The 72,089-nt window shown below is 33.3% G+C and overlaps 4 protein-coding genes and 1 long non-coding RNA gene across 5 annotated transcripts; 2 read left to right on the top strand and 3 right to left on the bottom strand.

Moving 5' to 3' along the window:
- The first annotated feature begins 10,102 nt into the window (after positions 1 to 10,102).
- Positions 10,103 to 11,476, top strand: LOC108856959 (uncharacterized). Its single transcript, XR_001950270.2, has 2 exons — positions 10,103 to 10,748; positions 10,842 to 11,476. It is a non-coding gene; the product is annotated as an uncharacterized LOC108856959 (long non-coding RNA).
- A 12,270-nt stretch (positions 11,477 to 23,746) lies between these two features.
- LOC108857209 (uncharacterized) lies at positions 23,747 to 26,587 on the top strand. Its single transcript, XM_018631162.2, has 7 exons — positions 23,747 to 24,039; positions 24,132 to 24,249; positions 24,348 to 24,436; positions 24,511 to 24,557; positions 24,699 to 24,790; positions 25,536 to 25,669; positions 25,760 to 26,587. Exons 1-7 carry the CDS (start codon positions 23,965 to 23,967, stop codon positions 26,408 to 26,410), a joined length of 1,206 nt encoding a protein of 401 aa, XP_018486664.1. The 5' UTR covers positions 23,747 to 23,964; the 3' UTR covers positions 26,411 to 26,587.
- Positions 26,588 to 32,473: 5,886 nt separating this feature from the next.
- LOC108863125 (linoleate 9S-lipoxygenase 5) lies at positions 32,474 to 37,336 on the bottom strand. The gene is made up of 9 exons (XM_018637443.2): positions 36,955 to 37,336; positions 36,533 to 36,831; positions 35,570 to 35,813; positions 35,144 to 35,482; positions 34,970 to 35,055; positions 34,764 to 34,871; positions 34,360 to 34,664; positions 34,019 to 34,282; positions 32,474 to 33,406 (listed from the first exon to the last, which is right to left on the bottom strand). Exons 1-9 carry the CDS (start codon positions 37,202 to 37,204, stop codon positions 32,638 to 32,640), a joined length of 2,664 nt encoding a protein of 887 aa, XP_018492945.2. The 5' UTR covers positions 37,205 to 37,336; the 3' UTR covers positions 32,474 to 32,637.
- Positions 37,337 to 51,854: 14,518 nt separating this feature from the next.
- LOC130512780 (uncharacterized) lies at positions 51,855 to 56,234 on the bottom strand. Its single transcript, XM_057011094.1, has 4 exons — positions 53,482 to 56,234; positions 52,854 to 53,397; positions 52,678 to 52,777; positions 51,855 to 52,599 (listed from the first exon to the last, which is right to left on the bottom strand). The coding sequence occupies exons 1-4, from the start codon at positions 55,610 to 55,612 to the stop codon at positions 51,919 to 51,921; spliced, it is 3,456 nt and encodes a 1,151-aa protein (XP_056867074.1). The 5' UTR covers positions 55,613 to 56,234; the 3' UTR covers positions 51,855 to 51,918.
- Positions 56,235 to 62,654: 6,420 nt separating this feature from the next.
- On the bottom strand, positions 62,655 to 68,840 carry LOC108861490 (protein TIME FOR COFFEE). Its single transcript, XM_018635363.2, has 12 exons — positions 68,645 to 68,840; positions 68,045 to 68,569; positions 67,793 to 67,965; positions 67,412 to 67,718; positions 67,004 to 67,325; positions 66,866 to 66,908; positions 66,609 to 66,701; positions 66,225 to 66,456; positions 66,066 to 66,132; positions 65,919 to 65,985; positions 65,520 to 65,837; positions 62,655 to 65,421 (listed from the first exon to the last, which is right to left on the bottom strand). Exons 1-12 carry the CDS (start codon positions 68,805 to 68,807, stop codon positions 62,968 to 62,970), a joined length of 4,764 nt encoding a protein of 1,587 aa, XP_018490865.1. The 5' UTR covers positions 68,808 to 68,840; the 3' UTR covers positions 62,655 to 62,967.
- Positions 68,841 to 72,089: the final 3,249 nt, after the last annotated feature.

Below are 72,089 nucleotides of genomic sequence, written 5' to 3'. Positions count from 1 at the left end.
ATTACATACGTGTTCTTAATAAGTTCTCTAGGTAGAATAATGAAATTTAGTAACAGAAATAGTAATAAAGAGTAGGATAAGATTAGTTATAAAATAAATTTCTAAATCTATCTAAACTATTAAAAGGGAAGTACAAATTGTATTTACCCTTTAAAGTTGCACAAATATTACAAAAGAATGTCATTGGAGTTAAAATACTGTGTTTTGTATTTAAATTGAACCGACCACTCGATTAGTAAACCGTAGCTTTAATTGTAAACCATAAAATTGATGAAATAAATACTGAACCACTTGATGTCGTGTTGACTATGTTTTATACAATAAATAAAACCCAACATTTAGTCTAATTACTAAACCATTACTAAACCTGACAATTACAAACCATTAATAAAACCAAAACATTACAAAACCATCACAATATAATATCTGGTTTCGTAACATGATAGGTACTACATTCATCTACTCCACCTTGGCCATTCTGAATCCGTTGCGCATCTTCCTTCACGATGTACACACTTGGCTTTGGGTTAACATTGAATTAACACTCAGAAAACGAGGAAGAAGAAGAGCTACAGCTCATGTCATTGCCAAAACGAAGGCAAAATGATGTGAGCGATGTACGCAATCTCTTAATAAAAGATGAAGTTAACGGTATAACTTAATTTTATTGACGAGGAATTGACTCATTGTGTGAGTTTACTTTTTGTTTTTGTTTCTAGGTGAGTTACAGAGCTAACGAGATTACAACTGTTGTGAATGGTTCCATGCTTAAGACTCCTAAAGCTTCAAATCCCAAACTTCACTTAATAATTTAGGTGGAGAACTTTATTTTCTAATTTCTTTTTGTGTTTTGAATCTTCTGTTTAGAAAGGAAGTCAACGACGTCTTGCGCCAGAGCCTGTCTTCTCTTCCCAACGCCGGGTCTGAAGAAACTGTGGTGTGGAGATGGCAGAGGAAGCTAGCGGTAGTGGTGGAGGTGGAGCCAGACAAGAAGAAGAGAGGCGGAGAATTAGAGAAGACAGAGACGGCGTAGACTAGGTTTTTGTTTTATATTTAGTTTTTATTTATTTTTTCTTAAAAAATCGGTTTATTTTGGTTTACTTTTATGTACAGATCGTAAATTGGTAACCAATTTTGATATAAGTTTTTTTTTAATTTACTTTTTAATAAGGTAAATAGTAACAAACAAAAAAACTATTAAAAATATTTAATTGCATGTTAGAAAAGCAATAGTATATCGCAATATGCCATATTAAAATTTACGGTAAAATATCCGAAACAATATGGGCTTGACAGAAATTGTTGTTGTACTATAGACGATCCACTATATAATCGTAGAATATAATGCACCAAATTTTTAATGATAATATAATAGGTTATTATTAATAGCCCAGTTTAAGTTAGGCTTTCTAAATAAAAGTTTCAAAAAAAAATTGAATGTGATTTTGTAACTTTCTTTCATATTTTTTCAATTTCTGTCTAAATAATGTATCTGTTTAAAAAAATATTAATGTAAAATTTGAACTTAATATTCATTTTTAGATCCCAATATTTATAGTTTAATTTCACAAAACCTACAAGTATAATTAAAAATTTAATATTTTACATTTTAGTATTACTTTACCAAGTAAAATAAATAAAAACACAATAAAATAAAACTCAATCTCATAGCTTAAAAATAAACAAGATAAAATATGTCAAAACTCTAATAATTATGTTTATATAAATCATTTAAAGTTAAAAACATATAATTATGAAAAACAAACCCCGCGCGGGCGCGCGGATCAAAGGCTAGTTAATAGATTAAATATATACCACTAACAAAATTGTATATGAACTGTATTTTTAATATTTAGTCACAACATGTTCAATAGGTCTAAATCTTAAATATGCCTTGGTAATTTTAAAGAGGATTCTAAATTAATAGATTAGACTAGATTCTGATCCGCCCTTTAGAGGGCGGGTATATTTTTGTTTTTAATTTAACTTTTAGCAATTTAATTTTTATATTTGTAATCATATTTGTGTTTTTTGTAATCATATTTTTGTATACTATTTTTAAAAAATATTAGTAAGAAGTTTTGATAATTGTATTGAATTTGTGATGTTGCACAACTATACACTTATACCCAATTTTTGTTTAAATCGGATCCGGATCTGCAGTTAAACTGATAAACCCAACAATCCGGTTAGTAATTTGGTTGTGTTTTAAGAAAAAAAATATTATTTAATAATCCGGTATAACTCAAAACCGGTTAACAGTTGAACTACTGGTTGAACTAATACGTAATTTTTAATTATTAACGCATATGCTTTTTAGTTATATGATACACTAAAAATGAATCCTTGCTACTGCCAAGTTAACAGTTGCAATTGTAGTACTTGAGATTCAAATCCAGAGGACCAGTCTACACTCTAGTTCTATAAGTTTCAGAATCAAGCTAAGAAGAAGATATGATTTGGTTGAAATAGGCGATAGTAAACAAGCAAAATAAACACGAGATTGATTCAATTAAACAAGAGCTAGCCTAGGGTATTTCATTGGGTGTTGAATTGGAGCCAAACAATTATTCAAGCGCGATGAAGTGCTTTCTAGAACTCGGATCACTCAGCTGGAACACTCCACTGTCGTGGTAGTGATCGCTTTGCAGATCGATCTCACCACCTAACTGTCGTTGGGATGAGAATCGATTGCAAGCTTTAGAGAACAGGTCCGATCAGTTCACTTACCACCCTAATATCTACTTTCGCTGATTAGGGATACTAAGCTCATTCAATACATGTCAAGTTATCATCCTAAGCGGTTAACTAAGTGATGAACTAGTGATCTAACATCAAGTGATCAGTTTAATGAAAGCAGTAAGAACAGTATGAATGAAGAACAGTTATGGATCGCTTATCTATGTTTAGCTCATGTCTCAACACCCTAAAAACCCTAGGCGAGCAAGGTCACTACTCGATCATGATGCACATAAACAAAGACATAAATCCTGAATAAAATTGCATAAGAACATAGTATGAAACAATAGGGTTCAGATGATCTTCTCTATGAGAGGATGGATTCTTCTCCCTTACAAGTTGCAGATCGCAAAACTCAGTGTTCTCTCTTAAAAACTAGCGTAAGAAAATAGAAAATAGATAGGTGGCGTTTTATATGGAGGCGCCAATCAGAAGAAAAGAGATTAGGGCAACAAGGCTTTAATTCCTGAAATAGGAGTTTCCATATTCGTCTGGAACAATCTCCGGATCACTCCGTCTGCTTGTTCCGCTTGAGAGAGAACAGTCTCGGGACTGTTCTCTTGAGTGTTCTCCGCAGGAATGCTCCAAAAGGACTTCTTTTCATCAGGCACCTTCTCTTCTTTCTTCTGCTAACTCCAGACCTGTAAAAGGTCAAAAAGGTCAAAAAGGGACTAGACTGACACGAATTAGTGACTCGAAACAAATGAAAACATATATACAATGATGTGAAAAACACCATATATCATTGTATTATTAGAATATGTTTGTATTCTAATTAGGAAGTTGGACTTTTATTTTTTTATGAAATAAGAGTATACAATCTTGTGGATCATGAAACTATTAACAAAGTTAATTGTTGCGATTTGGCATTAGTTTATTTTGTTATCAATTATCTATTATAATATTTATGTTTTATATTTAGATTATTTTAGATTTAAAATTTAGTTTTCTTATTCACATTAGACATTAATAATACTTAAAGATTTTCAGTTTAGGATATAACTCGTAAACTGAAATTTTATACTGCTAGATTTTGATCCGCGCTTTCAAAGCGCATGATTATTTTCGAAACATTTCAAAATTTATTTGATATGAATATGTATTCCTATACATTTATATTTATAAATGGAACGTTATATTGAGTATTTTTAAAATCTGACCCGACCCGCAGTTAAATTGACAAATTGTGTGGTCTCGTATGTAGTTCGGTTTAGTTTAAAAAAATATTATTTAAAAATCCTATAAACCCGTAAAAACAACTAAAACCCGGGATCTGGCTACCGGTTGAACCGATAAATGATCCAATATAAAATTCGGTTTGACTTAAATTATTATAGTCAAATTAAATTTTCATTTGTTGTAAGGGTAATAGATCAATATTCAAGAGGATGCATACTAAAAATGAAATATATGTGAGCATCAATAATTTGTATATATTTTTATTATAATTTAATGATTTATGTTTGTAAATATAATTTTCATTTGTTTAATTAGTGTACTTTTATTATTCACATGTTATTAGATTTTTTTATGTTTTGTTTATGACTTATTTTAAATTTAAATTTAATTTCATTATTCGCATTAGAAATGTAAATATTTAGTAATTTTAATCTTTATATATATTTTGATTATATATATATATATATAATTATGTTTTACAACTAATTAAACCCTTGATCCACACTCTCTTGCATCAATTTATGTTAATGTAATGTTTTATGATATAATTGTGTTAATATATTTGTTGAATTAGTTAATATTTAATAAATATATTTTTTGTGTTTGAATAACCCGTAAAAATATATTCATAAAGATATCAAGTAACGTGTTTCATCTTGTTTTAAATATTAATAGTATCGAACTATTAATATTTTTATCATATATATATATATATATATATATATATGTATATGTATATCTAATTTAATAAGAGTTATATTTTTATGTATTTAGTGAGTGTTTTGAAGAAATTGTTTTTATGCATTTGGATTAATATATAGTTGTGTATATACGAATTAATAGACATATATAATTATTTATTACATTAATAAATAAAATATAATTTATTTTTATTGAAATTTCGTATTTATATTAAATTCATTAATTTAGAAAAATAATGGATTAGTTAGTTAGTTCCTTAATTTTAGGCATGATGTATATTTAATTTCAATTAAATTATATATATAAATATATGAAGAGAAATAATAGGACTAACCTAGACTTTTTTGATAGTCCAAAAAGTAGTCGATAAATATTGCTTCTGTTTTAATAGTATTGACTAGAGTTTGACCCGCCCTTTCAAAGGGCGGATAAGATTTTTTTTTGTCATCATCCTATGTATTGATCTTCTTCGTTTGTTAAATGTTTGAGATTGGTTTAGTCAACAAATTTATTAACCCGTCTTTTTATTTATCAATATGTTTAAATATAATGTTTGGTTTTGGTTTTAGGTTGTTTTTCTTTTTGGATTTTGGTTTCAGTTTGATTATAATTTTTTTCTTTTTTGGTTCAAGAGATATATAAACCGTTCAGTTATTTATGAAAATAACTTAATATAACTATACTTGTGTTTACCCGACCCGGATCTATGGGCTTAGTTTTTTCCAAAAATTTATTTACTGAAAATTAGAAATTTCATACATGTATTTTTATTAAAAATTGTTTTTATAGATACATAAATTAAAATTAATAAATATAATTTGTTTAAAATAAGATAATTCATTTATAAAATCCGTCATTATTAATTTTACTTAAATTTAAAACTGTAAATTATAGTAAAGAAATATTTTTAATTTTTATATTGGTCAAAAATTATTTTATTATTATATAAATAAAATATACTTCATTCAACCCGTATCATACTATATCGAATTATTTTTAATACTCAAATTCAAATATGTAACTATTTCTTATTTTATATATCTTACTTTAATATTTTATTTTAATACGTTGAAGTATGTGGTAAAATTCATGAATGTATGTTATTCTTTAATTTTATGATTTATATAATATTTAATAAATTAATTAAGTTACTTTATATTTATTAGTTGATGTATTAATTTAATTATGAATATAAACATTATGGGAATATAATTTTTTATTCTATAATGAAAGAATTAATATTTGTTAATAATTTATTTAATATTAATTACGAATTTTATTATTTAAAAAGAATTTATGTTTACTTCTTAAATAAAAAGACATTAAAACATATTTTTATAATAAAATCTTAGAAAATGATACTTGACAATATCTTTTTTGATATCTTATTTGAAAATATTATTAAGTTAGTTGTAAGAGAAAAAATAGGAAGTTAAATTAATTTTATTTTGCAAATCTTGTAATATTAATAGATATGTGTTAGATTAGAAAAATATTATTTTATCATAACTAATGAAATTATTTTAGTTAGACTGTTATGACCTTTTTGATAGTCCAAAACATAGTCGATAAAAAGTTCTCATGTTTTAATAGTATTGATATTTCCTTAACAATATAATGACTTGAGTGAATGAATCATTTTGAGTGGTTTCCTTCATGCGGTTTAAAAATGAATAATCATTCAGACTCATTCAATGAGTTTTAAACAGGCACTTTATTAAGATCCATTTACTAGATATAGTTTTATTTAAAATTAACGGGTCTTACTAACCCGTAAAACTTTATATATCTATTCAATTAAAAAATATATGACATATTGATAAATGTTATTTTTAATTATATACTAGATTTTGACCCGCCCTTGGAAAGGGTGGGTATATTTTTTGTTAGAAAATTATTTTATGTAATAAAAGTAATGATTTTTGATAAAGTACATATTTTAACTTTTTATGAAATTTATCTTAAACTTACTTATATGACTTATTTTTTTATTTTAAATATGACTAAATTTTAAAAGATTCAAAATAATTCTAATCCGTAATATGATTTTATTTATTTAAACTGAAGTTAAAATTATTTTACACTGATTTTTTTTAATTTAAATAAAATATGTTATATCTTCAACACTCTTGTATTGAAAAATTCATTTGTGCGCTTCAAAACATTTTCTATAATTTTATTAAATTTAGTTTATGTGACTTAGTTTTTATTTTAAATGAAACTATTTTTTAAAGAATTGAGATAATTCAGACCCATATTATGATTTTGTTAATTTAATCATTTGTTATTTCAACTTAATTTTATTTTGAGGTTTCATTTAATAAATACTTTCAAATAATTAATAATGTGAAATATTTTTTGGAAAGATATGGTGCAAACATTTAGGAAACAAAATTTTCAAAAAGGCTAAGAATTATTAAATACTATTTAATGTAATTGCAAAATAATGACTTTTGATTGGTTGCAAATAGTACTGTAAAAAATACAGGTAATTTTTGTGATTACTTAAAAAATTCAGGGGCAGATTCATAAACATGAATCTACTTTAATAGTATAGATTTAAGAAAACATTTTATTAAACTAAATTAATATTAAATATAAAATATGATTACAAAAAATTAAAATATAAGAATTGAAAAAAACAAAACAAAAAATATATCCATCAATTGAAGGACGGATCAGAATGTGAACCTAAATCTATATTCTTTTTAGATAGGGCGGGTTCATGGGAGAGGATCATTTAAAATATGTTTAGGAAGCCAAAACATATATAATAAAACTATGATTTAGATATGATGATTACAAAAAATATTTAAATATAAAACCCTTCAATTAGTACAAATTAATTTTAAATGGCACGTTCATTACATAAATATCATTTTCAATAAAAATATAACCGCCATTTTTAAAGCCGGATCAGAATCTAGTTACGTGTATTAATTTGTTACTTGATCAGCACATTTTTACAAAGCTAATAAAAAAATTAACTGACTTCTAATAAACCGATGGACCATTATTCTGATCCGTTCCAGTATAAAAATAGTTGAATAAGCAACTAAAATTGATTGGCCGACTGCAAATGTATTAGATTATAGATAAGCAAACTCATCTAAAGACGAAATACAATTACATAGAATTCAAAACGATTAAAACATATAATTTTTCAACTGAAATTATATTGTCCAAACCTAGTAATTTATAGGGTTGCGACTTAGTCCTGAGCAAAACAATTGAAACGTAAAATTCAAACTGAAATACATGAAATCCGAAACCAAACCAAAACGTTCAACTGCCCAAATGATTTCTATATTTTTATTTCCTAAATAACTAAATCATAAATCGAATGTATACTTGAACGTAAAAAATATTAAATATATATACATGTAATATAACTATATATTTATAACTTGAAATCTATTAAAAATTTCCAAAAATATTTGAAAAAAATTATTATAAAATATCCTAACTAGTCAAAAATATCTGAATATTTTTATCCAAAATATCCAAAATAAATCAAAATATCTAATATTTTTATGTGAATTTAATTATTTGATATTTAATATGTATTATCCAAAATAACCAAAATGGAACCGAAACCAAATGAAAACTAATTTTTGGGTATTTTCTAGTTTCTAGTTTTATTATTCAAATCGAATCTGAAATTATCCGAACAGAAAATAAATTAGGTAATAAATGAATTTAGCCCCTACTGGATACCAATCTGATATCCTAAATGCCCAACCTAGAGGGCTCTAGGCTTCTAGCAGGGATTCGGCTATACATGTCTCTCAAAAATATATATAATGGGGGTAAATTCTTATGTGTAAGCCCGTATGGTTCTTTGGTGAAGATTGTAACAAGCAGATTATTTATGTAGGCCCAGTATAGGTCTAACTAAGTTAAATTATCTTATATGTGAGAGAGCATGAATGATTTCAGTTTTACTAAGGTTTGGAATGAGTACAAAGTGTGACTAGGTTGGGTTTGGTCGAATCCTTCGTCGCGGCAGCTATCACGATTGGTTTGAGTTCTTTTCGTTAATGAAAGAATCTTGTATATGAAAAGAAAAAAAAAAGATTTCAGTTTTACTAAGGCATCGCATTAGTAAAGCTTTTTCGAACCTTTATTTTACTACCCAACCAAATGAAAAGCTTCCATTTTACTAACATAACTTCAATTATAAATTTGAAATGGTTTCGGCTTTTGTTTCTTAAGAAAAGAGTCGGGATTCACTGGCGGCTGGCCCATTTTAATCACACTGTGACAAGTTAGAGTCAGAATCCCATTTCAACATGCTCAAAATTTGCAGAGATGGGCATATACTTTGCCACAAGGCACTTGGCTGTCGCTTCTTTCTTGTAACTTCATGTCTTTTTGCTTTTTGATATATTTTGTGATTGTTAGTTTTTTCTTTCTCTTTTTAATTTAGGGATACGGCTGCATGATTGCAGGAATGTGCACTACGCACTATCCATACCCGAAATATTTACTCGAACCGAACCGAAAAATAGGGTATCCGATCCGATTGGTTCTTGCCTAAATATCTGGATTGATCCATTTTTCAAAAATCCAAAAAATCGAAACCGAACCCGATTCATACCGAGAATTGAATGAGTATCCGAATATATCTAAACATATAAATATATATATATATATAATATTATCTTAAATTATATTTATAATAATATTAATACCTAAAATTAAAATTATAAATCAAATATATTAGCTATTTTAGGTATTTATAGATAAAATAGATGTTTTGGATACAAAAATACTCAAATAATATTATATATATTGTTACTTTCGAACAAAAAATAATCAATTCGAACTATATAAATTGAGTATTTTCTGATTTTTAAGTTATTTTAGATAAGTTTGAGTACTTTAGATATAAAATATCCGAGTAGAATTGAGTAATTTGGTTATTTTGGATATATCCGAACCCACCCGGATCCGAGAGGATCCGACTCGAACCCGACCCGGTTTTTTGTAATACTCGAATGAAACTATTTTTTGAAATCCGAAAAACTGATATCCGAATGGATAGTATCCATATCCGAAGGGGTACCCGAACGTCCATGCCTAGTTGTTTGCGTGACCAATCATAAGAACAAACGGTGAAATTAAAATATCAATGGTAACTTTTTTTTTTGTTTATCTGGTCATATGTTTTGGGGCGAAACTTGATAAAATAATTTTTGCCAAGAAACTGATCACGCTATCAAATTGCTTTTAACTAAGGGGGGTGTATTGAAACTATGATTTTAAAAGGTTTTAGAGTTGTTTTAAAATCCCCTGTTATTCAACTAAGGATTTTAAAAAATATTTTCAAATCACATGTTATTAAACATAAAATTTGTCTAAAATCATTAGAAACACTCACAAATCTCCTGTTATTCAATTAACCATTTACAAAACTTATATCAAATCCACTGTTATTGAAAGGTAAACATTATTTTGATAAAAAAAGCTATGAATGGGATTTGGGGATACTTTGAGTTCATTTTTAGTTAAAAATGTCGCTGTGAAACTCCTACTTCTACATGTGTTATTTGGAGAGACTTCTAAATAAAAATAAACACGACATCTATCCAAAGACGAACAAGAAAATATTTACAAAAGACAACTGATGGCAGGCTTATTGTCTCTCTGCAACTTCATTGGCAGATACAAAACTTTAATTTCAATCCAAACCCAGATAACCTCTGATCACTTCATCCATGGAGATCATCTCAAACCCCATAAAGCTTCTCCATTTTATCAATTATTGCTACTCTGTTCATCTTCTTCTTCCTCTGCTTTTCTCCCGCCATGGCTACTGATGAAGATGACATAAGATGCCTACGAGGAATCCAGACCTGATTCCTCTCTCACCGACCCTCAGAGAGTTCTCAAATTATGAAATTTCGTCGGCGCGTCTTGTTGGAACAATCAAGAGAACATAGTCATCAATCTCGTGCTTTAAGACATGGGTTTATCTGGTCGGATCCCAGAGTCTTTTCAATATTATGGTAGCTTACAAAAGCTTGATCGATCTAGCAATCAATAGTCTGGTAACATTCCTCCAAAGCTATGTACTTGGTAACCGTTCTTGATGTCCCTTGATCTGTTTAATAATGAATTGGACGGTGAGATTCCTCCTAGTTTAGCTGAGTGTAGGTTCATGAACTCTTTGGTACGATCTGAGAATCAATTTTTTTTTCTTTTTTTTGATATTGCAGCTGGTGTGTTTGGAGTTTGATGGTATATACGAGAAAGAGAGTAGTTAAAAACGAAGGAGTTAATATCTTAGCGCAGAGACTTAGCCATATGGTAGCGCAAGTCTCTTTGTTTAAGAAGCCTTTGGTTAAGGTTAAGCTTGGGGACTTGATGGCTGCAACTAATGGTTTCAGCTCTGAGAACATTATCATTACAACTAAAACAGGAACAACGTATAAGCTGATTTTTCTTGATGGCTCAGCACTTGCAGTGAAGCACTTGAGTGAGTGTAAGCTTGGGGAGAAGGAGTTTCGGTATGAGATGAATCAGTTGTGGGAGCTGTGTAACCGTAACTTGTTCAGAAGTTCTTCTTCTCAGTAGTAGCACCTCCACCAGACCTCATGAACACTAGACATATCCTCCCTCTTCCTCTTAGCAACCTTAAGAGCCCTCTTTCTTTACCAACTTTGAGAAGCCTCAATGGTTTTCTCTCATAAGGAGCAAATTCAGTTAGTTCCATTATCAATGATCTGATGAACCACATTGTTTTCCTCGTTTTCCCTTTGCGAGAGTTACGATACGGAGCAAACTCGTGTCTTGTAAACGATGTGTCATTTGTTCAAAAAATAATGAAACAACATAGATTAATAATATCAAATGATCTAGAGTACTCTGAAATGTTTTTTTTTTGCTAATAAATACTCTGAAATTTAAGAGAAAATCTCACCCAAAATCTTTTTTTCTCTTTTTAAATCATCCATATAAATGAGATTTAGTCCAAATCTCTTCGAACTCCAATATTTTTCCAAATCCACTTAAACTTTTAAAATCCATGATTCAATACACCCCCCTAAATCATTTTTGAATTATCATTTCAACATTTATGTTAACATAGTAAAACCTATCATGAAATTCATGTTTCATCTTATTAAATATAGAAAAACTAGGGTTAATGTTTCTCCCAAAGTTGTCTCACCTTTGTTAACGTCTCAAAACGAATCATCATGCACCCAAAATCCGCCTTATGATTAAGCATGATGATTATATAATCACTTTGCATTATTCTCATTCCCCACCACTTCCACAGTGTATATGGGATAGTGAGGACCATCGATACAATAAAAAAGTTATATTTATATTTTGGAATTTTGAAAAGTAGGTTAAAAACGATTGTAAAATAGTTATCTTTTTGTCACTGATAAAATAGTGATCTGATATGTATTAAAAGTAGAATTAAACTGTATATCACCTCCAATTAATTATTTTAAAATATTGAACGAAAATTTGATGTTTAATTTTAACATATAGAACTTTGAAAAAACTATTCTTTAGACATTATTTAAGAAGTGGTTGTTTGAATGTCTTCACAAAAAATAGTGATATTGTCTATTAAAAATAAGACATGAATTCAATCTAATTTTAACATGGCTTAACAAAACTATGTCACAAAGTTTATTACATAAATTTAAATATAAAACAGTAAGTATACGATAGTTACCATAATTAAAAAAATTATAGGAAAGATAATTTAAATTTATATAAATAAATTAAAATATTCATTATTTTATATATTTACAATGTTTCTAATTATAAATCATCCATATATGATAAAATTATTTCATTCTTATACTTACATTTTAGGAAAAATCTAATTTTACTATAAACTTGATACCATTTTTCAAATTTACCTTTATAAGATAAATATATTAAATCTATGATGAGAAAAAGACTAAGCTAACATTCATAAATCATTTATAAATATTTAATACTCATTTATAAAAGCTTATAAACCCACATCATCCCTAATATACTAAACCCTAAACAATAACCACTAAACTCTAAACCTAAATGTTAGAGTATTTTTGAAAAGAAGTAACCAACTTATATTATTTCAAACAAATTATCTTATATTTTTAATGATTAAAAATCAAAAACACAAACAATATATATATATATATATATATATATATATATATTATATATTGTTTGTGTTTTTGATTTTTTCAATATATAGTATATACATGATGCTATAATTCAAACATAAAATACTAGAATATAAATTATCATATGTAAATAAAATTTATTTATATTATATCATTTATAATAATTTAAAATCTGAAAATAAACTATTTTGCAAAATATAGTATTACTTTTAGAAAATTATGTCATTACCATATTCTTTATAAATAATATAATAAGAATTTTCAAAAGTTATTAAATGCTGCTAAAAATTGTGTAAAGTTATGTTAAAATTATTATAACATGACAAATATTTTAAATATTTACATTTTGAAAAAAATATTTATATCATCGTATCACAAAAATGTGTACTTTTGTGGTTAGTTAAATAGATAAAATCATATTTAAGTTTATTATTCAATATAAAGATAAATCTAATTAAGTCTAAATTATGAAACAAATTTAAAACTATGTTGTGATAAAATAATTTAGTTGAGTGATTAGCATTTGATTCATTAGATTTAGTAAATAATTTAAGTTATATCTTTTGATTAATATCAATAAATCAAATTTATTAGAATTATATTTTTTTAAAATAGATCAAATACTATAAAAGTATTATTTAAAAATGATAAATAATTTTTATTAAATTAAAATAACTTAAATAAAGTCAGATTGTAAAATTAAACTGAATAAAAAAATTATAGATGTGGTTTCACCTTTTTACTCGAAATACAAACATTATAAATAGTTATTCCTACAGTAACTTGATCATTATAAATTTTAAAAATTAATGAACTTAAATCTAAATGTAATGAAAAATATATTTCTCTCTAAATAAAATATATTTAAAAATTATTATTTCATGCATAATGCAAACTATTTTGAAATCTTCTCTTATTCGTAAGACAAAAATGATTTAATCGCTATCTCTGATCTTTGTCAGCATTTCTAATAACTTCTTTGTTGTTCTGTGTTCACTGTTATTATTATTATCAACGACCACAAAGCATACGTGGCAAATATTTAAAATATGAAATTAAATACAATTGGTAAGTGATTTAGTTTTAGATTTTTTATTTTGAGATTTAGGCTGTAAATATATTAGATGTGGCTTTAGTTTTAAATTGCTTTAATTTACTTTTGCACATATCCAAAGCACTAAATAAAAGCTGTAGAAAAATTGATTTATACAGCTAATATATTTCCTTTTTTGTTTTTTTATACTCTAGATTTATATTTGAAAATTAAAAATGATTATTTTATAAAATTGCTTTAGAAAGAAAAATGATTCTCCAAAGATTCTACAGCACTTACCAATTATCCTCCAATTAAATTATCCTCGTATATCAGACAATACCATGAATATTAAATATAAGCCCTTTCTCAAAACAAAATGAATATTAAATTGTTCTAATCCTAGTGTTCTTGTTTAAGAACTAATCGAACCAGAGAGAGAGAGAGATCGGATGCTTTGTTTGTGAAAGAATGAAATGTTATTCATAAGCAAACAAGGCTCTCCTTATATAGGTTGGAGTTTGGTCGCCTATTACAAAGTTAAGCAATGTGGGACTTTCTTAACTTTAGTTAAGAAATCGCCACTTAACAATAAAGGGAGAAACAAGGTCCAATCCATTAACACATGGTTGGTTGGTTTAATAAATCTCGGTTTAGTACAATCTCGGTTAAGTGTAACCTCGATTTGTTGAACCATCTGGTTATGAGCAATCCTTAAACCATCTGGTTTACAACACTCCCCCTGAATGCCATAACCGTCTAGGGCTTGTAATGCGTTTGGAATACTGCCTCGTTAAAACCTTTCCATAGTAAACCCAAAACCCAATGTGGTAAAAAGGGAACCTATGGATAGGAAAAAGAGTACAGCCGCATTACTCCCCCTGAAGTGAACATCACTGAAGGTCTCTCAGTGATCGAATACCAATATGTTGCATAAGCTTCTTGAGCGTGCATGTTGGTAATGCCTTAGTGAAGAGGTCGGCTGAGTTCTCGCTTGATCTGACTTGGAGTATCTTGACCTCTCCTTCTTTCTGAAGATCGTGGGTGAAAAAGAACTTGGGGAGAACATGCTTAGTCTTGTCACCCTTGATGTATCCATCTTTGAGCTGAGCTATGCAGGCCGCATTGTCTTCATAAAGAATGGTCGGCTCGTCTTTACCATCTGTGATTCCACATGCTGTCCGAATATGGTGTGTCATGAGTCTAAGCCAGACACACTCTCTGCTTGCTTCATGGATCGCCAATATCTCCGAGTGATTGGATGATGTGGCTGATATGGTCTGCTTGACTGATCTCCATGAAATGGCCGTGCCTCCATATGTGAAAACATAGCCGGTCTGGGACTTAGCACTGTGTGGATCGGACTGGTAACCTGCATCAGCAAAACCAACCAAATCTTCTTTGTTTTGGTTAGCATAAAATAAACCTACATCCTTAGTTCCTTGTAGGTATCTTAGAATGTGTTTGATCCCATTCCAATGCCTCATGGTCGGACATGAACTGAATCTGGACAATAGGCTCACAGCAAAACAGATGTCCGGCCTAGTATGTGTAGTTAAGTACATCAAGGCGCCAATGGCACTGAGGTAAGGATACTCTGGACCAAGGACCTCTTCATCCTCGGCCTTAGGTCTAAACGGATCAGTGTCTAGACCAAAGGATCTTACAACCATGGGACTACTAAGTGGATGACACTTATCCATGTTGAACCTTTTAAGAACCTTTTCAGTATAGGTCTTTTGATGCACAAGGATTCCATCCTTAAGATGTTCAATCTGTAGTCCCAAGCAAAACTTGGTTTTTCCCAAATCTTTCATCTCAAATTCTTTCTTGAGATATTCAACTGTTTGGGAAATCTCTTTGGCCGTTCCAAGTATGTTTAGATCATCAACATATACGGCTATGATCACATAGCCTTGGCCGGATTTCTTAATGAATATACATGGGCTTACTTGATCATTCTTGTAGCCTTCTTTCAGTAAGTACTCACTCAATCTGTTGTACCACATACGACCAGATTGTTTCAATCCGTACAAAGCTTTGTTAAGCTTGATGCAATAATGTTCTCGAGAACCTTTAGCATCCTTAGGTATTTCAATACCATCTGGTACTTTCATGTATACGTCATTGTCCAGTGGTTCATAAAAATATGCGGTTACTACATCCATTAACCCTAAATCAAGATTTTCTCTTATGACCAGACTTATAAGGAATCTGAATGTTGTTGCATCCAACCACGGGAGAATAAGTCTCCTCATAATCGATTCCTGGTCTCTGTGAGAATCCTTGTGCAACAAGTCGGGCCTTATACCTCACGACTTCACCATTCTCATTTCTCTTTCTCACAAAGACCCATTTGTAACCCACTGGTTTTAGATTGTGTGGTGTTAGGAGTATTGGTCCAAAAACACCTCTCTTCTTGAAAGAGTTTAATTCCACGTTTATGGCTTCTTTCCACTTAAGCCAATCTTTTCTTTGCATGCATTCATAAATGGACGTGGGTTCTAGATCCTCATCATTTTCAATGATCTCAAGTGCTACATGTTATGCAAATAAATCATCCATGTCAACATGTTTTCTGTTCCATTGTTTTCCAGACATGACATAGTTTATAGAGATCTCTTTATTGTCAGGTGGTTCAGAACCCTGAGTTTTGGCGTCCCAAATCTCATTAGGCCCCTTAGCAACCGTGCCAATGTTCATGTCTGAGGATGCTGGTACGCCCGGCCCATGTCCGGACGTTGGTTCGTCCATGTCTCGGTCCTTTTGGACGGACGGATCGACCACATCGACCAGCTCCTTCACCCCCTCGCCCACGGTCTGTTTATCACCTTTCTTACTTATGCGAGGATTCTTATCTTTGGAACCAATTGGTCTACCACGTTTCAGACGTGTCTTAGACTCTGTAGCAACTTGATTTTGTCCCTTGTGGACATCAATTCTTATTGGTGCATTAGCAGCTAGTATATATGACTTGGTCATTCTATTTGGGTCAGCAAAGGAATCTGGCAATTTATTAGCTAGCTCTTGAAGATGTATAATCTTCTGAACTTCAAGATCACAGACTTGAGTTCGAGGAATGCTTGGGATGTATGATTCCATGTAATTTCTTTTACCAGCTTGCTATTATTTCCTCCCAATGTTGGATACTCAGATTCCACAAAATGGCAATCTGCATACCTGGCCTTAAATAAATCACCTGTGGTTGGCTCGAGGTATTTTATGATTGAGGGAGAATCATATCCAACATATATTCCCATCCTTCTCTGAGCTCCCATCTTTGTTCTTTGTGGTGGAGCTATTGGATAATAAACAGCACATCCAAACGTCTTAAGATGGGAGATGTCTGGCTCTCGACCCATGAGGAGCTGGGATGGTGAATATCTATGCTCACTAGATGGTCTGATGCGTATTAATTCCGCAGCATGCAATACTGCATGTCTCCAAGCTGTGACTGGAAGATTACTTTTCATGAGTAAAGGTCTAGCAATCATCTGAATCCTTTTGATAAAGGACTCGGCTAGGCCGTTCTGTGTATGGACATGTGCCACGGAGTGTTCAACTGTCACCCCCATGGACATACAGTACTCATAAAAGGCTTGGGAAGTGAATTCACCAGCATTATCAAGACGTATAGTCTTCAAAGGAAAGTCTGGAAAGTGTGCTTTCAATCTGATGATTTGAGCAAGAAGTCTAGCTAAGGCTAGATTCCGTGTGGATAATAGACACACATGGGACCATCTTGTGGACGCATCAATGAGTACCATGAAGTACATAAACGTCCCACTTGGTGGGTGTATTGGTCCACAGATGTCACCTTGTATTTTTTCCAGAAAACCTATGGTTTCCTTTGTCAATTTGACTGCTGATGGTCGGACTTGGAGTTTTCCTTGTGCACAAGGTACACATGTATGGATCTTAGGAACAACTCGTCTACCTTTAAGGTTATGACCATTAGAATTTAGAATAAGTCTACGCATCATAGATGTTCCTGGATGCCCTAGCCGGTCGTGCCACAAAGCAAAGTTCTCCTTGAACTCTTTGCTTATTGATATAGCATTGGCTTCGACCGCACTGATCTGAGCATGGTAAAGACCAGTGGATACAGCTGGTATCATTTCTAAGACCTTCTTATGGTCTTGGTCGAGCTCAAAGATGTTTAAGAACTCTTTGGCTCTTTCTCCACTCGTTTGAATATGAAGACCATTCTTGCGAATGTCTTTAAAGCTCAACAGGCTTCTTTTAGAGTTTGGAGAATACAATGCTTCATCTATTTCTAGATGTGTCCCATTTGGAAACAAGACATAAGCTTGGCCGTGGCCTTTGATTAGTGATGATACACCAGCTATTGTGCTCACATTGGCATCTTTCAATGTTAGATTAACAAAGAATTTCTTATCCTTAAGAATCGTGTGGCTTGTTCCACTATCAACCACAAGTGTGTCCATACTTCCTTTCATTCTAGACAATAAAAATATAATCTGAATCATTCATATTATTATTGAAAATGAGAGTAAACATAGTTTATTCTTAAAATAAAACATAGAATGCAAAAGCACTTAAAAAAAATTCTTAAATCCTAAAAACACCAAAAGCATTCAAACACAAATCGTTTGATACATCACAATATTCGACTGGATCATCATTCAGCATAGTGAGTATGTCTGAAGTCTCAAAGTCCATGAGGTCGTCTAGGCCTGGGCGTTCGGGTACCCATTCGGGTTCGGTTCGGGTTTTTCGGATTTCGGTTCTATTTTGTAACACTTTCTAGGTCCCATTCTAGTAAATCTACAAGTTCGGTTCGGGTTCGGATATAACACATCGGTTTCGGTTCGGTTCGGTTAATACCCGAAGTAACCATATATCATTCGGATTCGAGTTATATCAGATCGGTTCGGATATACCCTAAGTAAAATCTAAAATTCAATAGAAAAACATAAAAATATATACTTATTTATATATAATAGAGTATTTAAGATATTTTTTTAAAAAAATTAGATACTTATTGTTAGATATCATGTTGAAATAAACATGAAATTGAATATTTGAAGTACATATTTATGTTTTAAATATTTATATTATATATTAATTCGGACATTCGGATCGGTTTGTTCGGATATTTTTCGGGTTTTTCGGGTTTTCGGGTTTTTCGGATTATCCATTCGGGTTCGGTTAATAACACTTCGGGTTCGGATATGTTTTGTAACACCCTACAAGATCCATTCGAATATTTTTTAGAATTCGGATTCGGTTCAGATCGGGTTTTTTGGTTCGGGTTTGGTTCGGATTTCGGGTTACGGGTTTTATGCCCAGCCCTAAGGTCGTCCTTGTCATGATCAAAATCGTCCTCACCATCCTTGTACACCATGTGTGCTTCCGGATTCTTGCCCTTAAGACTCGCTTGATAGAGGTCGACCAGATGCTTGGCTGTGCGGCAATTATTTGCCCAATGATTCATCATTCCGCATCTATGGCAAGGTGAGCTTGCAGGATTCTGTGGCTTTGAAGAAGTCCCATTGCCTCTGCCTTTACCTTGTCCATTATTGGACTGGTTTGGACGGTCATAAGGGGTGTTACGCCCTTTGCTGTTTCCACCTTGTCCACGTCCTCGCCCATGACCTTTACGGCCACGTCCTCTTCCATATGAGGATCCGCGGCCCTTAGGGTCATATCGGACATGGTTGGCTTCAGCACCATCATTAGGCTCATTTGAGGTATGATTTGCCTCAGGGACATGCTTAGATCCAGGTGGTCTAAGCTCACTGTTCTTCAAGAGTAGCTCGTTGTTCTGTTCTGCAAGCAATAGACATGAGATGAGCACACTATAGGTCTTAAAACCTTGCTTTCTGTATTGTTGCTGAAGCAACAAATTGCTTGAGGACATTGTCTGGAAAGTCTTTTCCAACAACTGCTTATCAGTTACAGTCTCGCCGCATAGCCTCAGTTTTGAGACTATCTTAAACATGGCTGATTTGTACTCATTCACAGACTTAAAGTCTTGAATCCTGAGATGAAGCCACTCACAGGTGGCACCCGGAAGAATCAAGGTCTTCTGGTGATCATATCTCATTTGAAGCTCTTTCCATAACTCGTATGGATTACTTACTTACTGTGAGGTACTGAGCTTTTAAGCTCTCCTCAATGTGATGACGGATGAGCATGAGGGTCTTAGAGTTCTCTTTCTTAGTAGCTTCGTTCTGAGGAACAATGCAATGCTCTAGGCCTTTAGCTCCAAGAGAAATCTCGACATCTAGTGCCCATTGTAGGTAATTGTCACCCCTCACAGTTAGAGGTGCAAAATCCAAATTTGCGATTTTGGCCATCTGAAACAAAAGTCAGAGTGTTTAGGTCTTTAGAAAATTTTATTTTCTTATAATTCATCCATCAACTTGCTTTAAAAATAAGATGGATGAGGGCATGGTCTTGGTCGTACCTAGGGTACACTTCATTGACTCATGCAGCCTGTGGGCTAGTTGTACCGGAAGGTACATATCATCGACCAATATGGCATGTGGTCTAGTCATACCGGAAGGTACACATCATCGACCATATTGTCTAGCCATACTAAGTAGTATGGATCATTGACTAAAAAAAATCAAGATCTAACCACACAATGGTGTGGATCATTGATCAAAGAATGTGGAAACATAAGAATAATTTTGTTTTAGACATATACGTATCATCCTTTAATAAGGGGTATCACTTGTTGTCTTATACAGAATGAAAGTCATGTTATCACATGCTTAAAATTTTCTTATGATTTAAAGTTTCTTTTAATCTGATTTTTTAACTTTTAAGGATTAGATTTTAAAGATTCAAATCAGATTTTAAGTTTTGGTTAAACATAGACTTATGTTTTGTTTAGACATATAGCGTGTCATCCTTTAAAAGGGGTATCGCTTGTTGTCTTATACAAAACTAAAGTTATGAGGGATTTTAGGGTTTTGGGATCCGAAATTTTAGGGTTTAGGTTTAGAATTTCGGATCTGATCAAATATGATCTAATAGAGTTTATAAAATTTCATAAAATCGATTTATAAGTTTTTAAACAAGAATTAGATCAACTTTAATAAAATCATAAACCTTTTAAAATCGGAAAAAAATGAAACCGAAATAAACTTGATCTGCAAGTAAGATTAGGGTTTTGAGATCTAACCTTTTACTTTGCCGATTTTTCTCATTGGTTCCTTTCTTAGAAACCTTAATCAATCAAACAAAGAAAGGATTCAAAGTATGATTAGTTTAAGATCTAAGAAACAATTGAATGTAAAAGATCTTAGAGAGAGAAGTGGTTGGCGGCGGCTAGGGTTTATGAAGATCTCCGAGTTTGGTTGATTTTGGAGCAAGATCGTACTGATAACGTGTTCTAATCCTAGTGTTCTTGTTTAAGAACTAATCGAACCAGAGAGAGAGAGAGAGAGAGAGAGAGAGAGAGAGAGAGAGAGAGAGAGAGAGAGAGAGAGGAGAGAGAGAGAGAGAGAGAGAGAGAGAGAGAGAGAGAGAGAGAGAGAGATCGGATGCTTTGTTTGTGAAAGAATGAGATGTTATCATAAGCAAACAAAGCTCTTCTTATATAGGTTAGAGTTTGGTCGTCTATTACAAAGTTAAGAAATGTGGGACTTTCTTAACTTTAGTTAAGAAATCGCCACTTAACAATAAAGGGAGAAACAAGGCCGAATCCATTAACACATAGTTGGTTGGTTTAATAAATTTCGGTTTAGTACAATCTCGGTTAAGTGTAACCTCGATTTGTTGAACCATCTGGTTATGAGCAATCCTTAAACCATCCGGTTTACAACATAAATATATTTATATCACCTATATAGAGTAAAGCTATCAATTTTTATAGTCGTCTCTTTGATCATTATAACAAATCCATCTGTCCAGGTAAACTTATTTTATTAGTCACATTCTATAAAGATTTTTTGTTGCATTTTATATGACATTTGTAGTTAATACAGAAGAGATCATCAATTGTCTTTTGACTTTCGTTGTCGGTGTGTGGACATTAGACATAAAGCATATAAACGAGCACGTGAACTCGCTTTTGTATTATCTTTGCCTTTGACACTTGGATATAGGGATCAATTGAGTATGATATATTACTGGATATTTCTGTAATTTACAAACCACATAAGATACGAGCTAGTCGCCGCCGTGACGACAACGGTCTCTTTTCTTCAAGAATATTTACTCACTAATTGTCGTTTCGTTTTGACCATTAATTAAACTAGAGTTTAGAGTTAATAAAATGGTTTAGTAAAACTAGCCACTTATAGTTAAACAATGTGATGCTATTAGTTAAACAATGTGATATTTAAATTAATAAATTCAATTTCTGTTGTACGGATACTATAAACTAAAAAAGTTACCCGTTTGAATGGGGGAAATAATGGTGTGTAGTAATCAACACTAATATGAGTAACTTACAATTGTTTGTTTTCTTATTTTGAACCACCGCAAATGGTATTATAGTGTATATATATGCTGGTTTTGTAACTTAACCTGGTTAACTGTTAGAGCATTTTAATTTCTGATTTTTAAATAGGGTTTTAAATAATCATAATAATAAGAATAGTAGTAATAGTAATAATAATAATAATATATAAACAAAGAAAGATAATACATTGGCATTTCAAAACATAAAAAGTTATGTAAACGTATCTCATAAAATATATAGTCATATGAGTATCTCAAATTTTGAAATGTTCTTATACTGTTTAATATTCTGTATTTATAAATTATTATACTAATTTTGTTTGTTTATTATTTTTAAGAGTTCTATTGAGATAAGATGTTAGTATAGAAAAAAAAGAAACAAATTATCTTTATTTTTACCGGATCAAAATTTAACCTGGAAGAGATGGGTACCTAAACTTCAAAAAGAACAAGACATGGGTACAACAGTTTGGAACTGGCAGGCTATACATTGCACCTATAATGGAGTAAGAGTAAAAACAATAGTAACATTTAATCTTTTTTTTTGTGTGCACCTAGTAACATTTAGTCACATCAACAATTTCTGTTCAATGTTAAATTTGGAAAAATAAATACAGGGGATTCTCGTTTTTCAACTAGATGAAGACTTAAATAGATTATCTAATTGTATGGAACTATATATTCGCACTTGGAAAAATTTGTATGAGTCAAAATGTTTAAACTGAAAATATAAATGTTAAGAAAATCATAAGTCGCAGTCTCTATAAGATGTCAAAGTAGATGACAATTTTAATAATACGTTATCTTGCAGTTACAAATTTGCAATGGACTTCTCTAATGGAATTTGTTGTCATTCTTCTTACCGAGTTGTTGTCGCAACTATTAGTGCGTAATTGTTAATAGGAAACCAGTTAAAACACTAATAACGGTTCATTCTAGAGTTATTTGATCAGAATTCTTATTGCAGCCAAAGCATTTAATTGGCTAACGTCACTGTCGATCATTGTAAGTACGTGACCTAGGTTATATATAGACGTTGACTACAAAAGATCTATGTATTATTAATTTAGTAATCTACGAGCTCCATACAATTATGATGGATCAATTCAAGACTAGAGAAGCCGATTAATTCATGTAACATAAATCTAAATTCGATTAAAAGAAAGTTCTGAAAGAAGACACCCAACAAATTGGTTAGTACTCAACTTGCTGCAAGAGATTTATTATAAATTAAAACTATATTTTCTAAAGATTAAACCTTCTTCGTGACAAAGATTTAGCTCAATTATTTGTACTACTAAATGGAAACAAACAAACATTTGACGAGCCCATGCATTACAATTTTTTGTTAAGTTGAGAAAGTTAAAATTTACACAAGCGGAGCCATTTAACGGCGTTAGATACCGTCACTGGCGGCCAACGGTTTGTAACACATCAAACGTCCGCAAAACGACATAACGGCGTCATCAGCCAATAACTCCCCCGACATTTGTAAGGATTTGGCAGAAACCGTTTCCACAACACAACATACTCTCTCTGTTTCTTCTCTCTTTATAGAGAGAGACATACTAAGGTTTTGCTCCAAGAAAGAAACTTGCGGTACACACACACACACATCTACAATCATCGTCAGCTTCCTCTTCCCCCCCCCCCCCTAAAAAAACAATATTTTTGCTTCTTTATTGAATCCTCTGTTTCGTTCATCAAGAAAACAGAGAATACTACAAAGATATGGGCAAGAAAGATGAGAAAGCCGAAGCTGTTCTACGTTTACTCAGGAAACAATCTCCACTCACTCTTAAACAAGTACGTCTAGTGTATTTCTTTTAATAAACACATATATCTTCATTTTTATCGTATATTCCATGAATAAAGCTTCCACCTTTATATATGTTTAGGAGAAGTTCTGTAACAGAGAGTGCGTGGAGAGATTCTTGAACGTAAAAGGAGACAACGTCAAAAAAGCTGCGAAGCAGCTAACTTCATGCCTTTCGTGGAGACAAAATTTTGATATTGGTATTTTATTTTTCTATTTTTACATGTAACTATGTCTGTTTTGTTACATCGAACACTTTCCTTATGTTGTTTATTTTGTTCGCTCTCTACAACTTAAGACCGAATGGGGGCAGAGGAGTTCTCGGCGGAGTTAACCGACGGCGTATCTTACATCGCCGGCCACGACGGAGAATCCAGACCCGTTATCGTAAGTTATTTCAAAACCCACTTTGTTTTCACCTAATGTTAAGTAATAATCAAAAAGTTGAGGTTTATTTACAGATGTTCCGTTTCAAGCATGATTATCAGAAGCTGCGTAGCCAGAAACAGTAAGTTCTGATAATTTTAATTTTAATACAATACATATAGTGAGCTTTTCTTAATTAAAAAAAAAATATATATATATACATACATATTGCTGTATATATATATTTGTTTCTTATGTTGAACTTTGTGTTTTTGGTTTGTAGATTTACGCGTTTAGTGGCGTTCACGATGGAGACTGCGATCTCGAGCATGACCAGAAACGCGGAACAGAGCGTTGTTCTACTCTTTGATGCGAGTAAGCAACTTATTTTACGTTTTTCTCCCTGGTAACCTTGCAAACCTCCGTGAGTCGAGTCTGTACTAATCCGTAATTTGCTCGCCGTATTTTGGGTTTTTGTTGTGGTTTTGGTTTTCTTATTTTGGATTGAGGCTTGTCGGGGACCAGGTTTTCGGACATGTATTATGCATTTAATTTCATGTCCGAATTGTCCCTTTTATGTGTCGACGTTAACTTACACAATCGTGTGGGTAATTATGACTAATCACGATTCTCTTCTTCTATTTTTTTTAAGTAATTTATCGAACCAAATAGGAAAAATCCCGGTTTAAAATTGTATTGTTTAAAGTTTTTAAATAAACTCAACCCTGATTATAAAATATTATCTAACTTTTTGCTCGTGTTGTTTTAAAACTATACTTTTAAAAGTAAATGTAATACTTTTATAAAGACCAATATTTTTACAATATAAATATTCAGTATATACGTTTACAAACAAAAGACTAGTATTTTTTTCATCACGCTTATAAAGATTTATGCTTTTTCTAACTGCACAAAAGTTCTTTAAAATTTTACCTTTTACGATTTTCATTCTTTTGAAAGAAAATGAAGTACGAATTATTCTCTGCAAATATCTTAAAACTTTTTTTCAAACCTGATTAGACAATTAATTATTTTATTTTTTTTGAAAAGTAGACAATTAATTATTAGTGCCACTTGATTAATATTCTCTTTGTTTTTTTTGTTTTATGTTTAATAACAGGCTTTTTCAGATCATCCTCTGCTTTTGCAAATCTGCTTTTGGCAACCCTAAAAATTATCGCAGATAATTACCCATGCCGACTTTACAAGGCCTTTGTCATCGACCCTCCCTCCTTTTTCTCTTACATTTGGAAGGTAATTAATAATAATTCTATAATCATTAAACTCATTAAGTTTAATAATCATAATCAAGATGCTAAGCTCAAAATTCATGCTAATCGACAGGGTGTACGTCCTTTCGTGGAGCTATCTACTGTCACGATGTTAGTCTCGTCACTAGACTACGACGAGCAGCTAGATATCAGCCACGTGTCATCATCGTCATGTCTTAAATCAGCTTCCCTACGTTTCGATCCACCGTCGATCAAATCAACGGTTAAGATTGGTTCAGCTTCTTCAAGATTTGCCTTCACCGTATCTCATAACTCAATGAAGCCGTGGTACCTTTCCTTAACCGACACGTCACCGTTTCACGCCGCCGTCGACTCCACCGCCTCTAAAGTGTCTCCTCTCAGCATACGGTCTCTATCTTTCGCGTCTCCGGCGGCGCGTGGTTTAATAGACCCGAAACCAGCCGCATGCAGAAAGAGTTTGTTTGCCTCAACGCCGTTGCCCGAGAAGACGAAAACAGTTTTGCACCGGAAAACTCCACGTCCGTCGTTTTTTCAGTCTCCGGCGATGTTTTTTCGCGGGGAGAAAAATGTCGGCGGAGGCGAGAAGTCATCACGTGAATCGTTCGTGCCGTATCTGAAGTTTTATCGGAGACCGTACGATGAGACGGCCTATAGGTCTAAACTGCGGGGTCCACGTGGATTTGTATCAGTCGTGTCTTCGCACAGAAGATGTCGTCACGTGTCTTTATCTCAACGGTTCTAGCTATGATGTTAAAAAGACCAGATTGGAGAACAAAGTGTATAGACTAGTTTACGTTTATCTGTTCCGACCAATCTCTTATAGACTCGCAGTTTATTACGCTGGAGTATTATTATTATTGAACGGGCTTGTTTTAAATTTCTTTTTAGAATCTCAAAATGATGATTAACATTCTTTTCTTTTTTTTTCTAATAGAAATGCATGCATTTTTTGAAAAATCCTCGATAGCATTGAATAGTATGCTAATTTGAAACTTGGTTATGAAGCAGCTCTTAGCAAAACTATGTTGGCAGTCAAAATATGGTAAAACACATGCATATCTTGACTTAAATGAAACCTAGACTTTATGATTATCCTAGTTTTTTTTTTTTTTTTTTTGCTAAATTGATTATCCTAGTTCTGCCCTATGAAATGACAAATGACATTTTGATTCACTTATACGACTTGATTGACACTAATTTGGATTCATTGAAAGTTAGCAAATATCATTAGCTTCAAAAGGTCACATGGATGAAATATTTCTATCCTAACATCGCCCTATGATATGTAGGTTACACCAAATTGACTTATTTTATATAGTACTAGTGATCGATGCTTAAATTTTCCGCGTAATTATGTTTATATGCAGTTAATTATTAACCGACTAAGAGACAAACGAGGAATATATTTTATATCAACCTTATTGACTTGGTTTGACAAATTAAGCGATTTTAAGTAATGAGGAAATTGTGAAAACAAAATAAAAAGATCCTACTGTATTCTGGTCCCAAGGTCATTAACTTCATATAGAATCCCAACTTTGAAAACAAAACTTAAAAGATCCACGTGCGACTTTTGTAGGAATACGAAGTCAATTGGTACATGAAAGACAACGTGGTCGTGACGTTGAACAACTTATCGAGCAATATTTATATACTACATTATTTGATGAAGTCGTCGAGAAAAAAAACATATATTTGATGAAGTGATTATAAGCGCTAATATTATTAAAATTGTCGATGCCGTTCTTGAGCTAAATGTGATTTGCACTTTAAAAAGAACTAGATCTTTGACCCGTCCGACTGGACATGTGTTTGCTTTGACTTGTAAAAACATTATTAACTTATACCAAATTGAAAATTATTGGATTTTATAAAGTTGTCGATGCCGTTCTTGAGCTAAATGTGATTTGCACTTTAAAAGAACTAGATCTTTGACCCGTCCGACTGGACATGTGTTTGCTTTGACTTGTAAAAACATTATTAACTTATACCAAATTGAAAATTATTGGATTTTATAAAGTATGGCCCACTTGTAACACGAAAAATACTAATGATAGTATATATATTTCTGCATTGTTTATTTGATATTTTAACTATATAATTTTTAAATTAATAATGACATATCTATCGTATTAATGGACAACAATTCTTATTTGAAAAAAATATATTTTTGCTTTTGTATTATATAAAAACTATAAATACTAATAATTATAATAAACAGCCAATAATTACAATGACCCCCAATAATCATTTAGTTATCAAAATAAATCATAATAGTAAATTAAATAATGTGTCTCAATTCTATAGTAATAATTTAAAAGATGATATAAGCTCAACTCCAAAATATATGTTATCTTTTTGTCCAAACAACATTTTAATTTTTGAACTCTGCAATTCATGTTACCAAACAAAACTAAAAAGTATTTCTATTTTAATAAGATAGATATTATGTTAACAATACAATATTATGGAACGAATGAAATATATTTATCTGGACGTTTAGATTAAATGCATTATTAACTGGTTAAAAATGCATGGGATACATCATTCGTGTGAGGCAGGATCACACATATAAGCCTTGAAACTGAAACATTATGGGCAAAAAGATTAATTAACTAGCAAACTCTCTCATTTTTAAAAGTGTCATTTTAATTTTAACTTTAATTAGACAATTTTTGATTTTATCCTTCTCTTGAAGCTCATTTTCTCTGGCTTCAAATCATTATCATCTAACCCAATAATAAATTGAATAAAATATTTTTTTTTAATATGTGTGAAAATATGTCAAAATGTAACATGAAACTGTGAAATGGAAAAAGGATTAGTTTTTTGGATAAAGAATGATTAGGCATTTTGTTAATTCATAATGGAATTTGGAAACAGCGCATGTAAATGCTTTCTAAGGAATTTTTTTTTTAAAACGAAAATTTTATTTTAAAAGCTAAGGTAATTTAATGATATTTAATTAATTATCTACGTAAACAGTTGTATTTAAATACATTTGTATGCCTATAAGGGTTTCGCGGGCCGTTGCACAAACCCAGCTATTGGTAATATACTAATTGTAATTGAATTGTACAGTTGTCATGTCAGATTTAAAACGCGATAAAATCATTGAAAACAAAATGCGATTAAAAATGATTACTAAGAACTACTTTTTGTTAATGTAGTGAGGGCAGAGAAATAATAGCAGAAAGTAAAACACACAAGTTTATCTTTTCGAATTCACTAGAACAAGAGAGTCTTACACCAATCTTTTCTATTACAAGAATCCTTTAGGATTAGCCTCAATCCTAAGCTAAAACTCACCCTAGAGTCTAGACTTCTGTTTATCAGGATCCTCCAAACCCCGAGCTAAACTCCCCCTGAGTCTAGGCTTCAATCTTCCACTTCACGGAAGTACTTCACCAACTACGTCAGCAACTAACTCACAGCAGTGACACCAAAAGCTTGATCACACAAGCACACACCAAACGATCTCTCAACTCTTCTTTCTTTTTAGCAGAGACCCTTTTTCCATGGAGGCACGTCCTCCTTATGTAGATAACTAGAACTTGTTCCACAAGTTCTTCCAAAAGCAACTTAAGCAACTTTCCTTTTTCTCTTAGGAAATAACTCTCTTGCCTTTTCCTTTCCAAGTAATACCATTTACACTTAATGTAAATATTCCAGTAAACATATTACTTCTTCTCCAAGCTTAACAAGCCCACGGACATCACAAAACACGAACTCCAACTCAGCCCATCTTCATGACTCACACATGTACTACCTCCTGTAGTACTTCACGAACTGATACAGAATATACATCTTCAATCTCCCCCTTTTTGACTATGCATGTGAACTCATCACCTCTGGACATAAGACCACGTCTTCAATCTCCCCCTATGAGTCACATCATTGTCAAAAACTAATATGAAGATCTATATCCTCCAAAGTAAGGAGGAAATCCCATTCCACCATCTCCATAATGATCATATCTCCTAGACCACGTATTCCTGAGCCCAAATCCTCCATGATTAACTCCTTGAACTGGCTTGAAACACTCACGTCGAATATGCCCTTGAACTCCACAAGAATAACATATAGGACCATGACTTCTCATACCATAAGCACCATAAGCTTGCACCATCTGATTCTTCTTCCTCAGCAACTTGAAACACCTTGGCCTAATGTGTCCAACAATACCACAGTGATGACAAACAGGCCTCCACTTTCGTTGAGCTGCACTCTTCAATCCAGAACCTCTCTCTGGAGCAGTCGCTGTAGCAGTTGCCGTAGCAGTACGCGTAGCAGTCACGTTCTTCACATCAGTTGCAGTCTTCTCTGCAGTCTTTCCATTAGATGCCTTCTCTGCAGACACCTTAACCTCTTTTGGAGCAGACGTAGCTAAATCCCCAGTTTTCCCTGCTGATACAAAAACACATTCAGCTTTAGAACATTCTCCTTGATATCCAAGGCCACATCGATCACTCTTTCCAATACTAAGGAGATGATCTAGCTGCTTCGTTCCACCATTCAGCATCTTCAAACCCTTCTGAGTTTCTGCAAGTTGAGCACCAGCCAGTCGTGCTTCTTCTTCTTTCTCTGAGGCATACTTAAGTGCTTCAGCAACTTGAGCTTCTAGCTTGACCTTCTCCTTAGCAAACTCTGAATTCGCCTCAACTTGCTTTAGCCAATTCTCATACAGCATCTCATAATTCCTACCAAGATCAAAGTCTCCATCATCGTCATCACCTACAGTATCATCATCACTTCTACATGAACCTCCTGACACAGACGCTGTTGCAGATCCCGTAGCAGATCCCGTCGCAGATTTTGTCTCAGACCTAGAATCCAAAGTTGTGAACGCCACCATGTTCTTCAACTTCTCACCATCATCTGAATCAGTACCAGATTCATACTTGACGTCATCCTTCTTCTTTAGCTTCAGTAAATTCCCACAATCCTTGCGAACATGGCCAAATCCATTACACTCATAGCATTGTACCTTTGATGATGATCTGCCTGAATCACTTCTTCTTGCATTCTTCATCCTCTCTTCTCTGCGCTTCAGAAAGCCAGCAAAATCTCTTGACAGCAACACCATAGGATCTTCAGAAGATGAACTCTTCAAAGCAATTCCATGCGGATCTTCTTTGCTTTTCACCTTTCCTCCATGTAATCTACTCAGCTCAAAAGCTTGAAGAATCCCAACAAACTCATCAAAAGGCATCTCATCCAGATTGTGAGCTTCTTCTACAGCAGAGATCTTTGACTCAAACTTGGATGGCAACGATCTCTTCAGCTTCTTCACCAGCTTCTTGTCCTTGTACTGCTTTCCAAGTGCAAAACATTCATTGGAAATATCACACAACTTAGCACTAAACTGAGCCACGGTTTCCTCTTCATCCATCCTCAGATTCTCAAAACTTGATGCTAACATATCCAGCTTGGTACGCTTTACACTTGTAGTACCTTCAAACATATTCTCCAAAGTCTTCCATGCCTTCTGAGCTGAAGCACATTGAGAAATCAACTTGAAGTAGCTTGCATCAATAGCATTGTAAATTGCAGTCTTTGCCTTAGAGTTGCAACTTGAAGCCTTCTTCTCTGCAGCAGTCCACTTGTCTCTTGGCTTAAGAACTTCAACCTTCTCATCATCAAGCATCACCGGAGGAATCCAACCAGTTTCAATAGAACTCCAACAATCCTCATCAAGCCCACTGATAAAAGCTTGCATACGAACCTTCCAATATCCATAATTGGATGAATCAAGACGTGGGGGTTTTGTCATAGACGTTCCCTCTTGATATGCCGCCATCACAAACTCTGTTCTTCTTCCTGACGCAGTCTCTGTCACTCACCTTGATCTACTCGAAACTAAGTCGTTAACTCTATCGAGCCCCGCTCTGATACCACTTGTTAATGTAGTGAGGGCAGAGAAATAATAGCAGAAAGTAAAACACACAAGTTTATCTTTTCGAATTCACTAGAACAAGAGAGTCTTACACCAATCTTTTCTATTACAAGAATCCTTTAGGATTAGCCTCAATCCTAAGCTAAAACTCACCCTAGAGTCTAGACTTCTGTTTATCAGGATCCTCCAAACCCCGAGCTAAACTCCCCCTGAGTCTAGGCTTCAATCTTCCACTTCACGGAAGTACTTCACCAACTACGTCAGCAACTAACTCACAGCAGTGACACCAAAAGCTTGATCACACAAGCACACACCAAACGATCTCTCAACTCTTCTTTCTTTTTAGCAGAGACCCTTTTTCCATGGAGGCACGTCCTCCTTATGTAGATAACTAGAACTTGTTCCACAAGTTCTTCCAAAAGCAACTTAAGCAACTTTCCTTTTTCTCTTAGGAAATAACTCTCTTGCCTTTTCCTTTCCAAGTAATACCATTTACACTTAATGTAAATATTCCAGTAAACATATTACTTCTTCTCCAAGCTTAACAAGCCCACGGACATCACAAAACACGAACTCCAACTCAGCCCATCTTCATGACTCACACATGTACTACCTCCTGTAGTACTTCACGAACTGATACAGAATATACATCTTCACTTTTTTGTACGTGTGCCTTATATAATGGTCCTCTTTGTTTGATGTTCTTTCCTCGAAAATGAAAACTTTATCAAACTTTAGTAGAGATTCGTTAAGTTTAGCTTTAGTATCTTATCCTGAGAGATTTTATTCCTTGATGATACTACATGATAAGACTAACATTTTGTATAAAAACGTATATTATACTTTATACCCTGACATTATAAAGTTTGTTATACAGGAATCCCACATACCAATTAGTACATTACCACAAGAACACAAAACCAATAGAAATATAATTACGTTGAGCTACCAGGTGACTGGTATGTGGCATATGAACAATGGATAGTAACATTAAAATGTCTGAAAACGACGCAAAAAAAGACATAATTGTGAATTGAGAAAAAATAAAAAGAAAGAAAGAAGACTATTGATCTCTAAATAGAAACACTGTTTGGGATCCCTTTACCAGTAAGTCCACCTTCTCTCGTGTAGTCCGTAGTATTCGGGTACAAGAGAGTGTATGGCATGTTAACCGGACCGGTCCGGTTCTTGAACTTCTTATCATTGTTTCTCCGTATAATATTGTTCTCAATCATCTCCAAACTCTCCCTAAACCGCTTGAACGCCTCTAAAGGCTCATCATCTGCCGTCCAATTCGGCGAGGCTCTCTGCCCTAAGTATATTTCGTCCGTCGAATGCATAGACAGAATCTCAATGATGGATATACCAAGCAGAGTCTGTAGCTGCGGCGTGATCGTCTTTAAAAACGCCACCTCCTCGTTTTCCTCCAGCTCAGTGTACTCTTCCGTGCCCGGTTCAGGCATGAACCGACGGCTGACGGTAGGCCGGTTTGGGAGAAAACCAGCGTAAGGGTATTGCCCGAAGTTGACTGCTGCGTGAAGAGCAGAGGCGATCCAGATGACGATGGTGCAGGTTTCGATGAGGTCGTCGCAGGTCTGCATCGACGGCCACCATGACTCGTGTTGTAGATCGCCGTGACCTTCGGTTCTAAGCTCGGTCCACCACGCTTGGATCTCTGTATCGTTTTGCACAGCTTTGTCATTCTTGTAGTAGAATGAGCAGTACTCTCTCACCCACGTCTTAATCGCTGACCAAATCTCTAAACCATCAACTGCGAACGGGTAATCCTCTATTAGAAGCTCAACCCCGCTATCGTTGTTTGGATTTTCAACGGCAACTCCACTGCGAAGGGATTATAATGTTACTTGTTACACAAGGATCTTAAAATTACTTGTGCGTCAGAAATTAAAGAAAAGGGCAAATGACTTAGATAGCTCAAACAAATATGCCAAAATAAGCATACAATGAGAAATGACCAAATTAGCACTAATTAAAATTATTAAATTATTTTGAACTCCAAACCCTTACTTTGATCTCATCCCTTATTAAGTACTAAATACTAAAAAAATCATTTTTATCATAAAATTAAAATTGTTTTTTAACTTCTAATTAATACTTCATAGGTTTCATTTTTATTGTTGTTTTAGGTTTTTAAATACAGATTAAAGAAACATTTAGTTTTACATATTTTCAAAATAAAAAATTATTATATATACGTCTAACCATATTTTAACTAATAAAAGATTGAGAAAATTGTTAATAAATTATGTTTTAAAATTCTAAAACGACACTTATTTAGAAATAAGAGAGTAGTATTTACGCTACAATAACAATTATACTGAAACAAGAGAGTAGTATTTTGGTTATTATATTCTTTGTGTGTTAATTTTGGAAAAATGAAGTGTTTTAATGCAATTATATGGTTCTTCAAAGAAAAAGAGTTGATATGCATACCGTTTTAGGAGATCTTTGGGGAGAGCCTGATCTGTGAAAACCCAATTCTTGTAAATTGAAGAAGACATTTCCATGGCGTAACGACCAGGGAACACAGTTCTCTCCAAAACTCCATCCGAGTTTATAAGGACATGTCGTGCCAATGCGTTGATGTTCATCGTGTCACGGAAATGAGGATGAAGAAGCTTATAGATCGGATGGACCACACTTAGTTGCCTGTTAGACGCGATTATGAACGGTTCAATCACCGCATGTGTACGCAACCTACAAGAACAGGAAATCAAGTCTCAGTCCTGATTAAGTTAGACACTAACTGTTTTAACAATGTCACCATTACTTACCAGTGGCTTATAAGCTGGTGATAACCGGAATCATTAACCGCCGCATAAGCCTTAGCAAGCTGCCAAACCGATCCTTCCACGCCTTTCTCTGCTGGTGTGAAAATCTTGCTCACGGATCCGTATGATTCGCCTTGTGCGTGAGGAAGACTCAGCTCTATAGCTAGAGGCTTCAGTGTTCCGTCTTCTTGAAGCAACAGAAGCGTTCGGGTCGCATAAGTTTTAGTGTTTGTTGAGTTTATCCTTGTTAAGTATGGCATCAATGCATCATGATGATCTAATATGTATAGCTTGTTCTGTTCCAACGCCTTTTTTTATATAACACAACAAAACAATTAACAGTTACGACATGATGATGATTGATGAAACTGTTACTTGCTAAACAAGGAAACATAGATTATGCTTACTTCTTGGACAGTGAGACCGTTCATGTGTGGATTTATGTGCTCTTCTCGTATGGAACTGTGTTGGTATCCATACCTTGCAGAGTCTAGATTGCTCTTTGGAGGAAACTCCTGCAAAATTGTTTTTGTATAATCACATTATGACAAATCATAGATTAAAATATAATTTCGAATATTTTATACAATTGAATGTTTGATGAAATTTAAACCTGAAGACGACTTATCACCACTGGATTGAGTCCAGCAAGCATCTCTCTGGCAAACTCTTCGTCGGTCCTCCAAGCTGATCTACTTTCTGTACGTAGTAACATACGATCATCTATCCAAATCAGAATCTATATATACGAATCCCTAAATGTATTAGGTTAGAGTATTTAGGTTACCTTTGAGGACGTCAGGCAAGGGGAACTTCAAGAACCGTTCACCATCATTGCGAACAAGCTCACGAAACATCTCCCATGGGATAACTTCACGTAGCTTAGATATGGTGTGACCATTGGCGAGCTTAATACTACCGTCATAGAGGTGAAAAACGTCTTCGAACGAGTCAAACTCGTTGATGGTCTTGTCGCAAACAGAGGCTATTTCAGGGACGAGCACTTGAGTGACCGATTTGAGTGCGTACGCGAGGAAATCAGAGAACTTCACATGGCTAAACCGCTCGTCCCTCGGCACGTAGATGTTCAGGTTTAGTAATGCCAGCCTGCTCTCAGACCTAGGGTCTGGTTAAAAAAAACGGTGACGTGTAAGTCAAGTAAACATTGAGTTTTGTAATATATGTAATGGTTTTAAATGCTGAGGTTATTAACCGGATCTGGTGGGTTTACGACCGGTTTTTCCACGGCGAGGATAAGGAAATTCAGTTGAACCGCCGAGAACCGGACGAGCTGAGTCGGGACCTTTGTCGGGAGCACCCAAGTCGTTGTAATAAGCGTAGTCGTAAACTCTGTCCCATTCTTTGAGATCACTTCCTGTCTCGTTGCCTCTTAGATTATTTAGCTCTTCTTCTCTTAGCTCTTTGATTAGCTCTGGTGTTTCGTCTGGAAGATATGCCTTTTGTGTTTATGTAAAAGAAATGAAAAAAGAAATAGAATTAAAAATTAGTAGATAATCACCGTCTTATACCTTAATCGTTTGTTGAAATTTGGGTTAGGTACTAAAGGATATTTAAGGCATTATTCCTTTTCAATTTGACTATTAGGTGGTCCTACCTAATGCATATAGTGTGATAAATTAAAGTTGTTGTAAAAAATTAATAATGATAATTAAACTTTAATAGTTGTCCCCATCAAGCTATAGAAAGATTCTCTAAATTATAAAAGTAGTCGTGATAGGGAGAGTGTGACTTGTAAAGATAAGACCGCAAGTTCCGGTTTCATTCTTTGGTACGATGTGTTACACGCGCACACGAATATACTATTCATATACTAATCCTATAGAATTAACATTTATAAAGATCATGTCATATTGTCATGTTGATTATGATGATCTTTCATATACTTTATATTATAAAGTTTATAATAAACAGTAGTCAGTACCCACTACCAAATGAAAATTAGTTATTACTTAACCCCCTTCTACCTATCTAGACAATAATAAGACCAACAGAAACTACGATCTCAAAACTGAAAGATTAAGAATCAACCCTGGGGTCAAAGATTACTTTTGACAACTTTTATGCACATGGACAATCAGAGCAATCCAGATTAGTTATGAAGCATTAAAACAATTAACTAGTATAGTATTACTCCAATTCGTTTATAGCGTTTTACCTTGTTAGAGAAGAAAACGCGGTCAGAGCGGTACCGATGACTTGGATAGATCCAAGAATTGCAAACAAAGTGTATGGGACCGCTTTCGACGCCAGGGAAGTTGCGGAGTGTGAGGGACTTGAGGTAGAACTGGCTATGGTGGTGGTTCTTGATCACAAACGCAGCCGGTGGTCCCATTGACTCGTCCCAATCAAACGTCACCGCGAACGCGGTTTCCTCAGCGGTTACAGACGTTTTTATTTTTGTCACCCATTTTTCCAGATGTGCTGCTTTTCCAAGTCTTCCTCTCTTCTCATTGGCTGATTTATAATATAAAGAAAAACATTACTTTCTATTAAATAAAACTTCGTTAATGAAAGATGCAGACTTTAGTAGTACGAGGTGGATCTAATGTAAAACGGGTCGGGTTAAGGAGTGAATACCAGGGTCGGGTTGGAGAGAGCTGATGAGGTGAAGAGAGACACGACGACCAAGAAGCTCATGGACTCGATCGAGAAAAGAAGCCACGGCGTCTTTGAAGTCTAGAAGGTTCTTCTTCATTACAACCACTTCTCCTTCTATCTTCATACTCTTCTTGGTCTTCTTCTTCTTGACGTCTTCCTCCATCGTCTTTGTCCTCTTTTTCGTCTTGGGCTTGGCGCATAAGATCTCTGCGATGTCGGTGTGGATCATGGCGTTATATATTGCAGAATTTTCTCTGAGTGAGAATGAAGAAAAGGGAGAGAGAGAGATTCTATGCTTGGAGAATGAAGAGATAGATGTGTGATTATAGAATGTTCTTTTTTCATCTCTTACTCATATATATATAAGAGTATATAACCAATGATGTGAATGTCATATTTATATTAGACCTATTTTACAAAAAAAAAACTAGTTTCAGAATAAAAACAACAAGCAGTAATAATATATTGGCAACGTAAGTGTTTCGTTTTTTGAGATAAAATATAGCTTTATATGACCATAGATTTCGTGTGAATAAACTTTTCTTTAAACTAATATTTTTCCATTTTTATTATAACTTTTAGAACTAAAACACACATGAAAAACATTTACTTTTACCATTTTAAGCAAGAAATAATTAGTTACACATCTACACATATTTTGACCAAAAATAAAACAAAAGGTAACATGATTATAAAACATAAAGTAAATGAATTTATATTAAAAGTTAAAACATCATTTAATTTAAAATAAATAAGTCAAAAGCATAAAATATAAAAAATGGATAGAATAATATAATTGAAATTATCATATTTATTTTAAAGTATATTTTATTATTGTAAGGAATAAATGTAAAATACGAAATTGATAAATAATTATTAGCTTATAGAGATAATTATATTTTTTTGAAATTTGAATTTTTAGAAATTTTAACTTTTATTTATTTAAGGTTTCAGTTTTGTTATATACTGAACTCTTAATATTTTAGAATTGATATGATTTATTTTATACTATTTTTTTAGTATTGGATATTACACATTACATCATCATATAGTCTTTTATTCTATTACATATGATGATAAACTACCTGCAATATATAAAATATTGATGAACAATTCTATGAATAACAATTTCATGATAAAGTTTTCTTCGAAACAATTAGATGGACGGACAATTATACATGTACGACTTTGTAATTGAAAAAAATATCTCGGTAGGAGACGATCACAACGACTGATTGTGCATACAATACTCTATAACTTCGAAAACTTATATTTTATAACCTGCAACAACAAAATGTATAGTCTGAAACTCAAATCCTAGATATAGGTGCAGAAGCTTATAAATTTGCTTATAAATTTTTAGCCTCTTGACTCTAATTTAGTAAAGAAAATATAAGATAGAATAATTACAGATGAGAAACACGCGCATATATAGTATAAGTTTATATAACTAATGGTGTTGGACTGATGTCCAAAAAAATATTAATGGTCTTGGAGTCAATTATCTAATGCATGTGTGTGTACAGACATATATAAATATCATACATAATTTAGATATCATTATTCAAGATCCTCTAGAGCGAAATAACATCGCAATTTCCTCTCCTTAATATCAAGTATCAACACACCTTTTCTATAATAGAGGGAAAATATATAGTCCTAGTTAAGCATTACCACATATTTAAACTTACCTGTGAAGGAATAACATCGCAATTTCCTCTCCTTAATATCAACACTCCTTTTCTATAATAGAGGGAAAATATATAGTCCTAGTTAAGTATTACTACATATTTAAACTTACCTGTGAAGGTTGGTTATCCTTTTCCTAAAGTCAAGGTCTTTAGAAAAGTATTTTCTTTGTTCATATTGACTCGTCTACTACTTCCTTCAAAACTCGACGTGATAGATAAAATTTTATATTTGGGAGAGAGAATGGCAGTTGGCAAATAATGAAAAAGCCACCCAAATCTTCTCGAATCTTCTCTTACGATTTGGTTACAGTTTAAAATTTTAATTATATCTTATAGGCTATTATGAAAATAAAAAGATACTGTTTAGTTTGTAAAATTTTGAGCTTATTTTACTCTTCTGCCGGCTAAAGTTATTATCTATTCTATTAATTTTCCTGTATGACCAATTAATAAAAGTTGTGTCCATCTTTTAAATTTTATAATTCTCTTTTAAATTTTATAACTTTCTTTTAATACACTTCATTTAAATTCTATAACTGCCCATTACTAATTGGTAACTGCCCATTATATTTTTAATTGTAGTGATATGTTAATAACCGCATCGATCCATATTTTATAACTGCATTGAACTGATTAAAAAGAATATATTTTTATCTGTCGTGATATGTTAATAACTGCATCGATCAATATTTTTATAATTGCATCAAACTCATTAACTGCATGAATTTTTTGTGCGCTTCCTAAGTTGAGAATATCCTAACAGTTACATCATTGACATATCAGTCTATAATGATATATTAATTATTCCTCATAATCTTGGTTAAGAAGTATAAAATGTAATTATTAAATTATAGATACTTTATATTTGTTAAGAAATACAAAATAAAACATTTATAGTAGTTTCACTTTTTATTTTCACCCCTAATATTACAAAAGAAAACATATACTATTTTCACTGGTTATTACAATATAATATCTAACTATAATAAATTTTGATATATTTTCTCAAAAACCATTATCACACTACACCAACATAACTTATATCTCAGTCCAAGAAACTGAGACTTATTCAACCAGCCATTAACTTATTCAAATTTTAAATATTTTACACAAACATTAAGTTTATCAATTTAAAAAGCACATGATGTTAAAATAGAGTTTAGCGGGGTTAAATGAACTTTTAATAGAAATAAATATTCATATAAATTCATTTAGTACAACAGGTTTTAAATAGGTTATTCGATTATTTTTTTATATTAAATATGATTTTACTTTAAGTTATTAAGACCATATTAACCATATATATATAAAAATATATTAAAAATTAAAATTTTAACATTTTAAATAATTTTGTTCGGTTTCGATGCGGGTTTTGTTTGATATTGGGTTTTTGATATAATACTTTAAAAACCGTTCGAGTATATAGACAATGTCTAATAGAGTATGAGACTTTGATTTTCGGGTTGATTCTGAGTCGAGGTTTTTGGATACGAATATTCTTGACTAATTATATTATGACCAATTGATAATAGTTGAGTCAAATTTTTAAAATACATGGAACCTATAAATATAACTGTAACAACCTATATATAACTGTTTATATGCCGAGATATAACTGGAACAACAACAAAGAAGTTTCATAATGATAAATTCCTATTTTTTTTAGGAATGTCATATTTTTTTAGGAATGTCATACCTTTTTTTTTTGTATATCGAACTCTTTATTATGGAACTTAAAATCCTATTTTAAAGGCCTATTTATATCAAACCCCTTATCATACTAATCTCAATTTCAAATTTTGTATATTTTTGCAGCTATATTTATAGGTTTAGAGATGTGAGAGAACAATTAAATATATCCTAGAGAAAATTAGATATTCAGAGATATAATTGGTTAAAGATTGGATTTTATAAAAATTATATTTCTTAAAAACTATAAAACAAATAATATATCTTTCTTTTTAAAGGGCGGATCATAAATTTTGTTCAACTATTTGAATTAAATCGATTTGCGGATGCGGGTTATGAGTATTTTATTCGGGGTGGGAGGGGGGGGGTTGGTAGATTTTGGATTGCGGGTATCCGCCAATCCAAAAAGTATTTAAAAAATAAAAAGAAAAGTAAACATTTTTTAAAATATGTTAATTTAAAAAACAATTTTAAATTTTAAAAATATAGAATTTTATTATAAATATATTTTTATATTTTTATAATAATTAAATTAAATAATTATTTTTAAAAAAATTATAACCCGTGGTAAACCGCAAAATTAAATGGAGCGGATGCCGGTACAAATTATTTGTTTGCGGGTTGTGCGGATTATATTTTTGACCAAAAATTTGAAATCTGCGGGTTGGTGGGTTAGACCGATAATATACCAGATCGATTTTTAGATTGCTATTATTTAATAAAATATATTTTGAGTAAGATTTATACACAAATATTGTTACAAATAAAAATACGAATATAATCACAAAGAAAACACAAATATGAGAATTAAATTAAAACAAAAATATACCCGCCCTTTTAAAGGCGGGTCAGAATCTAGTTATTGCTTTTAAATCATTAACCTTAGCATCTTTAGCCTTAGCATTAATCTAGTTTACTAGATTAGTCCTATTATGTTCTACAAGCTTTTTTAATCTTTTTATGCGGCTTGTACAAACCAAATTAGCTTCTTGAAGCTTTTTGGATTTCAAATTTCACCACTTGTAATCTATTTCACTGCCAGTTAATGATATTAACATTTTTAGCAAAAAAAAAAAAGTCATTAACATATATTTCAAGGACTTTAAACAAGAGTTGCGAAGAGAACATTGTACTCTGGTGGTTTTCAGCTTAGATACTCAGTCGATAAAAAAGGTTTGGACACGGATCGGATATCCAGGTTTTTAAAAGTATTTGTGATTTGCTTCGAATATTATAGACATCTAATTTTCCAATTTGCTTTACTTCGGAAAAATACGAATATTCGAAAAACTGGATATCCAAAAAATAAATAAATATTTTGCGGATATTTACGAATACTTACGAATATTTTATTTATTTTGATTATTATAAATAATCTTAAAAATTCTATACAAATTTGTTTTGTAAAATATTTTTTGGAGGATATATAAGATAAAAATTAAAAGAAGCAATGAATCTATATATTTTGTAATTTTTTAAACTTAGTTAACAATTATAATAACACAAAACTTAAGAAAAAGTTTTAACTGTCATAAATATTTTCTCTTCTTTTTATGTAATATTTTTATATAAGTAATAATGTTAATGAAATCTGTTAAATCATATGTTAGAATAATAATTATATAATTTAATTCATTTAAACTTTAAATATAATCGAAATATACATATATTTATATATTGACCGATCGGATCGGATATTCGCTTCCCAAAATTTTATTATTTGTGATTTGTTTTAATTTTAACGGATATTAAATTTTAGTATTTGTTTTGCTTCGAAAGCTTACGGATATCCGAAATTTTCGGATCGAACGACAGCGAATAACAAATCGAATCAAATTTAACGGATAAAATTCTCAGCCCTAGATAAAATCATGAATTCATGTCAGCCTTTCTCAGTGTGATTTTTAAAAACAAGGCCTCAGGCTTGGACGGAAGAAAATTATGAAGTAATAATAACTAGATTCTAATCCGCCCTTTCAAATGACGGGTATATTTTTTATTTTACCTTTTTTAGAAATTTAATTTTTATATTTGTTTTATTTTATAATCTTATATGTATACTATTATTTAAAAAATATTAATAAGAGATTTTGATAATTGTATTAAATTTGTGATGTCGTATAACTATATACTTGTACCTAGTATTTTTAAACCTGATCCAGACCCGCGGTTGAACCAGTGATCCGGTATGTAATCCGGTTTTAGTTTTAGGAAAAAATATAATATTTAAAATCCAGTAAAACCTACAAAAACCCGCTAAAACCTATAACCGGCTACCAGTTGAACTACTGGTTAAAACAATATGTAACTTTTAATTATTATTTTTTTATATTTTTAGTTATATTATTAGAATCTGATTGTATTCTAATTAGAATAAATAATAATTAAAATATTTTAAATTTTGAAAATACAAAAACCTTATTGAAAAGAAAAAAGGGAAAATGCTCTTGGAAAAGGTGAAAAATAAAAATAAATTCGATTTTTTTTTGAAAAAATAGTTTTGATACATCCAGTTAAATATATTTATGTAAATGAATTAATATGGTCTTCACTAACTTTAAGTAAAATCACATTTAATATAAAAAAAGTTTTAACACTATAACCCATTTAAAACATGTCTAATTGAGTTTAGATGAATATTTATTCCTATAAAAATTAAGATTGTTGAATAACATAAAGAAATCATTTGGATGGGTTTGCGGATTGACCCGCCCCGACTTGACCCGCCCTGTTCCGATGTGGGTTGAATCATATTTTGATTCAAAAATCCGCGAGTAGAAAAAATCATACCCGCATCCGTCCCGCTTAAATTAGCAAGTAACCCATGGGATCAGCGAGTAATATTAAAAATAATTAAAATATTTATTTTACATTTTATTTATATTTTTTTAAAAATTAATAGAAATAATATATTTTAATTAATATTTTATTTATATTCATAATTTCAATTATTTTTAATAAAAAAATCATAGTTTAAGAAAAAAATATATTTTTTAATTTTAATATTACTAGTTGGCGGGTACCAGCAGTTTAAATTCGACCGATCCGCATTCGCCTCTCGTAAAATATACTCGACCCGCATCCACATCTGCCCCGCATATTTTTTAAATCTTCTGACACGCACCGACCTGCAGCGGATCAAAAGGGGTGTGCCCAAACTCGAGGCAGATTTGTATGCTGTTATCTTTTGTAATGAGAAAGTGTCGACAGAATGTAATATTTTTGATGTATAAAATTTGTAATTCCTATTCTCTGAAACTAAATTTGATGCTGGCCTTGGTTGGTATAATGCTATTGTTTTGATTTATCTTGTTTATCTTTTGTGTTTCTGCTTCACACTCTTGATTGTGAAAAGACAATTTGTATAAAACATTTTGAACTCCTGATTATGGATGAAGAAGATAACCCTAGAGCCGAATAATAGTACGAGGGGACACAGCTTAAACAATCCGAAGATGGCGTTTAACATGTGGGTAGCTCATCTAAACCAGTTACCAACAAGATCGAGAATCTCAAGGTGGTCACCTCAAAAATTACCTCTCTGCTGCTACTGCAACACACTCGAGGAAACTTGCGATCATCAACTCTAAAGCAATGCTGTATGATCTCTTGTCCTCTCTCGATTGAATCGCTACAGGAATCTCCATTTTTGGTTCGAACTGATGTCATGTACTACTATTTGATTCCCCTAAACCCTCATGAAACTGGCAGTTCATGTAACGGTCTATCACCTTTGGAAGCAGCGCAACAACGTCCTCCACACGCTGTATTACAACTTATCAACAAGAAAATCTGTAGCACCATCTCAGCCAGAAAGATAAAAAGAAATTTTATAACTTCGTACTCTTACGGCTTACTTGAACTTATATTATATTTATGTACACTATTGTTTAGTTTGTTGTCTTCTTTTTCTTTTTGACAGCTTAACCTTCTCAGATATATAAAAAAATATGTCTTGAACTTTCATTTATAATGATATTAACAAGTTAGCAAAAAGAAAAGAGTTATATAAATAACTTGACATACTAATAGCTGACTATCCTACTTGTAGCCATCTTGAATCAAGCTATGAACTACCCTTATACTTTAGTTTCACAAGATTTTCATCCATAATTACTTTCACATTATCTATATAGTATATTTGATATATGTGTGTGTGTATACGTATACAAAAATAGTCTTTTGGACCAATTAAAATAGGTATAGACCATTGATTTTTTTTTATCAAACTATAGAGTATATAGACCATTAATTATTGTTTCTTCAGCTTATACGCGCACGTTATAAAAAACATACACGTTCACGTCTGTTTTGTTTTTCTAATAATTCACTAAACAAGATGCATGTAACACTAAACCCAATCTGTAAAGCATGACCAAATAAAACTAAACACATAAGAAGAATATAAGAAAAAATCGATCTAGAGAGATCACGTTACTAAAGGATTTGAATTTGAAGTTTCTAGTTATATTATTGAAAATTTCCCTGATTTCCATCCATATCTCTATAATATTATTCGATCTCCATATATAGTATTTCCTTTTTCCACAAGATATCAATTAAATATTAATCTACTTAATTAGTTCGGAATATTATCCTTTACGTGTTAACCTTGTTTGGAATCACAACACGTTTGAAAAGTCCAATGCTCCAATCTTTATAAATAAAGAAAATCCCCCGAAAATGGTTTAGCTAATGCTTATTTTTGCTTTAGAGAGGTGGTATTAATTGCTCGCACACATAGAAAGCTAATAGTAATGGATAACAACTTTGAAAAGACACGAAAGGAGTATTGATTTTTTAATTATCGTGGAAATTTTAGGTACTCTCTTCATTGCATTGAAATCAAATGAAAATTCCTTTTTGATGCCTATTACTTAAATGAAGATTAAAGTGAAATGTGAATCACATGCATACTTGTGTGGTAAGAGTGCAATACCACACAAGTTCTTTTTCTCTCTTTTCTATCTCCAAATGATTTGTTATCAACTGTAGTACTTCTTGAAACCAAAATTTATTTACTACCGGAAACATGACCGCATTCTTGAACTATAGCTTACGGACAGGATTTGGGTTCACCTTTAGATTCACCACTTGATTTAGGACCTATAAAAGTAACATGTGGATAATTAAATAAAAAATATTAAATATATTTAAAAATAGTTAAAAAAGAGTAATGTCAATTCTAAACCCTAAATCTTAATTTCTAAATCCTAAACATTAATTCCTAAATCCAAACCATATACCCTAAACTCAAATCCTAAACCCTAAACCCAAATCCTAAACCCTAAACTCAAATCCTAGACTTTAAAATCAAACCGTAAACCTTAAATCTAAATCCTAGATCCAAATGCTAGACCCTAAACCCAAACTGTATATCCTAAAACCAAATTCTAAACCCTAAACCCAAACCGTAAACCTCGAAGAATTACTACGTAATTTTGTCTAGTTTAGTGATAGCACTCTGAAGTAGGTATGGTTTGGGTTTAAGGTTTAGGATTTGGATTTACAGTATACGGTTTGAGTTTAGAATATATGATTTGGGTTTAGGGTATAGAGTTTAGATTTAGGGTTCACAGTTTGGGTTTAGGGTTTAGAATTTGAGTTTAGAGTATACGGTTTGGGTTTAGGATCTAGCATTTGGATACATGATTTGAGTTTAGGGTCTAGGATTTGGGTTTAGCGTATACAGTTTGAATTTAGGGTATAGGATTTGAGTTTAGAGTTTAAAATTTGAGTTTAGAGTATAGGGTTTGGATTTAGGAATTAATGTTTAAGGTTTACAAATTAAGATTTCGGATTTAGAATTGACATTATTCTTTTTCTAACTATTTGTAAATATATTTAATATTTTTTATTTAATTATCCACATGTCACTTTGATTGGTTATAAATGAAGTGGTGAATTTAAAGGTTCATCCTAGGGGTGAACCCAAGTACTATCCATAGCTTATTGATGAATTGAATGGTTACGTATGACTTTTCTTTGGAGTTTATTTTCGGTTAATTTGAAAATGATATGTCCACAAGAGAACACGTGATAAAACAAGTCCACTAATGATTTACAAGGGCCCGTTAATAAATTTACAAAAAATTGTAAATTATAATATATTATCAATTCAAAAATCACTAGAATAAATTATTTTTATGCTTTTGAAATACTTAATAGTTAATTAAATATTAAACTTCTTATAGATGATAAAAATTAATTTTAATAAAATGTATTTTATTACGTAAAATAAACTTGAAAACATTCATATATACATAAAACTATATCCAATAATTTATATTTATTTTAAAAATATTATGATGTAAAATACTTTTAGATAACATAATATAGAATTTTGAGATAATGATGATTGTTAAATTAATGAAGTTCGTTTTTAGATAGATAATTATATATTAATGATCTAATCTAACTATTTATTAAGTGTAAAAGATTTTAAAAGCTTTAACTTTTAACGTGAGAACAAAAAAAATATTTTACAAATAATAATATAAATATTTTTGAAGTCCTTACGAATTGTTTTCAGAATCACAATGAGTGATTTTGATTGTGTTAAGAAATTTATCGTAAAAATATATGATTCATTCTATCTTATGTGATATAATATATATATATATATAATCGGTGTAATATTGCTAAACCAAATATAATACTCATTCTGTCCCACTTTATGTGATGTTTTAGGCTATTGCACATAGATTAAGAAAATACATATTTTTATGTAGTTTATCTTGGTAACATAAAAATACATTAAATAAAACTAGTTTAACCAATAATAAAAAAGTACAGTATTTTATAATTGGTCATAAAATCCAAATCATATTAAATTCTACCTATATTAGTGAGAACATCACTTAAAATGGGACAAAAAAAAATCCTAAAACACCACTTAAAGTGGGACAGAGGGAGTATAAAATATGTATAATATTTTAATTTTAATATAAATTTAATTATGATATTATCATTAGAATTTTTTTAATTACTCAAGATCGTGATAATGATAAATTATCAGCTAAATCACTAAAACTATTTATTAAAATTAATAATTGAACATAATATATGACTTATTCTAAAAGTATGTAGAATATGAAAAATCAACAAAATATTGAACTACTAATTGAAATTATTGAAAAGATTGACAAATAAGCAAAAAAAAACCTAAAACTATAGACAAGTTGACACATAATCCAAATCACTTCATAAATAATAATATAGATAGATATAAATTTAATTATGATATTATTGTTAGAATTTTTTAATTACTTTCAACATAGTGACAATGATAAATTATCAGCTAAATCACTAAAACTATTTATTAAATTAATAATTGAATATAAAATAAGAACTATCCTAAAATTATGGAGAATATGACAAATCACCAAAATATTAAAACTACTAATTGAAAATATTGACAAATAAGTAAAAGAAAACTAAAAACTACGGAGAAATGGACGCGTAAGCGAAATCAATTATTAAATAATAGTATTGAGAATCAATTATTAAACTATAGACCAAATAAAATACATCCAGATTTGCAATGAACAAGTATTGAGAATTTAATATTTCAATTTCAAAATTTGCATTGACTTCTAAAAATGATTATATATTACTAAAACTATTAAAGTTTTCATATTGAAAATTTTATTATCAATGATTTTAAAAAATTGTTATAAAAGTACAAATAATCATAAATCATATCAGTAGAACGCCTCATTTAATAGATAACCATATCAAAACATATCATATATCTATGTTGATATTATTTAAATTTATTTATATATCATATAAAATTGATTGTTTGAATTTATTCATATGAAATTAATGTAACTATATAATATTTATTATTTTTATTTATGTACTCGCACAAATTTAATTATATATATAATAATTACTTGCTTCTCAATTATTCTATATATATTATTTTATTATTTCATAAATTGAAAATAATGTAAGTAAATAAAATACCTAAAAAGTATGTACATATATATATATATATAATGCTCATTCAGCGTAAGACGCGGACCTTAACCTAGTTACTTAGTATTATCATATAATTTAAATATGTGGTTAATTTTAAATGCTTTTAGAAAACTAAAACCAATAAAACATATATGTGTAAAGAGAAGTTCATATAAGTATCTAGGACTATCTCATTTGAGAAATTTTTTTATTTCACTTTTTATTTTTTGATTTATTTTTAGTGTTAAGACTTCGATTGATATCTATATGTTCAAGTGCTTAGATACCTATACTTTTTTAAAAAAAATCATTTAATTATTTTATGAACAATAAAATCGCTAATAGAGATGTCTAGACACTACCTAAACCGATTTTAAATAATTGGTATCTACCTATACTAATTCTCTTATATCTCTGATTAAGGTTTCATCATATCCCGTGACAAAAAAGGGGTCTCATTAGGGCCATCTCTAAATTTAATATTATGTCTAAAAGTTTGTTTTATATTATCTTATATTTATTTTTAAAAATTCTTACATTCTTTTATTTTTTAATTCGGATTCTGTTCGACCACTTCACCATCTCAATTATTTATGGACTATATATTCTATTAGGCTTGAGAATACTCACCATGTGATTTCACTACAAGAAAACATATTATTTACCAGGGCGATATTCGTTGTAAATTCGTTGTAAAAGGGGGATTACGACGAATTTACCTCGAAAAACGATTCGTTGTTATTCGTCCGTCGTAAAAGAAGATTCGTCGTAAACGCCACGTAACGGTTACGAGTTAATGAATTCGTCGTAAAGGCGAATGAAAGCATTCGTCGTAATGTCCACGTAAACACTCGTTGTAACTAACTCGTAAAGATTCGTCGTAAAGCAGTTGTAAAGATTTCGATGTAAAATACACGTAAATGTTCGATGTAAATTCGTTGTAAAATTTACGACGACCTTACATCTCCTTCGTTGTAAACTCGATGTAATTGTTTACATCGTATTTACGAGTACTTCGATGTAAATTCGTCGTAAAGTTTACAACGAATTTACATCGTTATTTTATTTATTATATTATTATATTAATTTCATTTATTATTTTATTTTTATTTATAATAAAATTGGAAATTATAAAAATTAAAATTTCAAATAATAAAAAAACAATTGTTTAGAAAATAAATATTCCATAAATAAAATTTAAGTTTTAATATTTTACAAAACAAAATTATAAAAATAAAAAAATCTACGGGAGAGATACATCATCAAAGTAGTCGGTCCCGCTCGGTCCCTCTCCGCTCGTTCCCGCTCCCACTGGATCGGTAGATTCGGGATCCCGTTGTTGCATCCCGAGAGCTTCTCGTCTGGCCGCCAACGCTCTCTGCATGGTCGGGTTCCCCATCGCCATAATATCCAACAGGTTCTCGAGAGAGTCTAAACGCTCCTGCTGGGTATCCAATCGAGCCTGCATCTGAGAAGTCTCTTGGGCCCGTCTAGAAGAGTAAGACGAAGTCGCCCTTGCGACTTCGTTGACAGAACCGATTCCCACCGTCCGGCCCTTCTTTCTTGGAGCGACCTACAAAAAATAATATTAAATAGTTAATATTGTTGAAATAGTAAAATTAATTTAAACTAAAGCTTTTAAATTTTACCTCCTCGAAGATCCTGTCGACCTCTTCCGTCGTCAATTTGACGGGTAATCCATCTGGAGACTGCTGGGTGAGTTGCGTCTCCCGCTCATCAACCCGAGCAGCCACAGTGTTGAAGAGCTTCTCGGATGCAGGATCAACAAAAGTCCCGTCCGGTTTGGCGTGAGTCATCTTGAAGAGGTCGGACAAAGATGGCATGACTCCGGTCTTCTCAAACTACAAAAACCAATAATAAAATATTAAAAATTGAAATTCAAAGTTATTAATAAAATAAATATTACAACTAAAACTTACAGCGTCGAGACGGATCCCGGCATGAGGTTTTTGCCCGGTGGTATGGAGCATAGGCAAATTCCCGTCTTTATCCTTGGTCCTACGGGAAGCGGAGCAGGAGTTGGCCTTCCGGATTGAGCTGGGTAGCTTCCAAAAGGCGATGAGGCCATCCCATACCTCCTTGGTGACCCCAGTGGGCTTCCCGTCATAGCCGTAGATCTCCCACTTATCCTTCCAATCCGAGACCGTGTTGGCAAGGCGAGTCTTCGCCTTTGCCTCGAATTCCTTCTTCACCATTTCGGTGATTCCTAAGGACCAATTCCACTTTTGCTGAAACAAACAAAATTATGAAACCATTAATAATTAATTATTAATAATTAATAAAAATAATAAAATTAAATATAAAAAAGAAAATTGAAAAATTACCGCAAACTGTTTAAACCAAGTGGTCTTGACGTGATCTGGAGTCAAACTCCAGTTTGGATAAGCTCCGTCGAGGTATCCCTTCATCGTCTTTGAAACGCTCCGGGAAACACGGTTGTTGGCCCCAAACCTGCAAATTGAACCAACTTGTTAATAAAATATATAAAAATGATTTGAAATTTTCAAATTATAAATTTACTTACCAATAAGTACCCGGCGGTCTATCGGGGTCCAAAACGTCCATACCCTCCCGTCCAGGCGCGGAAAGCAAATCCTCCACTGTATATCTTGCGTATGGTGCATGAGGAGGCACCCGCAAGTCTGGATGAACATCTACCCCTGGAATGGGCTCCTGCGGAGCTGCTGGTGGAGGAGGTGGAGCCATCTGAGCTGCTGGTGGCGGAGGTGGAGCCATGTGAGGTGCGGGAGGAGGACTCCAAACTCTCTGAGATGTCTGAGAGTCCGGAACGGCATCAGAAGATGCTCGGCCGCCGGAAGAAGAAGACGTCCCGGCACCGTCGCCAAACATCTCATCATAAGTCGGTGGTGGTTTTTTCCTAGGAGCCATGATCTACATTATTTAAAAAAAAAATAATTAAAAATCACAACACTATTAATTAATTATTTTTAAAAAAAATTCTCTATACTAACCACCTAAACTAATTTCCTAAACTAATTCTCTAAACTAATTCCCTATACTAACCACCTAAACTAATTATAAAAAAAAACTAACTAGAGAGAGAGAGAGAGAGGAGTTACCTTAGAGAGAGAGAGAGATTTGTGAGGAATGAACGAGGAAGCCTCGTTCAGAGGCGTTGCATATATAAAGAAAACACGTTCCTCGTAAATTCGTCGTAAATTTACGAGGAATATACCAGGCCCGCGTTTTTGGGTTTACGACGAAAGTACCAGGCCCGCGTTTTTGGGTTTACGACGAAAGTACCAGGCCCGCGTTTTTGGGTTTACGAGGAATATACCAGGCCCGTCTTTCTGTTTACGACGAATTTACTAGAACACGTGCTTTCAGTAATTACAACGAAATTACAACGAAATATGTGAAACCCCGAAAATCAAAATCCCTAAACCCCAAACTTACATATCTATACTTTCATATCTTCTACACATTCAACCTCTTTTTCCAACTGAAACCATAAACTCCAAATTTTTTTAAAATGCATATTATATAAAATAGAATTTGATACACATATGAAAATAAGATCTTCTAATAAAAATCAACATTTGTTACATATTTTACATCATGAAGAATCGTTTGAGTTCTCATCAACATCACTACAATGATCATCATCGCTTCTATCGAACTCATCTTCACGTGCTTCATCCGTCACATCTTCGGGAAGATCTTCATATTGACGGTTATCCGGGTCGATCAAAAGAATTTCATCAGTTTGTTGATCAGGTACCTCAACTTCATTGATTGCATCTTCTTCTTGCAAAGGTGGTTCTTCTCCAGCAACAATCCGTCCACGAGGTGTTATTTTGATAGCAGTTAACCAATTTATCCCAGAACTTCGAAGGCGAGGGTATGGAAGGAAGCTAACTTGTTCGGCTTGGGAAGCTAAGATGAAAGGCTCGAATTTGTTATATCTTCTCCCAGAATGGATATCCACAACACCAAATTTGTTAAACCGAACACCACGGTTCTCCACCGGGTCGAACCACTCGCATTTGAAGAGGACACATTTTAGCTTCAACAACCCTGGAAATTCCACTTCAATAATCTCTTGCAAGATCCCGTAAAAGTCTGTTTCACCTTTCACACATATCCCGTAGTTGCTTGTTGCCCGACGTCTCCCATACTCATATGTATGAAAAGTGAAACCTCGTGTGAAGTACATAGATGATGTGGTGACCTTTGCTACTGGACCTTGGATCAAATCATGAAACCATACAGGATAATATGGATCGTCATAATCAACCTACAAATTAATACATCACTGTTAGAATTTTACATTAATAATAATAGTACCAAAGATTACTTAATATGTTAATATTACCTGTCCTTTTAACCACTTGACAAAGTGCTTATCTTTCCTTGCATCCACCTCGGTTCCGGATATTCCTGGTATTGCTTCTTCAACTTGAGATACAAACAAGCTGCAAATTAAACAAATGCATCATATCATATAATTAATTAACATCATATCATATAATACACATGAATATTATTTACCTTTCAAAAGAACGCATCACAGCATCCTCGCAGTTGAGCAGAATATAAGTGTGGGCACTATGCTTATCCTCATCACTGGACCACCATACTTCTCTCAGTTTACCACCAAACCGTCCAATTTGGCAGAAAATGTCAGGAACACCGTCTACTGCATAAGATTGTGGTACTCCACCATCATCATATCTTCTAGGAACTCTTTTCCTCGTACGAACCGTTGAAGCAAAGTAGTATGATGTGAAGTTAGATGTTTCTGCTGTCAAACTTCCAGCCACAATCGAACCTTCCACCTTTGCAAGATTTCTTGCTTTCCCCTTCAAATGTTTCATAGAGCGCTCATATGGATACATCCATCCATTGTGAACAGGTCCGCGAAGTAATGCTTCGTACGGGAGGTGGACAACTAGATGTTCCATGACGTCAAAAAATGATGGAGGAAATATTTTCTCTAGGTTGCACACTATGATCGGGATGTTCTCATGAAGTTGTTCGATGACTTCTTCCTTGAACGTACGTGTGCTAAGGTCTCTGAAGAAAGCTCCGATCGCTGCATATTGCAAATATAACTCAAATTAGTAACATTTCATAGTATATATATATATATATATGTATATTATTAATTAATATTTACCTGCAAGTGCTTCATGTACATTTGTTGGAAGGAGCTCAGCAAAAGCGAATGGAAGTAGTCGTTGCATAAACACATGACAATCATGACTCTTCATTCCTGAGAACTTTTGACCTCGTTCAACACATCTTGACAGATTTGAAACGTAACCATCAGGAAACTTCACTTCTGATGCAACCCAGTCAAACAAAGTTGACTTCGCTTCTGATGACAATCGAAAGATGGGAACAGGAACATTTCCATTGCTCTTGATATGTAACTCACTTCTTGAGCAAATATCGGGTAAGTCCATCCTTGACTTTTTGTTATCTTTTGTCTTTCCTGGGACGTTCAGTATTGTATTCATGATGTTGTCAAAAAAGTTCTTCTCTATATGCATCACATCCAGGTTGTGGCGTAAAAGAAGATCTTTCCAGTAAGGTAGCTCCCAAAATATACTTTTCTTATGCCAATTGTGAGAAACCCCATACCCATCAGGCATATTACCAGGAACATGCCAGTTTCCTCCTTGCTTCACAGTTTTCTGAGCTCCGTAATAATCAATGTCCTCCTCGATCTGCTGGCCTGTGAGATATGGAGGAGGACTGTCTCTGACAACTTTGTTTTTCCTAAACAATGTCTTATTTCTTCTGTAAGGATGGGCAACAGGAAGAAATCGACGATGACAATCAAACCAACAACTCTTTCTACCATTCTTCAGTTGAAAAGCATCCGTAGATCCATGACAATATGGACAAGATAGCCTTCCATGAGTTGTCCAGCCAGACAACATTCCATAAGCAGGAAAGTCACTTATCGTCCACAGCAGAACTGCTCGCATCGTAAAATTGGTTTTCGTGGAACAATCATAAGTTCTTACCCCTTCTGACCACAACTCCTTTAGCTCCTGTATCAGTGGTTGAAGAAATACATCCAACGACCGTTTTGGATGCTTCGGCCCAGGGATTAATATGGTCAAGAATAGAAATTCTTGTTCCATGCACATATCCGGCGGCAGGTTGTACGGCGTAAGAATAACTGGCCACAAAGAATACTGTCTCCCAGACATACCAAATGGACTAAATCCATCGGTGCATAACCCAAGATAGACATTCCGAATATTTTCAGCGAAATCTGGGTATACCTTGTTGAAATGTTTCCACGCCCTTGCATCTGATGGGTGAGCGACCTCGCCATCCTTCTGGACATGTTCAGCATGCCACCTCATCCATGCAGCAGTCCTCTCCGATTGGTATAATCTTTTTAACCTGTCTTTAATGGGTAGGTACCACATCCTTTGGTACGGTACCCTATTCCTCCCACGTCCTTGCGGCTTGAATCGTGGTTTCTTGCAGAATCGACACTCTTCTAACTTCTCATCATCCTTCCAGTAGATCATGCAGTTGTCGATGCAAACATCTATCATCTCCGAAGGCAACCCAAGACTATAAACCAATTTCTGAATCTCATAATAAGATTCAGCTGACACGTTGTCTTCTGGCAAATACTCTTTGAACAACTCCGCCCAAGCATCCATGCAATTCTCAGGTAAATTATGATCCGTTTTAATGTTCATCATCCTAGCTGCTAGAGACAATTTAGAGAGACCTTCTCTACAACCAGTGTAGATTGGTTGATTTGCAGCATCTAACATTTCATAAAACCTTTTTGCATCCAAATTAGGTTCTTCTACATTTCCAGTTTCATGAGCTATTGTAGTAGTTGTTTCTAAAAATGCATCAGTAATCATGTCTTGAACCCTATCATGATCTACCATCTGCTCCTCCTGATGATAACTAGATTCATTATGCAAATGATTCGGTTCTTCACTATTACCAGCAGCTTCAAAATTATTACTACTACTAGCTTCATTTCCACCATAACCCTCCCCATGTTGATACCAAATATAATATTGTGGTGTAAATCCTCTGTTTAGTAAGTGCTTCCATACAGTTTCACTACGAGCAAATTTTGAATTCTTGCATTTCCGACAAGGGCAGAACATCTTACCGCTTTCCTGCGTGATCGGTGTACAGCCCGCCTGGTGCATGAATGTCTCTAGCCCGCTTAGAAATGCATCCGTCACTCTACCGGAATCATCTTTATGCGAATACATCCAACTTCGTAACTCGTAAATATTGAAGCCATCAGCCATTTGTTTTTCTTTTTTCTGGTTTTTTTCTTTGATTTCGTTTGTGTGTTATTTGAATTGAGAAATGATCATATATATAGACGATTTTCGTAAGTGGTAGGTGAAGGTATAACATGGATTTTACAACGAAATGTTTTACTTTGCTTTTACATCGTTTTTACATCTTATTTACAACGAATTTACAACGAAGTTAGTTTATTTTGAACCCCACTATATGCACGTTTTCACCAAAAGTAACGGTCACATGATTCCTCGTAAATGGCTTGTATATTTACAATGAGTTTACGACGAATTGGTCTTTCCACGTAAATCACTCGTAAATTTACAATGATTTTACAACGAAGTTAGTTACTTTAAACCACACTATATGCACGTTTTCACCAAAACTAACGGTTACATGATTCGTCGTAAATGACTTGTATATTTACAATGAGTTTACGACGAATTGGGCTTTCCACGTAAAAGCCTTGTAAAATTACATTGGGTTTACGACGAAACGTTTTCGTTGTAACTTTACAACGAATTTACGACGAATATTTATTTACTCGTAACATCGTCGTAAACACCATGTAAATTTACGAGGAAATAATTTCCTCGTAACGAGTCGTCGTTATAGACGCGTTTTCTTGTAGTGTTTTACCAAAAATAAAATATTCACCGTGTGTTACACAATGTAGAGAAACAATCATGGTTCTAACGATCTCTTCTCTTACATTTTGCAGTTAGGGATGGTTTACTCATTGCCTAAACACAAGCCAATATCTTTGGCGATTTTTACACAAATCTCTTAAAACTTGAAATTTTACCAATATTTCTTTTGCAATTCTGCATGAGAAGCTTGAGACCGAGCTAGAGAAACTGAAGTTGACAACATAACCCTTGACAACATTAATTAACTGAATTTCTTCAAGCAAAGCGTATATTTTCAACGATCAATATCTTATATTGTAGCTCATGGAGGTTGGTTTTTGCTTTAAGTATTACACTACTTGTATTTGGTGTTTCGCGTCTGATTGTTGATGGACCTCATGGGACGGTATAAACTATTTGACTTCTTCATTTGTAGTTGTTATATAGATATGCGTTGTGTTGATCTTAACACAAAATGTGATATATCAACAGAATGATCAGAGTACAATTTGTAGTGGATAGCACTTGGTGTCACATCTTCGAATGGTCTTGGTTAGCGCAACATATTTTTTTCAAAAAACATTTATGTCATTTCTCCATGTTGCTTTTGCTAGTACTTATCATTTTGTTTGTTGGATCTTGTCTCAGTTCATATTTTCTCTATCCAGAGGATCCACATCGTCGCACTGTTCACCATAAAAGCAACACAATGTGCATCGAGCATGTGATACAATATCACAGTTGAAACGGATCCCATCGTGGCTTGATAATGTAGTCCTTGTTCATAATTTGGACCTCCATTAAGTAGACAATGCGTGCCACGCACTAGTATATTGCCACATATATATTTAGCGGATATTCTGTGAGGTATAGAGACAGCTCTAAGAGAGCTTCCTCCACATTGTTTTATCTCAAAAACTGATTCTGGTACTTAACCATGTAACCGGTTTAGTTTTTAGGATCCATGAACTCACTGCCAAAGACCACATCATCAAAGGAAAAGGTCTTGAGACTCCCACCTCATGCTCCTTCACATATCATTAATGTAAAACATAACAAAACCGAGCTATAGCAGCTGATCTGTTGATGTATGCTTATGTTATAACTAGAATAAGGAACTGGTTGATAATGGTCTGCTCACTGGGATGTGAGGAGTTTCTAGAGAGAAGAATTTTGATAGAACAAATGCAAAAGCTAAAAAAGTGTATACTTTATCGGTGAAACAGTTGTCATTTTTTTTTGGTGTAAACAGTTGTAATTTTTATTGTAAATATAACAAACCTTGGAGATTGAGGAATAACATGTGTGATAATTGTGGTTCCTCACACCAGGAAAAAAGAACTTGTATTTTCTTTCGTAGCATAGTGACAGAATAAAACAAGTATACCCCTTGGAACAGCATCTTTACTAGGATGCCATCAAGTCTGCCTTGATTAGAAGCAAGCAGTATGAAGATTGTAACAAGCTGTTACTGCCACTGGCATCTTTTTAGAAATAAAGTAAGTGTCTGTTATTTTATTTTTTTTTGTAACACAAAATAAGTATATGTTAATAAGAGATATTTTGTGATAAAATAATATATATGTATTCGGTAATCGGTATGCTGTAAGTGGGCCACAAACCACGAGACAAATATTAGTTAAGTCCGAGCCCACAAAAGTTTAATAATGGACCACTCGCTAGTTTGGATTTTGCCAAGTGGGTCCCTTTTATTTTCAAGATTTCGAAGTTGAACCCCATATGTTTTTAATTATTAGCTAAGGGACCCACATTGGGATTGTGTAGCTCTTTGCCATGGAATCCAGACAAAAAATATAATAAAGAGAAAACAATAAGAGTATCAAAAGAAAAGGAAAAGAGAAAAATAAAGAAGAAACACAACCTGTAAAGTTTGACAATAGGATAATTTGAGAGCATATAATCCAAATTTTTGTGATGGTTAAGAAAAAACGAAGTAATGATTGGTTGCCTTAGACTCTTGTAATAATTATATACATGTTTAACTTCATGATATAGACACATTGCTGGTTGGAAACGACATCCGTTATATATTCATACACTAGTTTAGAAAATAAGGACATGCTAGATCTTTCTAGTTTTAGTTTTTATTTATTTATACTAAATAGTATATTTATAACATTTGATCGTTTTATATTGATTAAGCTAGGGATATGTATTTGAGTACCTACTCGAATTCGGTTAAAATCTATTCGGGTTTGAGATTTTCGAGTTAAAAGATCCTAGCTCTATTCAGGTATTTATAAACTTTGGTTTCGTTTTGATTTAGATCTTTGAGGGTTTGATAACCCATTTAAATTATTTTTAAATTTTTTAAATTTATATATCTTTAAATATCCTTAAATCTAAGTAAAAAATATAACATGTAAATTTGAGTAATGTAAGTTAAAGTATCTAAATTAAAAATTAAAATAAATTTAACTTGAATATTTGGATGAAGAATAAATATATATTTTAAGTATTTTTGGTGTTTTAATTATTGTTTATCTACTTTAGATGTTTACTTTGGCTATTTTTTATATTTCAAATATTTTAAAGAGACTTAAAATAGCTTATATCTTGGATATTAACTCGAAAAATAGCTAACATATTGAAGTCTATAAATATGATTTAAATACATTCGAATATCCGAAATATTTGTTCGGATAAGGTTTAGTTATAGTTCTCTAGATTCCAAAATGGTAAATCCGTTTGGATATTATTTAGTTTCGGTTCAAATTTGGTAATATTTTATCGTTCAGATTTGTTCAATGAAGAGTTGATATTATAATTTTCATGAATTTTTATCCAATAAAAATATTTTTTTTTAATTTGCCATTGATTTAATTGAGAAGTTAATGTATTTAATTCAAATTTAATTTTAGAAAACACATTAATGTAAGTGAAAAAGACAAAACATTAAAATAGAAAGTATTAGTTAATTATGTATTTAATTCAAATTTAATTTTGGAAAATACATTAATCAAAGTGGAAAAGACAGCATTAAAATAGAAAATATTATTTAATGTCAGTGGCATAGAAGTGTAAATAATACTGAAAACTAAGGGGTATTCTATATGTATACTTCTCTTTTAATAATATAGATACATATAGTATATATATATCTATTTTGTAGGAATTCATATTATGTCATTTATTTATCAATGGGAGAATTTGCGAGATAGCTAAGATTGAAATGTTAATTAAGTGCATGACCATAATTTTGACAGTATTAAGTAACTAACAATTGTGACTTATTTCATCCGGTTCTAACCGTATGCCGTACAGGTAGAAGGGAAAAAAAGAAAAGCCATGTCAAAGAAAAGAAAAAAGGCCACGTAGAAGAAAAGAAAGAAGGTCACATCACTTTGGTTAAATATAGACAGTAATTACCACAAACAGTAAAAAATGCTGGTGAAAAATCAGCCAAATATAAATCTTAAATTCAATTACCAAAATCTAAAATTAGTATATAGTATTTTGTAATATTAAACTAAATCTATACACATTTTTTGAATAGTATATCAGTTTAATCTAGTACAAACCTCTTAAATGCTAAACCCATACCTAAATTTTGAATACTAAACCCTAAGTTGTTATCATTAAACCCTAACCTCAAATCCCAACTTCAAATTATTATACCCTAAATTTTAATTAGTAAATCCTAAACCCAAATATAAACTTTAAACCCAAATATAATATAACAAAATACATAGTATAGTACATATTGGAGAATAAAATAGAACACTTTTTATTAATCTCAAATGGAACGACACATGATTGGATCACTAAACTCAAATTTCAACCCCTACCTTCCAAATACTAAACCCTAAATACTAATAACTAAACCTCAACCCCTACTTTCCAAATACTAAACCGTAAATCTTAATCAATAAACCCTAAACCCTAGTTATATACCCTAAACCCAGATAAAACTGAATAAAATACATAGTATAGTACATATTGGTGAATAAAATAGAACGCTCTTTATTAAGCATCAATATGGAACGATACATGATAGGGTGAGTAAACCCAAACCTCAACCTCTACCTTCCAAATACTAAACCCTAAATTCTAATCACTAAACCCAAAACCCTAGTTATATACCCTAACCCAAATAGAAAGGAACAAAATACATAGTATAGTACATATTGGTGAATAAAACATGACACTCTTTATTAACCTTCAAATGGAACGATACATGATAGGGTCACTAAACCCAAACCTCAACCTTCCAAATACTAAACCCTAAATCTTAATCACTAAAACCCTAAACTCAAATATAAATTCTAAACCCAAATAGAATAAAACAAAATATCTAGTATAGTGCATATTGGAGAACAAATAATACATTCTTTATTAATCATTAAACGAGACGATACATGATAAAAAGTATAATAACAAACTATTTCACATTACATAACATGAATAAAACATCCATTATACATATTGTTTTCATTTCTATTCCATACGAATATAATAGAATAGAACACAATGTTACAAATCTGTTCATCTTCTCTAATCAATTTTGGGTCATTTACAGAGACAAAAATAAGTGTAACAGACAACATCCGTGTGATTAATACATGTAATCGCCTAGTAAACCGAAGAGATCAAGGCGATTGAAGGAAGAGTTGATGCACCTCGTGGTGGCGTTTACGTCGTTGGCGACTCCGTAGATTTCAGATGCGCAAAGCTTTACGTCAGTAGCCAAGCAAGCCGTTGCAAATGGGTATCACCTCTTTTTTTCTGAGATGGCGACGCTTTTACTGATCGGCCGTCATCGTTGGAACTGTAAAACAAAAACAAAACAGAATATAAAAGTATGATTGAGAATGAATGATTTAAGAGAAGAAGGAAAAGCAATGGAAGATGTGTTGTGTCTGTTCACCTGAGTGATATATTTTCATTTTTGTTCATTTCGTGTGAAGAAATTGTGTGCAAAAAGATGTGTGAATGAACACAGACCACGTTTTACCTTTTACAGTTACATATTATTAATTAAATTTTGTTTTCTTTGTGCAGGTTTCACCGGTTGTAAATAGGGGTATAATGGCAATATTATATAAAAGACACAATACATGTGGATAATTTAGGTTTTTTGGTTATACAATGAATAATCTTTTGTTTGATTGTTGTACAATGCAATTTCCCTTTATCAATTTACTATGAAATGTAAATCCACATATTGAGTAGAAGAAAATGGCCTAAGCGGCAGTGTCTAGTTGTACTTCTTTTACAGCTTTTACATGTATTTATACCAAAAGCTTATGAAGTTATTGGTATGAGATACAACTTTCAAATAAATCGTCGTTAGACATACTACACAGTAAGAAATCAAATACTAATGGTGTTGCTGTATTTTGGCTTTTAGGGAAAAGAAAATCTGCACAGAAAGAACGACCGACAAAGAAAAACCGAAAGGAAAAGGAAGTAGTAACAAATTGTAGAGATGCTAATTTGGCAAAGGTTGTACGTTTTTTAAGAAAGTTTGCACGCGTTGGACCCCTGACTTCCTTCCACCATTTCCATTTGTCTCGACATTATTCCCATTTTCACATTTTTTGACAATCTTTGTTACACTCGTTAATTTACACTTTTCCACTGCATCTGATTCTGTCATAAATTCATCATACCGTCTAATTCTTCTTATAAATTCAATTAAACAGAGCCTAACTACTAACAGATGATCCGACTAAATACAAAGAACAGATCACTAGTTTACGTTAGGGGTGGGCAAACAACCCAAACCGAACCGAACCAAACCAACCAAACCGAAATTAAACCGAACCAAAACAAACCGTGTTTTTTACGTAACCCAATTGGTTCATGTTTTACTCAAACCGAACGGTTCGGTTTGGTTTGGGTTTAAACCGAACCAAACCGAACCAAACCGATAATCCAATATATATAGTAAAAGTATATATGATATATATATATATATATATGTATTAACATATTATAAATTTTAGTTAGAGTTTCGTTTTTTATTTTTTCATAACTTCCATATCTTTAAAAAAAGTTATAAATACGATTCAAATAATACTATTATATATAAAATCATGTAGCATAAGTTTTTATATTCTCACTATGTCGTTTATGAGTTGATTATTTTTTAATAAAAGTATAAAACTGATGCCTTCATATTTTATAACCAATCCGAACTACACCGAACCAGACTAGACCATAATAATGTAAATCGAACTGATCTAAACCAAGCCGAACTGAACCGAACCGAGTTAAACCCAAACCGAACCCAAACCAAAACTACTTTGGTTTTAATTGGTTTGAGTTTTATAAAACCCAAATTATCCAAACCAAACCGAACCCGAAACTAAACCGAATTGCCCACCCCTAGTTTACGTACGTTCACTAGCTCTTGTTATTCTTTCCCTAAAATAAACTCAACACCAAAAAGCACTCTAACCTCCTCAAGAAGAACGAATATATTTTGTGAAAATTAGAACTTTAGTGGTTTTGCTTTTTTTTTTTTTTTGGTTTTTGGAACTGAACCTGTCAGAATAATATAAACACTAATTGTACACAATGCTTTAAAGCACCTCCCGAAAAAAATTGTCAACACTTGTGTGGCTTTGTCCCTTCTCCTTTCTTCCGACTTTAAAATCTTTCGTGTCCGCCAGCACAAGCTATAAACCGCAACTTTCCCAACCATTCACTGTTTTTTTTTTTTTGCTTTTTAAGTTATAAAAATGGGGTTTAGGGGGGTTCTTTCACTCACCCGCTTGTTGCTTCTGATCTGCGGGTTTAACCTGAACCGCAGAGGGAACCGCGTGTACATACGTGAACCCTGGAGGCCCCAACTGATGTTGCTGCGCCTTCCCCATTCCACCACCTCCTCCTTTCAAGTTATTCGCTGCTGCTGCTGCTGCAGCTGCGATGGCTTTTGCTGGATCTGAAGTGGCAGTTACGGTTCCTGTTGTGCAGCTGGAGAGGGTGACAGGAGTACATGAGGCGCCAGCAGCAGCTGTTGAACCTGGTTGTTGCTGATGTCTTTGAATGTAATAACTTCCGGAAGGAGATATAGTAATCTGCTGCTGTTGATGTTGAGATTGCGAGTAAGGATTCGAAAAGAAGAGCTGCTGGGCTTGCTGCTGCAACCCATGCTTTGACAACTGTTGCTGTTGATGGGACTTGGATCCAGAGCTGGTGGTGGGGTTTCCGAGAACTGAAGGACCATTATTCCTTCCACCCGTAGATGACGCCACAGATGCAGACTGTAAGTTCTTGGACGGCTGAGATGATGAGTGAGTAGTAGAGGAAGCTTGTCCGGCTTTGTTCACCGCAGAGGAAGCGGAAGCAGTTGTTCTTGGACTTCCGCTGGCATTTTTGGAGACCGAAGACGTAGAAGGTGATCCAACTAAAACTGGAGGAGACGGAGCTCGATTGTTGGCACCTCCTTGCATCTGTTGCATTGGTGAACCAGAAGCCATTGGTTTCGAGTTTGCCGCAAAAGATATCTGCGATTGCTGAGGACGGCTTTGTTGTTTATGCGAGACGTTTCTTAGGGACGATGCAGATGCAGCGGCAGCAGAAGATGATGGGGACAGTATGGAAGGAGACTGAGCTTGGGCAGTGTTTGTTGTCCTTGGTGAATTGTTTTTCCACTGAGTTGACTGCACCTGATTGCTGCTTGACTGGACAAGGTTCTGAGGAAAGCCTGTGTTCGCATTTTGAAACTTGGCGGCTCCAGCGGGCGATACGGTGATACTGTGATCCGGGAAACCACTCCCATTATTCGCTACCGACCCTTTGGTTCTAGCAGCAGATGCAGCCACTGATGTTGCATACCGTTGCTGCTTCTGGAGATACATGGTGGGATAAGGTTGCTGCGACTGATTCCGTTGCATATGCTGCTGCTGCTGTTGTTGCATAAGCTGCTGCTGTTGCATAAGCTGCTGCTGATGGGAATTCGTCATAGAACTGGAACTCTGTGGCAAAGCAGAACCAAGGTTGAGCAAACGGGATGTATCAACGATGCTACCACTCGGTACAGCAGAAACAGATGCATCAGCCAGGTCGTGTTTGTTTGAGAAAGCAATCGACTGCCCACCATTCACACCACTCGTTTTCCCTGTTGCTCCTCCTCCTGTCTTCCTCTGTTCTTCCATCGTACTAGCAGTAGCATTAGACCCAGATTTTCCATCATCTGAAGGAGCACCGTAGTTCATTTTCTGTTGAGCTGCTTGAGCTGCGGCAACATTCGCTGCCATCATTTGATAACCTTGCCTTGCTGCTTCCGGCATAGAGTGGAACATAGGGTGATTCTGAGGAATTGATGACATGTTCAGAGAAGGAGCACTACTAGCCCCATTGAATGTCGCAAAGGTCATAGCATAACCCTGGGACTGAAACGATTCCATACCAGCCTTTGAACCCTGCTGCTGTGATTTCTTTTCACCATGTTTGCTCGAAGATACGACCACTCCACCTCCCGGGGTTGCTGAACTCATCAAACCCAAGTTTGTTGGCTGCATCTGCATACCATAGTTCTGGCCATACGCAATACTGGAACGAGAAGACCGGCTATCAGCAGTTGATGGGCTATCTTCTCCAACAGTCTCGCTATGTTGAGTCGTATTTTCTCTCGGTTGATGCCTCTGCTGAAAATTCAGAGGCTGAGACTGGACTTTGTGAGTTGGAAATCCTTGGGAGTTCCCATGATTTAACGGCGGCCTCAGCTGTTGGTTCTGCAGATGCTTTTGAGCTGCAGAGGAACTAGTGGAAACAGTTCCGTTCTGGTTGCTTGGAGAATGGCTCTGGGGCATTTGACCAGCTTGCTGCTGCTGCGATTGCTGTTGTTGCTTCTGTGGCTGAGAAAACGGAGGCTGGATCATTTGGGAGGAATAGAACGAACCATTAAAAAATGGCATCGGCTGTCCCGGAGCTCCTCTATAAGCAGGTGGTGCACCAACATGTGCTGGGACTGGAAACGGATAGCCATTATTCTGCAAAATTGCCAGGTACTGCGTTTCGTTGCCTGGCATGCCTGGATAACTGAAGGTCATTGTTGGGGCACCAGCTGGAGTAGCTGATGCAGAGCCATTCATGGAGTTTGCAGTGGCTGCCGCACCAGAAGAAGTTGTGTTGGAACTATTAGGAGGTCTTACAGATGCAGGAGCTGCATGAGGTTGTTGGCCCATGGGGATAATGAATGTCGGACCATGCTACAATAAAAGAAAAGAGAGAAAAAATCAGCTTGCAAGGACGACCACAACCTGGGATGAGAAGCATACGCTAAGATGGACGACAAAGAAAAACTAACCATCATGTTATTAGGTGGCAGAGCTTGTTGGAGCAATATTTGACTTCTCTGAGCTGTATCTGAGCTTTTGGAAGTAGATTGAGAGTTCACATCTGGAACAGGATGGGAACTTCTTCCCAAAACAGTCCCCTGCAGTTCTGTGGGAGGCATGAGGCTGAGATTGCAGGCCTTGGTCCCGTACAATGGAGCTGAGCCTGCTGCTGCAGGCCAGAACGGATTCATCTTTGTAAATTGCTGATGGGACTGAATGTTACGAGCGATATAGCAGTGGGTTGCACATCTCTTAGGCCTCGGTTGATTAAAAAGTAAATGCGGGGGCTGAAAGACATCAAAATTTTAAAATCAGTAATGAAGGGTTAAGAGGTTTGCTCGAACAGATCAAAAAGCTATCAAAACTACCTGCATTGCCGCAGATGATAAGGAGCTAGTATCCGTGGGCACAGCTCCTTGTGTAGGCGGCATGTATCTGTTTTATCCAAAATTTCTCTATTAATTCGAGTGAAACAAAAGGAGACATTTACAAAACTTCACTTTACAAACGCATACCCCATTGTAGGAAGACCTCCAGGCCAGCCAGGCATTGACATATGCATAGGCATAGGGGTAGCTTGAGCTGGAACAATCAGAAATAATGAATTAATGAAGCCAAAACATGTGGAAGAGCAAGACAGATGAAACTCAAGAAATAAGAAAGTACTTATTTACCTGTTTTATCTTGAACAGATAGTTGTTGTGGTGGAGGGGGTGGTGGCTGTTTCTGAACATGATGCTTGTTTACTACACCCACATGATCAGATTTCTCCAAGTCGAGTTTAAGCTCACAACTCCTCTCTGACTTACGAGGCTCGGTTTCAGCCACTGCTCTAGGTCTCTTCTTCTCCTCAGACTCAATAATCGTCGCATTACCTCCGTCCTCCTTTAGCAAAGGCTTTGCTTCCTGCTTGATGATGATCATGCATGAGAGAATTAAAAAAGGGGGCAAAAGGGAACAAGATAAGAAAAGAGGGCAAAAAGTAAAAGAAAAGAAAAGTAATGATAGATAAACGCAATTATGACAAAAAATACCAAACAAAAGTAGGTCCCACTCACCGTTTCCACTTCCGTGACTTTAGGGCTAGCTTCTGCAGCCACGCATTCCATCTCACCGCCTCTCTCCGATGTCGATCTAACCGGAGGTGGCGCCTAAACCGATTTAAAAAAATTAGGAAAATAAAATATTTTTCTTTAGATAATTTTTTAAAGAAAATAAAAAAAATCTTACAATTAAAAAAACAAAAGGAGATAAGTTTTTTTTTAAAAAGGAAAAAATCTTCCAATTAAAACCAAAAAGAAAAACTGAAACTTACCATCAGATCTATCTCAAACTTTTTCTCTTTCTCCGGCGAACTTCTGCATGATTAAACGGGAGACTACTCTTGAGCACCAGAATTAAGGGGAAAAAAAAAATAAAAAAAAAATATAAACGTATAGATTTGAATGCTTACATTTTAGCCCCATCACCATCGGATCTAATTCCTGGGGAAGTTTCCACTTTTGGCGATACTGTTTCCTCTTTCGGCGGATTAGTTTCTTTCTTCTCAGCTGATCTCGAATCTAACAACGCGTCGCTTTCTTTACCCTGTGGATTGGTCGAATCCAACACAGCGCTGTTTTTTTCTTCGCCGGATCCCGATCTCTTCAGCTGATCACCCAACGGAACTTGACTTTTCAACGGAGCTTCAGCTTCCGATTTAACGGCGCGTGACGGTAAACTCGAACTGTTCTCGTCGTCGTATTTGATAATCCTCGGCTTCTTTCTTTTAGGAACTGAGAAAATAAAATTAAAAAAAAAAATCAAAAATGAGCAAAAAAGACAAATCATCAACAGATGGTTGTGAATGGAGAGGACTTACCAATGGCGTTAACATTAGAGGAGCTCGAATTCGCACCAAGTGTGACGGTGGAAGACTGAAGAACACCTTGAGAATTAGAGATCGGTGAAGAAGCTCTAGATTTGACGTCCGCCGCTGCTTTCGCATCTTCCTCACCACCGGAAGGCTCTTGTTTCGACGCAGCCGCTAGAGGCATCCGCATCATTCCGTACAGCACCTCTGCAATCTCTATCTCGATCTCGTCTTGAACCGCCGCCACGGGAGAGGACGATGATAACTTCCCCGACGATGACTTCGGCGGGAGCGGCTTTTGTTTCGTCCCCAACGGCTTCAAATCAAAAAAAAAAAATTAGTCAAAGAAAAGAGAAATATGAAAAAGAGATTTTGAGAGGACGGACGAACCATCTTTTTCCGTGCAGAGACGTTAGATGAAGAGGGAGATGTAGGAGCAGGAGGAGAGGGAGAGGCTAAATTAGAAGCCGGAGACACTTGGCGGTGGATTTGCTCTCCGGAAGCGAATACACCACCGCCGGTAGCACTTGACGCCCACGATTCATGCGGCCTCTTCGTACAGGCTGTAACCATAAGAAGAAGTTAGATTTACAAATGAAAAGAGATTTGATCTGCATAAAACTATATATTCACCTCTCTAACCTGACCGAGCTTTTCTAGGAACGGCTACGCCGATCATCTCATCGGCGGCCTTCCACGACGAGACGACCGGCGCCGGAGCAGGAGGCGATCTGAAAACTTTCGACGTCGACGTCGTCGGAGGAGGGAAGTTTTTTCTCTGGTGGTTATGGCTGTGGTGGTGGTGGTGGTGGCTGTGGTGATTCGAAAGAGACGACGAGAAAGAAGCGGCGGCGGAGGAGATGTTACTAGAGGGAGGAAGCATCTTTAACGAGGACGGTGGTGGTCCTCCGCCGCCGCCGTCGTCATATTCTTCATCGTCGTTGACACTCTCTTCCGAGCTGTCGTCACCACCGTCGTCTAAATTACCGTGAACCATCACTAAACGTTCTCCTCTCCGTCGTTTGCTCCGGCTATGTAACCGATCTCGCTCTCTGTTATCCCGTTCTCTTTCCCTCTCACGGTCTCTGTCACGCTCCCGATCTCGTTCCTTCTTCGTACGATCTCTCAGCCTCGCCGCCTCCGGTAACTCCACCGGAACATCCTCCTCTGAAACCAATTAAAAAAACATTAGAATCGTACCTTTAGTCCCAGATCTGAAGAAGAGAAATGATTAAACCAAACCTGGAGAATCTCTAAAGCTTCCGGCTCTATGCCTCCGCCGTGACAAGCCATTTCCGGCAGCCGCCATGGGTAGTCTTCTAGCTTCCCTATTTCTATCCATCTCCGCTGCTTCCTTGTCTCTCTTTCTTTCTTCGTTCTCTCTATCTCTATACTTGCTTCCCATTATCTCCTTTATTTGTGCTCCTCATAATAAAAGCAGTAGCGACCCGAATAAATCCACGGCTCATATCCCCTGCCGTATTACCTTTTCTTTAATCTCCACCGTCGGTGTGTACGCATCCGACGGTCCCTATTTCCTCTATACCCTGCGTGACTACATCTTGGCCCTCCATTTTTGAGATCTCACATCAATAACCGATATTTCCTCTTTTATTATTAGCAAAAACGTATTCTTTCATTATTTTAATTATCAGCATCTAATGTGGGACCTACACCAAAAATATTATTTATACTATTAGTATCATATAATTTCGATAATTTTAATAATAGTACTATTTCCGAGTCGGATTCATGTGAAAAAAAAAATTATTAGGACTGTTACCAAAGTTATTAAATAGTACTAATCTGCCACGTGTCAAAAGTTTGACATCTCGCACTTCCGTGTATGTTATCGCTACCAATATTTTATTGACTTTATTGTGTCGAAAATAAAAAAGAAATGAAAAGAGACAATAAAGATATTGAGAGTCTCGAACAAGAAGATAATAATATTTAAACTAAAAATAAATATACTATTTCAATAAAAATACTTATTAAAAGGCTCCTGGGGTAGTGTACTGTTGTCCACTAATCGCGATGACTCGTGTGATAAAGAAAACAAAACACTGACATATACACGCACAAAGATGATATTATTTTAATCCAAATGTGTCTCGAGAAGATGTATCACCGGTTACTACCGGTACACAAAGACCTTGGTAAAGGTGATCTGACGTTCAGAATGGAATCTTTGTGACCACCAATTCACACCGATCCAACCGGTAAAATTAATCATATCAGGTTCCACTTCTCACCCTCTCTTCTCCATTTTCTGTCCTTTAACAAAATCAAATGGCTACTAGTTTTTTTATTGGTGGCAGTAAACAAAAGGTTCTTATTTACTTTTTCTATAATACTACTAATCTATTACTTTTATGTATTCTTTACTTATTATTCATCAATGAAATAAAGTTACCACACCATAATAATTAATAAGATACTTTGAAAGCGTTAATACCATTTAAGTTTTATCTTTTGAACTTTCAAATTTTTAGAATTTGATAGATAAGGAAAAATATCAAATAAAATATACCAGAAAATCTCTTATTTTAACTATTCAAAACTTTATTTATCACGTTTTCAATAACAAAAATCAAATTGGGAAAGAGAAAAATCAAAATATTGATCATTCCTAGGTTAGATGGATAAATTAGTCAAATTGACATAACTGTAAATCAAATAATTAAATATATGGTCATGTATGGATCTTTCTACAATTTACAAATTATATAATTGTCTCTGGAATTGTATTTCAATTAGGGAGGAAAACCAATAAAGTAAGTAAGTTGGGCCCATTTTAGTCTTAACATATAATTCAACTCATTTAATACGAATCGACGGCTGCGACCATTTTGGACATTAATGAAATGCTCACTCAGCCGTTAGATTGTTTTTTCAGATTATAGTTTCCATTATTTGCTTAAAACAATCTGACCTGGCAGAAAGCGTCATCCCGTAAAACCCAAAAAGGTGTTGAGTTGGCACCAAACCGGTTGATCTGAGTCGTTCATTAAAGCAATCACTAAACGGCTCAGATGAGAGGAACTTCACTCAAGTCACGGTCACAGTACGTCCGAGAAGTGTAGGGCCCCCAGTTAGCTGCCAATGTGGAGTTGCTCTTCTCCTTCCTTTTTATATCTTTTTTTCACACATAAGTTATTTTTATTTATTTTCACCCTACTCTCTCTTCACTCTTGTTTTGTTATTTACCAAAATAATAAATTTGAATTTAGAATTATATATATATATATATATATTAGGTGTTCCCGTGCTCATGCACATATATAAATATTTATAAACTAAATATATTTAAAAAACAATTGTTATTTATTTTTAATTTAAAATTAATTTATAATTTGTATGAATAACTTATATTAATATTATAATAATTTAATAAACATATAATTTTAGATACGTTATATCTAGTCGGTTTTAATTTTCACAGTCGATTTAGTTATCATTTGGGTATATTGGACTGCATATATTTCTTTGAATTCAACGATAATATTTTTCTATTTTAAATATATTAAAATTATGATTAATTTTTCTTATTTTCATTTACGTTGGTAGTTGTCTTAGATATATAAATATATTTGAGGAATATTATTTATAATTTAAGATATATTATGATTAGAATGAAATAAAAATAAACTAAAATTGCTGATCCCAAAGTACATAAATTATTATAAGAATAATACTCTACAGTACAATGCATATATATAAATTTTACAAAGAACTTAATTGTAACAGTTACTTAATAATTTATTTCATTCGTAAATATGTTTTGAGTCATTATATAATTTACATTTATAAAATAAATTATTATTATAAAATTATATATTCTTATTGTTGTTAAATATATAACTTTAAATGTAAGTTATATTCTTTCAATTCAAACTAAATTATAATTATCTTTTATTATAATTAAGTAAAATCAAATTAACTTTAGTTATGGTTTAATTGTGAATGTATTTTCATAACATTTATCGTTGATTTAAAAAAAAGTTATTAGAAAATGCAATTATTAGAAAATGAAGCGAAGAGTAATAGGAAATTGCATACATAAGTAACTAATATATTTTTGGAAACTCATGAAGACATATAAATATTTAAAATAATTAAAATATTTTATAAATTCTAAATAGTTTTATGCTTAAATTTATCAAACTGTAAACTAAAATTTATTTTATTTAATCTTAAAATGAGAATTCAGATTCGCTTTGGTATTTTGATTATGGTTATATTAAGTTCAACAAACATAAAAACATAAAATTTAAAAGCAAATTTAATATTAAGAAAACAAATAATTTTAACAATAATAAAATATAATATATCTACCCAATTAAAATAGATTATGTTATGTTATTTTTAAAAAAATTGGTAATTATTTGATCAAAAGATGTTTATCGTAATTTCTATTTCATTTTTTAAATATCTCTTAAAATAAGAAGTTTACAAAAATTGTGTGATTGTATTTTAGAAATCATATTATATAAATAAAATATGATATATAAAATTTGTTTTTCTGTAACTGAAAGATATAGTCAAATAAATATATGAAAATAAATAAAAGATTTCAAAAATACTAACTAATTATAAACTATTCTTAGTCAATCAAACATATACCAGTTTGTGTTACTTAACTATTTTATGTAATTATCCTAGAAATAGTTAGATATATAAAGTA

This window comes from Raphanus sativus, chromosome 5 (assembly GCF_000801105.2).
Source record: "Raphanus sativus cultivar WK10039 chromosome 5, ASM80110v3, whole genome shotgun sequence".
NCBI classification, from domain to species: domain Eukaryota; kingdom Viridiplantae; phylum Streptophyta; class Magnoliopsida; order Brassicales; family Brassicaceae; genus Raphanus; species Raphanus sativus.
The sequence above is the reverse complement of the archived record's forward strand: the minus strand, read 5'-3'. Positions and strand labels throughout refer to the sequence as shown.

What these genes read in the sequence shown, in the direction of transcription:
- LOC108861490 (XM_018635363.2), bottom strand. Translation starts at nt 68,807, where the DNA reads ATGGGAAGCAAGTATAGAGATAGAGAGAACGAAGAAAGAAAGAGAGAC. An exon ending in GATGGTGATGGGGCTAAAAT is followed by an intron (nt 66,909 to 67,003) that starts GTAAGCATTCAA and finishes TTAATCATGCAG; the next exon opens with AAGTTCGCCGGAGAAAGAGA. An exon ending in GGAGGTCTTCCTACAATGGG is followed by an intron (nt 65,986 to 66,065) that starts GTATGCGTTTGT and finishes TGGATAAAACAG; the next exon opens with ATACATGCCGCCTACACAAG.
- LOC108863125 (XM_018637443.2), bottom strand. Translation starts at nt 37,204, where the DNA reads ATGATCCACACCGACATCGCAGAGATCTTATGCGCCAAGCCCAAGACG. An exon ending in TCGTAAACCCACCAGATCCG is followed by an intron (nt 35,483 to 35,569) that starts GTTAATAACCTC and finishes TTTTTTAACCAG; the next exon opens with ACCCTAGGTCTGAGAGCAGG. An exon ending in CTTGCCTGACGTCCTCAAAG is followed by an intron (nt 35,056 to 35,143) that starts GTAACCTAAATA and finishes TACTACGTACAG; the next exon opens with AAAGTAGATCAGCTTGGAGG.
- LOC108857209 (XM_018631162.2), top strand. Translation starts at nt 23,965, where the DNA reads ATGGGCAAGAAAGATGAGAAAGCCGAAGCTGTTCTACGTTTACTCAGG. An exon ending in GAGAATCCAGACCCGTTATC is followed by an intron (nt 24,437 to 24,510) that starts GTAAGTTATTTC and finishes GTTTATTTACAG; the next exon opens with ATGTTCCGTTTCAAGCATGA. An exon ending in TTTTCTCTTACATTTGGAAG is followed by an intron (nt 25,670 to 25,759) that starts GTAATTAATAAT and finishes GCTAATCGACAG; the next exon opens with GGTGTACGTCCTTTCGTGGA.
- LOC130512780 (XM_057011094.1), bottom strand. Translation starts at nt 55,612, where the DNA reads ATGGCTGATGGCTTCAATATTTACGAGTTACGAAGTTGGATGTATTCG. An exon ending in GTGATGCGTTCTTTTGAAAG is followed by an intron (nt 52,778 to 52,853) that starts GTAAATAATATT and finishes TTTAATTTGCAG; the next exon opens with CTTGTTTGTATCTCAAGTTG. An exon ending in TCAAGTGGTTAAAAGGACAG is followed by an intron (nt 52,600 to 52,677) that starts GTAATATTAACA and finishes ATTAATTTGTAG; the next exon opens with GTTGATTATGACGATCCATA.